At 43.5% G+C, this 72,089-nt stretch overlaps 1 protein-coding gene and 1 pseudogene across 2 annotated transcripts; both read left to right on the forward strand.

Moving 5' to 3' along the window:
• The first annotated feature begins 4,028 nt into the window (after window positions 1-4,028).
• Window positions 4,029-5,853, forward strand: LOC102133175 (vesicle transport through interaction with t-SNAREs homolog 1B pseudogene; annotated as a pseudogene).
• Window positions 5,854-25,869: 20,016 nt separating this feature from the next.
• On the forward strand, window positions 25,870-31,655 carry ING2 (inhibitor of growth family member 2). 2 transcript variants are annotated; one of them, XM_005556377.3, is made up of 2 exons: window positions 25,870-26,198; window positions 30,841-31,655. In XM_005556377.3, exons 1-2 carry the CDS (start codon window positions 26,027-26,029, stop codon window positions 31,509-31,511), a joined length of 843 nt encoding a protein of 280 aa, XP_005556434.1. In that variant the 5' UTR covers window positions 25,870-26,026; the 3' UTR covers window positions 31,512-31,655. The 2 variants fall into 2 exon arrangements, with proteins under 2 accessions (XP_005556434.1, XP_065401798.1); XM_065545726.1 differs by lacking the exon at window positions 25,870-26,198 and adding an exon at window positions 27,048-27,850.
• Window positions 31,656-72,089: the final 40,434 nt, after the last annotated feature.

Raw genomic sequence — 72,089 nt, forward strand, 5'->3', positions numbered from 1 at the left:
CCCAAAATATGCCACTTTGTGAAAGCATTATTTTAAACTGAAGGCAACTGTGAAATAGCAGGTGCAGAAAATACTCTCTGTCCTCCCCTTTTCTACCTAAAAGCAGGGAACAAGTTTCCCTTTGTGAAAGTATCCCCCACTCTTGTACCAGGAAGGGGAAAACAGCCTTTATCTCCGGAGAGGAGGTGCACCGAGATGCGGCTGCGTGAATTAACCTTATCTTCCCATGAGTTTCCCCCGTATTTTACCTTCCCAGAATTTGCCACCCTGGAAGCTCCACTCCCCTCTCCTTTGTCTTATCACTTCTCTATGTTTTGTTGCCCTTTTTAAGATGGTATCTAAGTCCCCCGACTTTAACCACTTCTTTGAGTCTTTACTTAGTATGAACGCTTTTGAGCACATAAAAATAATCAAAATATTAATATCAAATACGTTTGTATGCCTTCGTCTTTCGCCAGTTTAATTCACAGGCTCCAGTCACTGAACTGAAGAGGCCACAGGAAAGTTTTTCCTCCCCTACAATATTATTTGGGAACTTAATCCACTGGGCATTTGCTCACAGCCTTCCCTCCCTTCCTCCCTTCCGTTCCGTTTCCTCCCTCCCTTCCGTTCCGTTTCCTCCCTCGCTCCTTCCCTCCCTCGCTCCTTCCCTCCTTCCCTTCTTCCTTCCTTCCTTCCCTCCTTCCTTCCTTCCTTCCCTCCTTCCTTCCTTCCTTCCTTCCCTCCTTCCTTCCTTCCTTCCTTCCTTCCCTCCTTCCCTCCTTCCTTCCTTCCCTCCTTCCCTCCTTCCTTCCTTCCTTCCCTCCCTCCTTTCTTTTCCCCCTCCCCTCCCCTCTCTTCTCTCTCCCCTCTCCTCTCCTCTCTTTTCTTTTCTTACCCAAGATCTTGTTGTGTCACCCAAACTGCAGTGCAGTGCAATCATAGCTCACTGCAGCCTCACTCTCCCTGGCTTCAACAATCCTTCTGCCTCAACCTCCCGAGTAGCTGGGACTACATGTACGTGCCCCCATGCCCGGCTAATTTTTTTTAATTTAATTTTTTGTAGAGATGGGGTCTCACTATGTTGCTCAGGCTGGTCTCAAACTCCTGAGCTCAAACAATCCTCCTGCCTTGGCCTCCCAAAGTGCTGGGATTACAGGCGAGAGCTATTGCCCCCGACCACAGTTTTCTTTTAACTATGAAGGGATACTGGTATAGGAGATAGAACTTTGAAGTTAGACAAACGTGGATTGAAATCTTGAACCTATTAGTTAATGCAAGTTATTTAAATCTGTGCCTCAATTGCTGCATCTGTAAAACAAAGATGAGACCTATTTAATCTAACAGCTATTAAAGGTTCAATAAAATGAAATATGTAAAATACTTAGTAGAAAGTAGAAGATTGGTAACATTTAGTTCCTGAATTCTGATGTGTATCTCTGTGGCTAAGATTGCTAGAAAGAGAGGCATTTAGAAAGCTGGATGGATAAAATGTAAGTCTTGCGTTTTTCTCTTTTCCTTTAGGTGGGGCTGCCATAGCTATATCCAGGGGTCCCATCATGCTAGCTGGCAAGCTTTGCACAAGATTTTGCAGCTGAAAGAGGAATTTGAGAAAAATATAAGATCCCAATGAGCATAAAATAAAAGCACAGAAGGAGTCAATTACCATTGTGGATACTGCCAAATGATTTACAGGGCAGAAAGCGGGAAGGAAAGGAGCAGAATCAGACCGATTCTTAATATGTAGCAAGAGCTTCTATCCAATAATTCTGCTTTAAGGGGACTCTGTTAAGGAAATAATCCTAAATACATAAAAACAGGCACATAGGTGGTCATGGGATATTATTTAGCCATTATAAATAATACAACTTAGTATATACATTACCAACTGAATTATGTTTTCTGAAAAGGATACAGATGAACAAAGACTAGAAAGAAATACCAAACAGTACTATAGGTACTTAATTTTTGTGTGGTGAATTATGACTGTGGAATTTCAATATTCACTTTAGTTCCTATTTTGAAAATTTCTACTCTTAACTAATGTCATTTTTATAATCTCTGTACTCCAAAAAAAACCCACAACAACAAAAAAAAGTGATCACCATAACGAAAAAGTTATTCAAAAAATAAATGCATGGAAATTATCTCTATTGATTAAAAAGAGATCCAATCACTTCAGGTTTCAGATTTGTAGGTGGCAAGATAGAAATTTCTTTCTTTCTTTTTTTTTTGAGACAGAGTTTCGCTCTTGTCTCCCAGACTAGAGAGCAATGGCATGATCTTGGCTCACTGCAACCTCCACCTCCTGGGTTCAAGCTATTCTCCTGCCTCAGCCTCCCCAGTAACTAGGATTACAGGCATACACCACCATGCCCCGCTAATTTTTGTATTTTTAGTAGAGACAGGGTTTCACCATGTTGGCCAGGATGGTCTTGAACTTCTGACCTCAGGTAATCCACTCACTTTGGCCTTCCAAAGTGCTAGGATTACAGGTGTGAGCTACCACGGCTGGCCGGAAATTTCTTTATGCAAATTAAAGGGCCTGAAATTTGTGTTTCCTACAGGGTGGAAGGCTTCCATGGCTCCACATGGAAGAAGACTGCAGAGGGATTGCAAAAGAGAGTCAACATCTTTTTTTTTTTTTTTTTTGAGACAGTCACTCTGTTGCTCAAGATGTATTGCAGTGGCATGATCTTGTCTCACCGCAACCTCCACCTCCTGGGTTCAAGTGATTCTCATACCTCAGCCTCCGACGGCTGGGAATACAGGCATGTGCCACCATGCCTGGCTAATTCTTGTATTTTTAGTAGAGATGGAGTTTCGCCATGTTGGCCAGGCTGGTCTTGAAATCCTAGGCTCAAGGGATCCACCTTCCTTGGCCTCTCAAAGTACTGGGATTACAGCATGAGCCACCGCACCCAGCCATACTTTCAATAGTAGGTTTAGATCTACTGTATTGAGCGAAAAAAGTTCTCAACTACAGCCTCAACATTTTGTACCTGACAGGCGTGGTGGCTCACACCTGTAATCCCAGCACTTTGGGAAGCTGGAGAGGGAGGATGGATTGAGGCCAGGAGTTTGAGACCCACCTGGGCAACATAGTGAAGCCCCCATCTCGACATAAAATTAAAAAATCATCCAGGTGTGGTGGCCTGTGCCTGTAGTCCTAGCTACTTGGAAGGTTAGGGCAAAAGATTGCTTGAGCCCGGGAGTTGGGGGCTGCAGTGAGCTATGATTGCGCCACTGCACTCCAGCCTGGGCATCAGAGACAGACCCTGTCTGTAACAAATAAAAATATAAAAATTCTCTACCTTACAGCATGGTAGAGAAAACCATGGCTTGGACTTTGAGGACTATTGTTTGTTTTTTGAGACAGAGTCACCCGGACTAGAGTGCAGTGGCATGCTCATGGCTCACGTAGCCTCGACCTCCTGGGCTCAAGTGATCTTCCCACCTCAACCTCCTGAGTAGGCGGGACTACAGGTGCGAGCTACCACTGCTGGCTAATTTTATTGTATTTTTTGTGGAAACAGAGTTTCGCCATGTTGCCCAGGCTGGTCTTGAACTCCTGGGCTCAAGCAGTCTGCCTGAGTCTGCCTCCTAAAGTGGTAGATGACAGGTATGAGCCACCGCGTCTGGCCTTATTGTTACTAATACTCCGTATTACCATAAAGAGACTTTGATATGACCAGGCACTGTGGCACACACCTGTAATCCCAGGACTTGGGGAGGCTGAGGCGGGCGGATCACGAGGTCAGGAGATCGAGACCATCCTGGCTAACACGGTGAAACCATGTCTCTACTAAAAATACAAAAACTAGCCGGGCAAGGTGGCGGGCGCCTGTGGTCCCAGCTACTAGGGAGGCTGAGGCAGGAGAATGGCGTAAACCCAGGAGGCGGAGCTTGCAGTGAGCTGAGATTGCACCACTCACTCCAGTCTGGGCCACAGAGCGAGACTCCGTCTCAAAAATAAATAAATAAATAAATAAATAAATAAATAAATAAATAAGACTTTGCTATGACTATTAGAGAATGTTTGATTTTTAAACAGGACTATGTTCATATGATTGATCATTAGGGACTTAAATCTGAAAATTAAATAAAATGACTTATCATTCCTTGGTCCTGACAGGAGTTTAAAAGTGTTTCTTTCTAAAGTAAATGCTTTTGTCCTTCAAAGGCCTCTACTAGGAATCTATGAGTGTATTTCCCATGACTGGACGATGTATTTTCCTCTTGGTGACATTTCCACCACTCATAGGATTTTCCATGGCCCACTCCACAGGGACATTTTTCTCGTGGAGTCCGGTTGTTCCTCTTGGTCAGGATTTTAAATGGCTCCAGACTCTGGGACCTTCAAGTGATCTGCAGGAAATACTCAAGCAACATCGGGCCTGACAAACTCAGGAATGTAGGCTGATCCCAAAGTATCGATGACCCCTTCGTCATTCCTGCCCTTTCAGGAGCTAGTCATCTCTTCCTTGTCTTTTCTGATTTCTAGGTGAGATTCGGTTAATGCACTGTGTCTCTTTAATTACTGGTGAACATATTAGACTTTCTGAGAGTTCCCACTAAGTCCTCCCTCCCAACCAGAGGTCTTCCCCGCCCTCTTTCTCTGGAGGACTCCACGGCACAGCCATCTCTACAGTCATCCTCACATATCTCTTTACCTTTTAAAATACGTAATGTAGACTAGGGGCTCAGGACGCACGTATTGGCCGGGCGCGGTGGCCCATGCCTGTAATCCCAGCACTTTAGGAGGCGGAAGTAGGCGGATAACGTGAGGTCAGGAGTTCGAGACCAGCCTGGCCAACACGGTGAAACCCCGTCTCTACTAAAAATACAAAAATTAGCGACCCCGGAAGAGCCTCGTCCTGGGCGGTGGTGGCGTGGCGGTCGCCGTGATGGCCACGGGGCTGGGCAAGCTGACCGCTGGGCTAGGAGAGGGCCCAGCACCCCAATCTCGGTGGCCACTGCTGGAGCTGGGCCTGCGCCATGGCCACCTCTGCCGCCTCCCCGGAGCATCTGGAGAAGCTGCACGAAGTCTTCCGCGGCCTCCAAGAAGACCTACAAGAGCTGCCCGAGCGGCTGCTGGGGACGGCGAGTCCTGAAGAGAAGAAGTTGATCAGGGATTTTGATGAAAAGCAACAGGAAGCAAATGAAACGCTGGCAGGGATGGAGGAGGAGCTACGTTATGCACCGCTGTCTAAGGCCCTTGCCAAACTCCACGTGGAGGTGAGCAGCACAGCTTTGACAGCCACACCAGGAAGGCGAGGAGACGTGAAATACGGCAAATGTGCTGCAGAGAATGAGCACGTGAATCGGCTACAGTCTCAAAGGGCAATGCTTCTGCAAGGCCCTGAAAGCCTGAACCGGGCCACAGAGACAGACTGACCAGCTTGGCTCAGAAACCACAGAAGAGCTGGGGGAACGACAAGCCCATTTAGAACGAGCCAAGAGTAGACTGGTAAACACAGCTGAAAACTTGAGCACAAGTCGAAAGATTCTCCGTTCAATGTCCAGAAAAGTGACAACCAACAAGCGGCTGCTTTCCATTATCATCTTCCTGGAGCTCGCCATCCCGGGAGGCCTGGTTTACTACAAATTCTTTCCCAACCATTGAACTTCCTGTAGGGCAGGGTTTGTGGACCAGGACTTTCACCTTGTGAATGCATGATGTTAGGGATGTGGACGGAATGAGCATATTGCTGCTGTGGGCTAACAGTTCAGGCACGCACTGTGTAGCCAGGCTATGGGAGGAGGGAGGAAAGATGGAAAGCCACTTAAATGTGAAGGAACAGCAACAAGACCAGTATGATATACCAAGGTAATAAATGCTGTTTATGACTTCTTTTAAAAAAAATATGAAAACTAGCTGGGCAAGGTGGCACAGGACTGTAAGCCCAACTACTTGGGAGACTGAGGCAGGAGAATCACTTGAACCCAGGAGGTGGAGGTTGCAGTGAGCCAAGATCGCATCACTGCACTCCAGCCTGGGTGACAGAGTGAGACTCTGTCAAAAAAAAAAAAAAAAAAAAAAAAAAAAAAAGACACACGTATCTTTGCTAAAGTTTTTGCATGATGGTTTCTTTGGAATATAACATATGCAGACTCATTGCCTCTACTGAAATTCTGACAGGAAGGGTCCCAATTAACATCCTATAACATCCATATATGCCTGTATATGCGTAGCAAATCTCTGGCTTCCTCTGGGGAGAGAAGCTGCGGGGGCCGAGGTGAGGGGCTGACCTATACTTATTTTATTGATATCCCTTTTTACTGTTTGCATGTACTATGTGCACGTACTACTTTAAAAAACTTCAAATACATTAAAGAGAAAAATATAGAAATAAGCAGAAGATAACTTCTGCATAAATGGATGTTAATATCATGCTGTTCGTTGGGACAATTTGTCATTGTAGAATTGTTCAGTCCTCCAAAGTTAATCTGTAAATGTGGTGCAATACTAATACAAATCCTATCAAGATTTTTTGCAAGAATTTGACAAATGCTAAAATATTGGTGAATAAATAAACCTCCACACACTAGCTAATATAATTGAAAAAGAATTATGTATATATTATTAAATATATAAGAATTATATAAAGAATTGAAAAAGAAATGAGGAAAGAATTACCTATCAATATAAAGACACAGTATCCAGCCAACAAAATTTTAAAATTCTGTATTTTGGGTAGTGGGCATAGAGAAAGATCAAGGGAATGGAAGAGAGTCAAGGCACAGAGTCAGGAATGGTACAGAACGGAGTGTAGGCCGGGAGCAGTGGCTCACGCCTGTAATCCCAGCACTTTGGGAGGCCAAGGTAGGAGGATCACTTCAGGTCAGGAGTTCGAGACCAGCCTTGCCAACATGGTGAAACCCTGTCTCTACTGAAAATACAAAAATTAGCCGGGCATGGTGACAAGCGCCTGTAAGTCCCAGCTGCTTGGGAAGCTGAGGCATGAAAATTGCTTAAACCTGGGAGACGGAGATTGCAGTGAGCCGAGATCATGCCACTGCACTCCAGCCTGGGTGACAGAGCAAGACTCTGTTTCAACAACAACAACAACAGCAAAAAGAACAGAGTGTGCACAATAGCTGAATCACCTGGGGGTGGCATGACAAATCACAGGGGAAATGGTCATTTAGTGAAAATGGAAAAATGGTTTACTTCATGGAGGAGAAAATAAATTATGACTCTACTACATATGACTTACAAAAATAAACCCTAATTAGGTTAAAAGTGTGAACGGTAGAAACAATATATTTATGTATTTATTATTATTATTTTTTTGAGAGGGAGTCTTGCTCTGTCACGCAGGCTGGAGTGTGATGGTGCAATCTTGACTCACTACAACCTGTGCCTCCCAGGCTCAAGCATTCTCATGAATCAGCCTCCTGAGTAACTAGGATTACAGACACCCACCACCCTGCCCCCATAATGTTTGTATTTTTAAGCAGAGACAGGGTTTCACCATGTTGGCCAGGCCAGTCTCAAACTCCTGACTTCAGGTGATCCGCTGGTGAGACTCAGAATCTATTAAAATTCTTACTCATAGCCTTTGACTATTTTCCTTTAGGGTTACCTGTTTTATCTTGCTGATTTTCAGAAGTTCTTTTTTTTTTTTTTTTGAGACAAAGTCTCACTCTGTTTCCCAGGCTGGAGTGCAGCAGCAAGATCTCCCTTCACCGCAACCTCCGCCTCCCCTGCTCAAGCAATTCTTGTGCATCAGCCTCCTGAGTAGCTGGGATTACAGGCGCCCGCCACCACGCAGGGCTAATTTTTGTATTTTTAGTAGAGACAGGGTTTCACCATGTTACCCAGGCTGCTCTCAAACTCCTGACCTCAGGTGATCCACCTGCCTCAGCCTCCCAAAGTATTGGGATTACAGGCGTAAGTCACTGTGCCCGGCCTGCAGAAGTTCTTGTAGCTATTTATCCCTTTATTGCTTTTATATATTGTATTTCTTTCTAGTCTGTTACCTATGTGTTAACATTGTCTATTATATCTTTCTTTGAACAAAACTATTTAATTTTGGTGTACTCATATTAATTTGTGAATTGAGGATCTTGTTTAAGAATCTTTTCCACTTTGATGTTTTAAAAATATTTTTCCTTTTTAAAAATTGGTTTTGGCTGGGCATGGTGGCTCACACCTGTAATCCCAGCACTGTGGCAGGCCAGAGCAGAAGAATTGCATGAGCCCAGGGGTTTGAGACCAGCTTGGGCAACATAGTGAGACTTCATCTTTATTTAAAAAAAAAAAAAAAAAAATTGGCTAAGCGGGGTGGCTCATGTCTGTAATCCCAGCATTTTGCGAAGTCGAGGCGGGTGGATGACATGAGGTCAGTTCAAAACCAGCCTGGCCAATGTGGTGAAACCCTGTCTCTACTAAAAATATGAAAGTTAGCCGGGTATGGTGGTGGGTGCCTGTAATCCCAGCTACTCATAAGGATGAGGCAGGAGAATCACGTGAACCTGGGAGGCGGAGGTTGCAGTGAGCCAAGATCATGCCATTGCACTCCAGCCTGGGTGACAAGAGTGAAATTCCATCTTAAAAAAATAAATAAATAAAAATAAAAGATCTTTTTAGGCCACACACTGTGGTTCATGCCTGTAATCCCAGCAATTTGGGAGGCTGAGGCAGGAGAATCACTTGAACCCAGGAGTTCGAGACCAGCCTGGGCAACATAGGGGGACCTCATCTGTATCCAAAATAGAGGTTAGTCTAGTGTGGTGGCACACATCTGCGGTCCCAGCTACCCAGGAGGTTGAGGCAGGAAGATGGTTTGAGCCTGGGAGGTTGAGGCTGCCGTGAGCTGTGATCAGACCACTGCACTCCAGCCTGGGCGACAGAGTGAGACCCTGTCTCAAAAAAAAAAAAAATTCTTTTAATTTGTACAGGATAATGGAAGGACTTTTATTGGAAACCAGAAGACCTGGCTCCACTATTCAGTAGCTATCTGGCCCCTCCCTGTTAGAATCTGGCCTCTGTCAGCCTATTTCTTCATCTGTGAAATGCTGCCTACCTCAGTGTCAGTGTAAAGAGCAAACCAAAAATACTCGGTGAAATGTAAAGTGTTACAAACAAAAATCTAAGGATTTATTAAAACTCTTCTTTTGATGTGAAATAGCAGCTCTCCTAAGCATTTTCTTAAATGGATTTATAAAACTGAATTTACACATAACTTTAAAGGGAAACGTGCTATTTAAGAAAAAAATCTATTTATTGGTCAGTTACTTTCAAACAACGTAGGAGATGGAATGTGTATATTAGAAGATTCTGGGGAATTTAAAGATATTAAGGAATGACAGCTACGAGCCAGCCTTTATTTGCTCTTTAGAATAAACTCAGGACTTCCTTCAGAGAGAAATGTTCATAGTTTCAGGACAAGTGCTATTTATCACATTACAAAGAAACTCGAATATGTAAAATTTTTCATGTATGTTATGTTAACCAGCAAAAAAAAAAAGTATGGAAATCTAACTTTGCACACAAAAATGAATTCAATGATCAAAAAAGGACATCCGACTTCAAATTCACCGTAAACATTTTTATAGTTCACTCTTCTGCAGGTGTTGAGTGCAGTTAGGTGAGTTAGGTCAAGGTGACTGATGGTTTTGTTCAAATCTTATGTCTTTACTGATTTTTTAAACATGTTCTATCCATTCCTGAAGAAGAGGTGTTTAATTCTGTCAAATTTTGCTTAATGTATTTTGAAGTGCTGTTATTAGGTACATACTCACTCACAATTGTCTTTCTCATGTAGTGACTGTTTTATTATGAAATGTCCAGGCCGGGCATGGTGGCTCAATCCCAGCACTTTGGGAGACGGAGGTGGGCAGATCACCTGAGGTCAGAAGTTCACAACCAACCTGGCCAACATGGTGAAACCCCGTCTCTACTGAAAACACAAAAATCAGCCGGGTGTGGTGGCAGATGCCTATAATCCCAGCTGCTCAGGCGGCTGAGGCAGGAGAATGGATAGAACCCGGGAGGCGGAGGCTGCAGTGAGCTGAGAGGGCGCCACTGCACACCAGCCTGGGTGCAGCCAGAGCAAGATTCTCTCAAAAAAAGAAAAAAAGAAAAGAAAAGAAAAAAGAAATGTCCTTATTTTCCCTGATAATTCTCTTTGTCTGGAAATCTACGTTTTGTGATAAATAGCCACTCCAACCTTCTTATGCTTATATTTTGTGCATATCGTTTTCCATCCATTCACTTTCAACCTATCTCTTTTTATATTTAAATAGCGTCATTGATAGACAGCACATAATTGCCTTACTTTTTAATGCATTCTGACAATCCTTGCATTTTAATTGGATTTTTTCGTTTATTCAAATATAATGTAATTATTGCTATGGATGAATTTGGCAAAACCTCTTTGAGTCACTTTTTTTGTGGTTGCCCAAGAGATGACAATAAACAACCTTAACTTTTCATAGTATTTTTAAAGTTAATATTGTGCCACATCACATAAAATACAAGCCCCTGCACTCTACTTGTACATTAAGCTATCATTGTCAAATGCATCACAATTCCATGTTATAAATTTCATTAGTTAGTTATAATTTTTGCTTTGAACAGTCATGTATTTTAAAGAAATTATGAGGAAAAGGAGTCTTTTATATTTACCCACATATTTACCTTTCTGAGCCTCTTCCTTCCTTCCTGAAGATTCAGGTTTCCATCTGGTATTATTTCCCTTCTGTCTAAAGAACTTCATTTAGCATTTCTTGTAGCACAGGTCTGCTAGTGACAGATTCTAAGTTTTAAGTAAAAACATCTTTAATTTGCCCTCATTATTGCATGATATTTTCATTTCATCTGTAAGATTATTTCCAGATAAAGAGTTGATGTTTTCTTTTTTTTCAGAACTTTAAATATGTCATTTCACTTGATTCTGATGAGAAGTCAATGGCATTTCAAATCTTTCTTCCCCTCATACAATGTCATTTTCCTTTGGTTACTCTAAAGATGTTCTTTTTATTTTTCCTTTTCAATGGTTTGGCTCTGTTTTGATTTTGTTTTTGTTTCTGAGATGAAGTCCTGCTGTGTTGTCCAGGCTGGTCTCAAACTCCGGGGCTCAAGTGATCCTCCCCCACCTCAGCCTCCTGAGTAGCCAGGACTACAGGTGCACGCCACTGTACCCAGCCTCATTTTGGAAATTTAAATACAAAAAGTGAGCACTGACTTTTTAAAAACATACACATAGGGCAGGTGTGGTGGCTCACACCTATAATCCCAGCACTTTGGGAGGCAGAGGTGGGTCAATCACCTGAGGCCAGGAGTTCGAGACCAGCGTGGCCAACGTGGCAAAACCCCATCTCTACTAAAAATATGCAAAATTAGTTGGGCGTGATGGTGGATGCCTGTAATCCCAGTTACTTGGGAGTCTGAGACAGGATAACTGCTTGAACCTGGGAAGTGGAGGTTGCAGTAAGCCGAGATCGCACCACTGTACTCCAGCCTGGGCGAGGGAGCAAGACTCCGTCTCAGAAACAAACAAATAAAACATACACACAAGTCTAACAGCCAAAATGCACAGAGGAAATGAGCTCCTACTCTGTCCTCCAAGGTTCCCATTCTGTGGTTGAAGTTGCTGCTGGCCTTCCTCCTTTACAACATACATAGGAATCCACAGCTTCCACTTTATACTATAGCTGTAATGCATTTCGTCTGCTTCATGCTGTGTGCACATCCCTCCTCATTCTGATTGATGGTCAAGGACTCATCCCTCCCCTAGCATCAGTTCCTGCCCTTCAATGGGACAGTGAGGAGATCAACCAGTTAGGAACAATCTAGTAAAAGGGGCAGGGTGGCTGGAGATGGAGTAACGCTCTGCACTGATGTACTGTGGTATCTGAATGAGGAGGGAAAAAATAAGGCAGAAAAGTATGGAGGGCACAGTTGCAAGTTGGGAGTCTCTCTGTGGAACCCTGTGGGGAGGATTCTCCTACCTGTTTTAGATAGATCAATGTGCCAAAGTAAAGAAAAAAAATCCAATAATCAGCAGTCTAGAGACTTGAATTTCAACCTTCTCCCACCAAGATGGCTCATATATGGCAGTAACAATCTAGATCTCTCCAGGAGTGAAGGGAGAGCCTGTGGTAGGCCCCGTGGTAGGCCCTAGAAAGTATCCACTGCCGCTTCTAGTTGCTGTTGTTGTTCCACTTGTGACTTAGTCTCAAAGACAACAGAAGAGCCAGGAGTATAAAGAAAGTGGTTGCAATCCACAAGGCTGTTGTGGAAAATCTGTACATCTTTTGAGCCATGAAAAGGGAGAGATCAGAAATGGATCCAGGTACAGACAAGACCTTTTTGGGAGCATCTCCGTTAGACGCCATTGTCATGACGGGTCTCATTTAGCTCCGTGTGGCTCCTATTCCAACTCCTCCTCAGTATCCTCTATGTTGCCCTTTGGGCACAATTTGTCTGGGGACAGGGGTACCCCCGTGTCATGGCAGCAGCAAATACTGAGCATCCATTTTCTCTTTCCTTTCTGGAACCCTATACATGTTAGATCTTTTTGTATTGTTCTGTCTCTTAGGCACCGTTCCTTATTTTATTTTCCTCTCTGATCTTCAGATTGAATAATTTCTATTGCTTTACCTTCAAATTCACAGATACTTTCTTCTGTTATTTCTATTCTGATTTTTTTTTTTTTTTTTTTGAGATGGAGTTTTGCTCTTGTTGCCCAGGCTGGAGTACAGTGGCACGATCTTGGCTCACTGTAACCTCCACCTCCTGGGCTCAAGCGATTCTCCTGCATCCACCTCCTGAGTGGCTGGGATTACAGGCACGTGCCACCACGTCCAGCTAACTTTGTATTTTTAGTACAGACAAGGTTTCTCCATGTTGGTAAGGCTGGTCTCGAACTCCCAACCCCAGGTGATCCACCTGCCTCTGCCTCCCAAAGTGCTGGGATTACAGGTGTGAGCCACCGCTCCCAGCCTCTATTCTGATCTTAAGGCTATTCAGCAAAAATTTCATTTTAAATATCATATTTTCAGTGTTAGCATTAACCTTTGGTTCTTTTTTATGGTTTCTTTTTCTCTTCTGTGATTTCCTATGTTTTCATTCATTATGAGTATATTTTCCTCTACATCCTTGGGCATAGTTTTGGCAGTCACTCTAAAATATTTGTCTCCAATTCTAACATCTGGTTCATCCTGAAGTAACTGATTGACTTTGAGTCACATTTTCTTATTTTTTCGTATGCCTAGTAATTTTAGATTCTATCCTGGACGCTTGGATGAACTCAAACTTCTCCGTTCAGTTATTTAAGCCTTATATGGGCTGCTTGGAGTCTGCTCTGCACATGTGTAGTTTAGGTTCAGCAAGAGATTTGGGCAGTTTCTATATAGTCTTTAAGGCTCCTCCTTTCTGAATCTCTCTTTCCTGTGATTTCTCCTCTACTTCCCATTGCTGTGTGTTTGCATCCCTCCTCCTCACCTCTTTGGTGAGAGGGATTTCTGCTGTAAGGTTATGGGAAGAGGCTAAACACGACACTAGACACGACACAGGTGAGACAGCAGTGTACTAGTCACGTATACTCACAGCCTAGCAGAGGGGAACACCTACCCCACACAGGGCCAGGTGGGGCCTGCACGTGGAAATAGAGAACCACCATGGGTGCAGGCTTTGTACTACCAAGAGGATGAGGTCGCTCCTGGTTCCTGAGGGAGGACGTGACTGGTGTGGATGAATAACTCCATAAACTGTCAGGGAACTAAAACCTGTGACTCAGGAATAAGCAGGAAATGTGCCTGATCCTTGAGCTAAGGAGCAGAGTGTGGACAGGAACTTGTACTTAGGCCATTCAAGGGCCTCCTGATTTTACCAGATATCAAGGCAATACATGGTATTAACTTTAGACCATATACCACCCTGTGGTTGTCCTGGACTCCAACCTCTGGCTCTTCAAGCCAGTAAGTCTGCAAGTTTGAAAGTCATAGTCATTCTACATGGTACTGATGAGGGCCTGCCCCCAGGCTAAATGACATTCTTCCACGATGAAACTCATGAACTGCTATTTCCTTCTTCCAAGTGTGGACTCCCGTCCAGAATCTGCCTTCTTTTTCCTGCTCTCCAGTGCCTTCTGGTAGATTTTTAAATTCTGTGCAGAATGTATAGCCGTTATTTGCAAGAACACTGATCTGATAGCAGCTATCTGGCCATTACAGGAAGCAGAACCTTCAAAGTTCCTTCTTAATCTGGGCTGCTTAGAGTCTGCCCTGCACATGTGTAGTTCAGGTAAACTGCTTTGGACACAAACAGCTTAACCACACAACTGAAGGAATTATCAGGTGTGACTAATTATAACAGGAATTGGCATGGAGTCTTTGGGATGGTAACACATGAGAACATTATCCCATAGCTGAAATCCATAACTGGAGGGCTCATAAAAAATTGTTGCATAAAACACTTAAATTTTGATTTAGTACAAATTTAGATTCCATACAAATAATTCATCAAACTTGAGTTGAGCTTGGAATACATCAGATAAAATAAAAAAAAAAAAGTTTTTTATTTTACAGTTTTTACATACAGCTAAAGTACATATGGGGAAAAATTAGGCTATCATTTGATAATGCAGTCCTATATCTCTTCTTAAATACCTACCATATTTCATTAGCCTTGCTTGACTTTTACCAATTTTAATCTCTCTTTAATTCTGCCATCATTGCCAATTTGCTTTTATTTATACTTATGCTCATAAGCATTTCCCTAACATGTGTCATGTCCCTATAAAGACTACAAATGTCTTGTGGACAAAGACCAAAGCCTTGATTTCATTTAAACCTTGACACTGCAGATACATATGTTGATTATTCTTTTTCAGTGAATCCTATCAAGACTCAGATGGACAAATTGGGCTTTAAATCTCTTCAGTACTAGGTATATGGTTGTTTCCTTTGGTGATCCCAGAGGCCTCACAAGACTCAATAGCAGGCTATATATTAACACATAGCTAAGATTTATGACAGCAAAGGATACAGAGCAAAAGCAACAGGAAAAGATGTATCAGTGGAGTCCAGAGAGGTCCAACATAGGATTCTGTTGTCCTTCGTCTGCAGCTACACAGGAATTCTCTCTCTCTCAGCAAACTGTAGACACCTGTGGAACGTCTCTGCCCACAGAAGCCCACTTGAGTCTCAGGGTCTAAGGCTTTTGTGGGAGGCTGTTCATGTATGCATACTCTGCTATGGAATTGGCTATGGCAACCAAAACTCAGGGGCCCAATAATAAAACCAGGTGCCTATTTATCAATCTTGGTGTTTGTGCAACACAACTTGGTGAGCCAGTATGGAATGATCCAATGCTCCAGGTGGATACAACAAAATCATCATCACTAACATAAGGAACACTCCCAGGATTGTAATCCAGGGGTTGGCCAAGGTCGAAGATGGTTCCCCTGGAGACATGCAAGGGGAAAGCAACCAGAACTGCTACAGTCACTTTTTTCCTCACGAGGCCCTGCGCATCCTTGCTTATCACCTAGTACTAATTCCCAGCTTACTAACAGGAATCATACAAAGCTAATTAAGTCCGGGCATGTGAGAAGATATTTAAACCTATTTTATTGCTAAATCATTCCCTCTAGTCTCTCTACCCTACCCAACATATTCTAGCCTCCAATTTCTATCCTGGTAGGTAATACTACATTTGCATTTTGTTATTCCAGAAGGTGCATAAAGTTCTTTGTTTATTTTTTGTTTGTTTTCTTTTCTTTTTTTATATTTTTGAGATGGAGTCTCACTCTGTCGCCAGGCTGGAGTGCAATGGCACCATCTCGGCTCACTGCAACCTCCGCCTCCCAAGTTCAAGCGATTCCCCTGCCTCAGACTTTATGAACAGGCAACATGTAGGGAGCAGTAGCTTATGCTGCTTAGAAGAGGAGGCCTAAGAAGGATAGAGCTCAAAGTTGTAAAATCTACAGGGTTCGTATCCTTGTATGATTTATATTTGTATCATTTCCCCCACAAACCTGTGTTACCTCCTGGATTTTCTGTTTCATATAGCCTTAACAAGATCTACCTGTGGTCCAAGCCAAAACCCTAGATGATACCTCCTCTCCCATCCTTTAAATACAGTCACTAAACCCAATTGATATTACCTCCTAAAAATGCCCTGATCTATTTCTTTCTTTCCATATGACCTCATTTTCCTGTTAACTGCTCCTTTCTTGCTTCTCTTTCCCTCTCCCCAAAGCCATTATTCATTTCAGCAGGGTTCTCACTCCCATTCCTTCCTAGAAAGCCAATGCACCACATACTGAAGAATAATTTTCTGAAAAAGATGTCTTATGAAATGAGGTATTATTACCACTTATCTCTATTTTCGATTGTTTCCTGTATGTTATAGATCTACTAATATCTATTTTACTGGAAAACAAATTAATTACATCTCAAATTGAAAAAATATGTCCTTAGGATAGAATCAATTGCTTGGAGTTCTCTGAGCTATGCAACAGAAATAATAAGAGCTGCTTCCTGTGCCTCATCCTCTCTTTGCTTTACGACATCTGGAGTCTTCTCTCAGTCTTTCTCCTTTCTCAATTGCTATGTTCAGATTCCTCTTCATTAAATATTTCTGCCAAATTTCATTCCTACAGAAAAGACCACAGTCAAAAAATGATTCCTTGGCTAGTTTATATTTCATCGGTCCCTTCTGAGGGTGTAGGCAGATGTTATAGGTGGTGTTAACATATAACATCAATCTAAATTTGAATTTTAAAATATCTGATTCATAAAAGTGATAAGAATTGTTCCATATGAACCTGAAATACTCAAGTGAGATCCTGCAAAAGTTGTTAAAGCTCTTAGCAGCAAGGTGAGGGCTATGCTGAATGAGAAAAGGGTTACCTCGAACTTCTCTTAAACTGCTAAAAATTTTCCACAAAAAATGTGTTTCTCAGCCAAACTGCCTAGATTAATTCCTAAAGTGAGACGTCTTCAGAAGCTTCAAATTTACCAATTGTGGTACTTCTTCGCTTTAATATGTGCAATAATTTATGTGCTATTAGAATGCTGGTACACTAAGACCAGACATGACTAATAAGAAAAGTAAAAAAAAATTATAAAAGTGTACTAAATCCAAATATTTGGTGTATCTACTTATCTACTCTTTTCCTGGTACATAACATTACATTTGCATTTTGTTATTGCAGAAAGTGCATAAAGTTCTTTCTTTCTTTCTTTCTTTCTTTCTTTCTTTCTTTCTTTCTTTCTTTTTTTTGAGACAGAGTCTCGCTCTGTCACCAGGCCAGAGTGCAATGGCGTGATCTCAGCTCACTGCAATCTCTGCCTCCCGGGTTCTAATGATTCCCCTGCCTCAGCCTTCCAAATAGCTGGGACTACAGGCACGCGTACATCACGCAATTTTTTGTATTTTTTCTTTAGTAAAGATGGGGTTTCACCATGTTGTCCAGGATGTTCTCGATCTCCTGACCTCGTGATCCACCTGCCTTGGCCTCCCAAAGTGCTGGGATTACAGGCATGAGTCACTGCACCCACCCAGTTCTTTGTTTCTTTTATATTTTAGATGAAACATAAATTTTTGTTAAAATAATACATATACCAAAAAATGAAAAACAAATGTGCAAAAGGATAAACAAAGCCTCTAGATATTGCTGGACTATTTTTCCAGAGATATTTAATCTGAATACAAAGTTAACATTGTTTAGGATATCCTAAATGTAATATCATATAAGGAAGTCACTTGGCTTTTTGAAATTATTTTTTAATCAACATGCCAATTATCAGTCAAAGACTAAGTTAGATATGCTATTGTTCTAGCCCTGTATTACAACTATATATATACACACACACATACACACATATATATGCACACATCACATATGTACACAAATACATACATATATACACACGCGCGCACGCACACACACACACACACACACACATATTTTTTTTCTTTGAGATGGAGTCTCACTCTGTTGCCCAGGCTGGAGTACAGTGGCGCGATCTCAGCTCACTGCAAGCTCTACCTCGTGGGCTCAAGCAATTCTCCTGCTTTAGCCTCCTGAGTAGCTGGGATTATAGGTGCCTGCTACTGCACCCAGCTAATTTTTGTATTTTAGTAGAGATGACGTTTCGTCATATTGGCCAGGCTGGTCTCAAACTCCTGACCTCAAGTGATCCGCCTGCCTTGGCCTACCAAAGTGCTGGGATTACAAGCATGAGCCACCACACCTGGCCAGCAACTATATTTTTTGTTATTGAAAAATAGTATCACAAATAGTCTCCATAAATAAAATTTAAATATTTCAGCCCCTAAATTTTAATTTTAATGTTCTACCATCATCAGTAAGGGCTCAAATAATCATTTCTTTTTCTGATTCTTCTATTTCCCCTTAATATAGAGCTCTTTAGCTTCTAATACTTCCCATACAATTTTCCCCCCATCTTTTATATCTTTGTTTTTAATCTAATTCTAGTACTTACTTTAGCCAGATACCAGAAGAAAATATGTGTTCTGTCACTTCAGGCACTTTCTCAAAGTCTTTTCCCTGAAGATATCATTTCTGTGATGAAAAGATGTTGTACTAAAATATCTGCAATGTACACTACAGTTAGAACAAGAAAATGAAAGTACATCTAGACTGCAGTTAATGAACACAACCTATGTTTTCTCAAGGTAACAATAGAGAAAAAGAAATAAAATAAGATAAATTATTTGTATTAAATGAATATTTTCATTTTCAAAATTTCGGTCTCATTTTGTAGAACTGGCACATCTAAAATTACCTGATTTAGCAAAATAAGATTTAAATACAACTTTCCAGAAACATATATATTGTGTAAAGTAAGATATACTGGTTTCATGCATAAAACAGTCAGAGAATGTCAATTTATGGAAATAAATAATTTTTAAAAATCTGTTACCCTTACCGGGCGTGGTGGCTCACACCTGTAATCCCAGCACTTTGGGAGGCTGAGGTGGGCAGATCACGAGGTCAAGAGACTGAGACCATCTTGCCCAACAAGGTGAAAGCCCGTCTCTACTAAAAAATGCAAAAATTAGCTGGGCGTGGTGGTGTGCACCTGTAGTCCCAGCTACTCGGGAGGCTGAGGCAGGAGTATCACTTGAACCCAGGAGGCAGAGGTTGCAGTGAGCCGAGATCACACCATTGCACTCCAGCATGGCGACAGAGCGAGACTCATCTCAAAAAAAAAAAAAAAAAATCTGTTACCCCATGAGAGATAATCAATACTTACCAAATGTTGGATTAAATTAACCATGCTAAGAGCAATTAATGTAACAATAGCTCCAGTAAGACCTCATTAAATAATCAAGCACTTCAAATAAATGATAGATTTAGCAAAAACACCTAGCCGATAGCATTAGTTTCATTTTTAAAAGACCATTCTTTAGCTAGTGCTGAAGGCATAAGGCATTGATCCTTTAAAATAAGTCTAAAGGATACACAGTTTCTAGTACTTTTGACTGGGTGGTTACTTGAAACATTATTCTTCAGCAAATTCTAATTTTCCTTCAGAGAAGATGTTAAATTTGCTGTAAGACTTCACAGAAAAATATTTTATGATATCTGAGTTCTTAATTTTTTCCCATGGGCCCAATTCTCCCTTCAATAATTGTCAGCCAGAAAAAAGATAATTATTTATCTCTTAAACTTTAGGTATATACTTATTTTATGGATTGTTATATGACACTGGGCAAGCTAACTTCTCTGGGTCCAAATATTATCACCTGTAGAAAAGCTGGTGATCTCCATCCTCTTCCCCATCCCTGCATAGATGATGGTTAGGATACACTACCATCAGCAGCACTGGCTCCTCTAGCTACCCAGTTGGGCTGCCTGTTGCCTGCTCTTCCTTCCTTTGGAGAAATCGTTGATCTAAGATAACTTCAGCATTAAAAAATTACGAGTCTAGAGTGATCGTGATATTGAAAACATCTGAAATCATGCAACCTTGAGATGCATTTTCTTTTTGAGACAGGGTCTCACTCTGTTGTCCAGGCTGGAGTGCAGTGGTACGATCCTAGCTCATTGCAGCCTCAAACTCATGGGCTCAAGGGATCCTCCTGCATCAGCCTCCCAAGTGGCTGAGACTATAGGTGCACACCACTGCACTCGGCTAATTTTTAAATTTTTTGCAGAGACAGGATCTCTCTGTGCTACTCAAGCTGTTCTCACGTTCCTGTTCTCAAGTGATCCTCCTACCTTGGCCTCCCAAAGTCTGGGGTTATAGGTGAGCCACAAGGCCAGGCCTTTTTTTTTTTTTTTAAATAAAAACATCTTTTTTGTAAGGTTCTTAGTAAAAATTATAATACATATAAAGGAAAGGTGAAGGCTATGCTACCACAACTTTCAATACATTCCCTTCCTGCCACTCACTTCCATTTGATGAAATTAATAGGAAAATTGCTGTATAACAAGGAGTAGCATCTGAAAGGCACTGTGCCAACCTTTACCTCACACTTTCACAGACCGGAAGAGTTCAAGCCTTTAGTTTACACATGGTTTGGCTACTCTCAGATGCCAGGCAATTGTTGGGTTTACTGATTACCTGCAAAAACATTTTCGGGTAACACAGCTCATTAAGAAAAAGGGATATCTACAAAGACATAATGTGTCATTTTTATGGATCTAGCTATTGTTATTTGTGTAAGTTGAGTAATTTATATGTACTGTATCAACTATTAAATTTTGGACAAATTTTTAGGTTTCATCAGCAAAATCAGACCAAAATTTCAATTTTGAACAAAGCATAAATCTCTCTTCTCTCAATTAAAAACCCTTTCCCCTGCTTTTAGAAAACATAATTGCATAATTCAAACTCCTTCAATACTGTGACCTAGTTCCCCCTCTTGATGTTATAAAGGGCTCATGTAACTATGGTAACTAGCTAGGGAAAATTGAATGTTTTTCTGGTCAGCAATATGCAAAGTATACCATATGTGCTATTTTTTCTCCTTGGGATAGCTAAGGGGATAGTATGTTCGCCTTTTTTCTTGGTTATGAAAATACGAGATCTTATTATACTGAATTTCCTCTTCACTACAGTCCCAGTCATTCACACGGTCCCTTCGTTAAAATGTTTTAGGATCATGTTTTGCTTTTAGCAGTCATCCTAAATGCTGACTAGTACTATAATGGAAAGCAGTAGGACTGACTGTATACACCAGTTAAATCTGTGTGGTCTATCATATTAACTCCACGTACAGGGTGATATGGTTCAGATTTCTAATATTCCTTCTAGAGGATCTGATATTTTCTTAACTTTGTCCTTTTTTTTTTTTTAATGAGGCGGAGTTTCGCTTTTGCTGCCCAGGCTAGAGCGCAATGGTGTGATCTCGGCTCACTGCAACCTCTGCCTCCTGGGTTTAAGCGAGTAGCTGGGATTACAGGCACATGCCACCACGTCCGGCTAATTTTTGTGTTTTTAGTAGAGACGGGGTTTCATCATATTGGTCAGGCTGGTCTCGAACTCCTGGCCTCAGGTGATCTGCCCACCTTGGCCTCCCAAAGCGCTGGGATTAACAGGCATGAGCCACCACACCTGGCCTAACTTTGTCCTTCAATCCCAGCCAAAGTGTTTTCTTACAGCAAAAGAACTGCTAAAATGGAATTACATCTTGGAGTATATTTAGATATTGAGAAGAATTAACTCCAGTTTGTAGTGACTTTTATATATCTTCTTTTTATCTCTATTTAAATTTTTTCTACAATAGCATTACTTATGTAATAAAGTAATCAAAAATGCTTTAAAACTGAGTTCAGTGGAGATGCAAACTATTATTATTTATTTTTTTTTTTTTTTGAGACGGAGTCTCGCTGTCGCCCAGGCTGGAGTGCAGTGGCATGATCGCGGCTCATTGACCTCCGCCTCCCGGGTTCACGCCATTCTCCTGCCTCAGACTCCCCAGTAGCTGGGACTAGAGGCGCCCGCCACCACGCCCGGCTAATTTTTTGCATTTTTAGTGGAGACGGGGTTTCACCGTGTTAGCCAGGATGGTCTCGATCTCCTGACCTCATGATCCGCCCGCCTTGGCCTCCCAAAGTGCTGGGATTACAGGACTATTAGGTTTTTTTTAGTTGCTTTTTGTACTAATGAATTGATGTAAAGTTTTAGGGTTTTTCACTATAAGTTAAGATGCTTCACTGGACCTTCTAGAACAAATTACACTCTAACGCAGACTCCTAGATTATTAAGGATTTATTTATTTGCATCAGGTACGATTACATTTCTTACAACACGCTGTCAATCGGTGACTTTTTCATATGAGGATTTCTTCTTGAATTTCTCCATACTTAAAGCAGTGATTTTAAACTACTTGAATATCTTCCTCAGAAAAACATTGCTCTCTGCTTCACTGAATTAAACAGGGAATTAACTGCCTCTTACTGGTTTGGAAAAGACCTCATTAACCAAATAAAATGCATGGGATTTGTTGGATCCTGTTAGACCAAATGCAAAAGATTTAATGAGACAACAGGAAAATTTGAATTGTGTAGTTATGAAATGACAATAAGAAAATTTGGGGAGATAGAATAAATGGTATTATGGATATGTTTAAAAAACTGTTATCTTGGCCGGGCACAGTGGCTCATGCCTGTAATCCCAGCACTCTGGGAGGCCGAGGCGGGCGGATCACCGGAGGTCAGGAGTTCAACACTGGGCTGATCAACATGGTGAAACCCCCTCTCTACTAAAAATACAAAATTAGCTGGGCATGGTGGCACACGCCAGTAATCTCAGCTACTTGGGAGGCTGAGGCAGGAGAATCGCTTGAACCTGGGAGGTGGAGGTTACAAGATCCAAGATCTTGTAACCAAGATCGCCCCGTTGCACTCCAGCCTGGGCGACAAAAGCAAATTTCCGTCTCAAAAACAAGCAAACAAAAAACAACTGTTATATTTTACCTATTCATATTTAAAGTATTTACAGATAAAATGATAAAAATCCAGCAAGAGGGAGGGAGTGTGAAGGGATGTTGCTAAATGTTGAAGCTGGGTAAACAGTATATGAGGATTTATTGTACTATTACTTTTGCCTTTGTTTGAAAATTTCCATAAAAGTTTAAAAATATTAAAAAGTAGAAAAAAGAAAAGGATTTCATGTATTTGGCCTGACTCAAACAGAAGCTGAATTTTCTCAGCAGTCTTCTTTAGGAATCTTTCACAATTACTTGCCAGTTTGTTTTCAATCAGTTTGAAGTTGTTGCTCTCCCCAAGAGACAGGTACGGAGGCACACACAGTCCCTGCCAGGGACCTCTTAAAGTCACTGACTTAGAAATTCAAGGTAATCCCAGACTAATTTAGGGAGATCAGTTACTTATTTATTTTTTTTTAGGGTTGCTTTGTGGTAGATAATACACTGTGGAGCAAAGAAAATGCCTTTTTGCTTTATTCACAGGATTAAATACCATAAATTAATTTCTAGTTGCTGAGAACGGGAGATTTTAAATTTTGCATTTAGAAGACAAGAAATTCAATCTGAAGAGGCCCCGTATTTGCAGTTAAGTGACCATTCAGAAGGGCAGGACAGTGCTCAATAATCAAGGTCAAGGGTTTAGGGATTGTGGCGATTTTTTTTTTCCCCCACTGAAGTGTTCTCCCCACACAGGCTGCTTTCGCAGGGTGGCAGTAGAATACGCCTTCGATTAACCTTTTAAAATAAATATGGCAAGAAAAGCATGTCTAAAATAATTCATACATATACATATATTATCATACTACAGTGTTTTATAGTTTTAGATCAGTAGCAGCTAAAATATTCTTTGGATGTTTTTGCTTTTTTCCAGCCTGTTCAACAGAATTATAAAAGGTGAAAATAATGCTATAAAATATCCCATGCTCATCCCTCCTATCACCTTGCTCTGTTTCTGGAGTACTGTAGGTATTCTGCACCTTTGCCTTTTTCCCCTTTTAGTTTCTAAACACTTCTTTTATCTACCTGCAGATCACTTATCAGACTGAAAAAAATCCATTGGTACATTCGGTGTTTGACCTGTAACAAGGCACCCCACATTATTTTGGGCCTTTGATAAAGACCATCTTATTCAAATTTGTGAGAAAACAAAAATAGTAGAGTTCAAGTAAAAACCAGTAAAATTCAGTTCTTCACAGTGGCCGTTTTTTGACGAGACCCGGCCGAAAGGTTTAAAGAACAGTAAAATCCCCAAATGTTCTCAGAAATACTATACATTGTACTGTCTGGGTTGACTTAATACTGGCCCAAACCTCAGTGTCCTAGGATAATAACCCATGACGATTTCCCAGTCCTTTGAAATAGCTGACGTCCTACGACGTCAAATTGCCTGGAGTGCTTCATTTTGGTTTGAAATTTAAAATTTCCTCTAGATAAAGATCTAGATTTCTCTTTGCAAGTCAAAAGCTAGTTACTATTAACAGCTGTTTCAAAAGTGCTCTAAATAGGTCACCATTCAGGTGTACCAACGCTGCAAACTGGATCTAAGAAGATCCAAATTTGTCACCACTCACATTTTCTTTTTAACTCAAAGGTAGTACTCACAATAGGGCTTGTTTACATAGGCATTCCATTAAAATTCTCCATGCATTCATTCTATTTGCACCCATTTCTTTCAAAAAAGTCCATATGAAATTAAAATCAGTTCCTCTGCTTGGCATCTCGTTTACACTACACCGAAATTAAACCCCACTAGGAGATCACGTAGATTACGGGGCCGAGGGCCCGCCCGCTGACTAGGTTTTTACTCGCGTCTGCATGCCCCAGGTCCCCTCCGATTGTAGTCCTGGGGCAGGACCAAGCAAAAAGTCCCGTAAAGCTGGCGTGTGCCCCACTCCGCCAGGAAGCCCCGCCGACGTCCTGTGTTTAAATGTTCTGACACACCCCAAACGCAGTTGTTTTTAAAGGCTGTCTGTGGGACCTATGTGTTGGCAGGCAGATGCCGTCCCGCATCCCTTCCCCCTAAATGACATAGAAGATTCCAGCGCAGGGGAAGGGCCACGAAACCCGCAGGGCACACGACGCCGGGGGCCGGAGGAAGCACCGCCTACCTCCCCGATCAGCCCCACGGTGCCGGACGAGCCCGAGGGCCCGGCAGGAGGAGGGCGGCAGCCCCAGGCGAGCTCGGAGGCGGCGGGAACGCCTTGCCGCGCATGCCGGGAGCCGCCCGCCGCCTGCCGCCCGCTGCCCGCCGGGACGCGCAGTCCTGCAGGCCTCGCTCCGGGTCGTCCGAAAAAAAGGAACCGCCTGCTGCTCCTTTGCAGGGGCGCGAGGAGCCGCACTCGGACCGCCGGATGGGTAAAAAGCCGGTGTGGCCGGGCGGAGCTGCCCCTCCCCGCGGGGAGGGCGGCCGGAAGGACCGAGCCGCCTCCCCTGCCGGGTCCCATTCAGACGCGGGGCGCAGAGACTGGCTCCCCAGGCTTCCCCTTTAAGGGGGGCGGGGCGCGGCCTGCCGTTTGGCCGCCCCCGACACCCTCCCCCCCTAGCCCGGAGCCGGCAGACCAATCGCCCGGGCGGCAAAGCGAAGGCGGGAGAATGCGAACCCTCCGGTAGGCGGTAGGGGCGGGCCCCGGCCTTATTGGGATCGAGCGCTGCGCAGGCGCAGAGGCGGCCGCGGGCGGAGGGGCGGGGGCAGGCCAGCGGGAGGCTCCCCGTCAGGCACGGAGGGTGACTGGGGACAGGCAGGCGGCGACGGGCTTGTCATGGGGATCCGGGCTGCGAGACGGCACTGGTAGCATCTGGGGACTCCGAGGGGGACAGGAAGTGTCAGCGTCCGGGACCCCGGCGCCGGCCCCGCTGAGGGGATCCCCACTGCTCCGGTCCTGGAGCGGGAGGGGAGAAAGGAGGGAGCCCCAGTTTCGCCCCGCCCCTGGGCTGGTGCTGCGGGGGCGGGGAGTGAGGGCTGCTCTGGGGGGAGTGGAGATCGGGGAGCGCGGCCGTGCCCTCTCGAGCGGCTGCGGGGTCCCCGCGGCGCCGGGCTGCTGAGCTGAGGGACCGCGGCGGCCGCGGCCGGTGCATGTGCGGCTGCTGGATGCGGAGGCGGCGGCGACGGCGCGCATCGGCAGGATGTTAGGGCAGCAGCAGCAGCAACTGTACTCGTCGGCCGCGCTCCTGACCGGGGAGCGGAGCCGGCTGCTCACCTGCTACGTGCAGGACTACCTTGAGTGCGTGGAGTCGCTGCCCCACGACATGCAGAGGAACGTGTCTGTGCTGCGAGAGCTGGACAACAAATATCAAGGTAGGGGCCGCGGGGCTGCCGGCCTCGGGAGCCGGTGGCAGGGAGCCTGCCGGGGCAGTGCCACCTTCCCTTTCTCCCGTGACAGTCTCCCCGAGCCCACCGAGGGTCTGCCGAGCGGGACGGGGAGGACTGGAGACTGGGTTCGCGGCCCTCCTTGCCCCGCGGTGGGCGAGTACTTCTCTGGGGTCCCCGGAGTGGGGGTGGGGGCTGTTCGTCAGCCCCCGCTGCAGACCCAGCGGCTGCAGCTGCCGCGGAGGGGAATCAGCCATTTTAAGCAGCAAGCATTTGTTCAGGCGCTCGCCTGCCCCGTGCCGCAGACCCTGCCGCCCCGGCCCAGGACTGCAGCCGGGCAAGGGCCAGAGGGAGTGAGCGGCCGGGCTCCCGCTGGTCTGCGGGGCGCACTTCCCCACCTCACTCGCCCCCACCCCGGAGTGCGGGTGCTTTGGAACGTGCGGGAGGGAGGGGGCGAGAGGCCGCGGAGGCAGATTGAGGGGGCCTTCCTCCGCGCTCCTACCCCGGCCGGGAGGAGAGCAGTCCGTTCCGCTCTTTTGCCCCGGGAAAGTTCTCGGCCGCCCCGAGCCGCAGCCCTAGCCCAGCTCTTTCGGCAAAATGGTTAAGAGGGGAGGGGTCCCCCGCGGGAGAGGAAGAGAGGGGCGTGTGTGGCGGGGAGGGCCCCCGCGCCGGGGGCGGGGCCTGCGGGTGTGACGTGGGAGTGGGAGGGGCGCGGCGCGCGTTCCCGCGGGCCTGGAAAATGGCTGGTTGCGAGAGGGGCGGCGGCGAGCCGGCTGCTGGGGAGGGAGTCGAGGCTGTGCGAGGGCGTTGGTTCGGCCCCAGCGGAGTCCGAGTCGGGGTTTGCAGCATGTTTTGCGGTGATGTTTCCAATCTCTTTCCCAACCAATGGATCAGGACGGAGATTAGCAGCTCAGAGGGTCTCGGACCCTGGCTCCGCGTAGGTTCCGGGACATGTGTCACTTCCGGGCTTCAGGAGGAAGTGGGTTGGTTGACTGGGCAACCGCCTGGCGTCCCCAAGCCCCTCCTTCTCCGACTTTTAAGTGTTAAGGCGAAACCACCCTTTACGGGCCGACCCGGGAAGCCGGGACAGAATCCGACCTTCCTTACAGTGTTATCACCTACTATCGGTGGTGCTACTAGGAGGGCAGTTTAAAAGGGGAAATGTGTTGCGCTTAATAACCTTGAATCGAGGAACAGACCTTGAACATAGTATGGAAACAGCCATATGAACTTTAAAGATAATTTCCTGGACCCATTCTCTGTTTTTGTTAACACGTCAGTAATCCTGTAGTTTAAAAGTCTCTAAAGGAATCCACTTCTTGGGTGACATAAGTGTCTCTGATTTTTTTTAGTTGATAAATTTGTGTTTTCTGAATCCATGGGATTCATAGGACTGATCCGCGTTTGGGGGAGGGGTGGGGGGGAGGGAATTCAAACTGATGCGCTGAGTCCAGACCATTATATAAATATTTCTTTTACAGATTAGAAAGAGTTTAAGTAACTCGTCCAGTTAATTAGATGTAGAATATTTGGCTCCAGCTCCTGCAACTTTAGATGCATATCCTTGTTTTCAAACAATTTAAATTTTAATAAAAACTGTCCAAGGGGATTTCTGCAGATATGGAGCACAAACATGAATGGTAACCTAAAAATGATACGTGCTTAATAATTGTATATTGAACCTTTCTAGTTTTTCAAATAACACTAAAGTTTGTAAAGTTTGCAGTTGCTGTTGTTGTTGTTGTTGCTTCAGACAGAGTCTTGCTCTGTCCCCTAGGCTGGAGTACAGTGGCTGGATCTTGGCTCACTACAACCTCTGCCTCCCGGGTTCAAACGATTCTCCTGCCTCAGCCTCCCGAGTAGCTGGGATTACAGGCACCTGCCATCACGCCCCTCTAAGTTTTGTATTTTTAGTAGATACGGAGTTTCACTATGTTGGCCAGGCTGGTCTTGAACTCCTGACCTCAGGTGATCCGCCCGCCTCTGCCCCACAAAGTGCTGGGATTACAGGCGTGAGCCACCGCACCCAGCAAGCTTGCAGGTTTTTACATTTCTTTGAAGACACGTTTCCTTTCACAAGAGTTAAGCTATTTGAAGTTGGTAAGGGATACTATAATTTGTTGACAGGGAAATCTGCTTTCGGATCATCTATAATTGTGATGTATTAATAGCTCTGGTAAGATTAGTAATATAGTAGGCCTTACAGGACTAAGAGATTATAAAAATTCTTAGCTCCATGAAGATTGTGATCAATGATTAAAAACTCATCCAGTTTTCACTCTTTGCGCATGGTTACTGAGCTCAACTTTCAGTTTTATGTTTATATATATTTTGTGTTTTGGGTTCAGATTTCATGTTTTTTATTTCTTCACTAGTGCTTAAGTCTTTTCTGGTTTTGGATCTAATATTTCTAGCAATATTTAGTGATATAAATCATATAGGCAGTCAAATAAATTTCTCTCTCACCTACTTGAGACACTTTCAGAACTGCTGAAAACCTTATAAAGATGAGAAATAAAGAAAAAATTTCACAATTGAAGTACTTATTATGGGATAGGGTTATTAGAGAACCTTTATTTTTGTTCTAGTGTTCTCACTCATTTCTTCGATAAATAACAACCTTCAAACTAAAATTTGATACTTAATTTCAAGTGCCTTCATATAGTTTATAGAAAGTGCTTACACTGCTAGGTCAGACATACAGATCTGGCACAGTTCAAAGTCTGGGGTACTTATCTCTTGAGTTGCAGTTTTTTTCACAAGCAGAAGTGATGGCTTCCTCATGGGGTTGCTGTGGAGATTAACTGAGAAAATCTTTACCACATAGAAGGGGCTGAGTAAATGTTAAATTTCTTGTCTTTCACTGTATAAAAAGGTGTCTTAAAAATTTTTGTATCTCATCTATCAGTGTGCTGGTGTGATATATACTGTAATTAGCCTCTAACAACTGATTATTAGGTACAGAATATTTGAAATGAGGTTTGCCTCTTTTTTTTTTTAATCCTCAATTTTTTTATGTGTCTGAGGGAACCAGTTTCCTTATTTTTCCTGTAGGGAAATGAGGTTCTTAAGAAATCCGCTTAGATGCCTAGCTAAGCAAATGGAATATACATGAACTTTGTTCAAAAATATGCTCTGTGGGCATAAGTGCTGTTAACCGTGTGGTGGCACTTTGTTATGTATTCCAGGTTAGACAGTTGTACATCAAGTATGAGTACCTGTGATTTCCAGGGAGAAGCTAATTAATGAGTTCTGTTGAATATTTGCTTTTGTGTGCCTTACTTGCAGACAGCCCCAATGTATATATTTACTTGTCCAACATTTGTTTTTAATAATTATAATATTGGAATATAAAACTGGTATGCCATGTGGTATGAAAAATACCATGGGGACAGAACTCTTTGAGATAGCATTACATCTTGTAAGAATAAGAAACAAAACAGTTTTGAACAAAACTAATCTTAAGTAAATTTTTGGTGACATATGAAATTATATTTTCAGATTTTTAGATACCTTCTAGTGAGTCAGCTATTTTTATTTTATTTAAGTAAGTGTATTCCACGTGCCCTGCAACTAAATCAGCAGTTCAGAAAGCTTAGAACCAACTACTGATTTATCTACAAAGGCAGAATGATCCAGTGCTGACTTTATTATAATTTTGTTAGTGGTTTGGTCAGTTGGTGCCAGAACCAGAATCTACTCTGGAAATAGTTTTACCCTGGAAATAGTTTCATTTTCAGAATTTCCCATGTGAGGCTAAAATAGAGCCATTAAAACTAAGATGATGGGAAGCTAAGAGCTGTTTACGCCTTCTTTGTTAAGAATGTATGATGTGAAAGTGAAGCTGTAGTGTCTCCGGAGTCATGTCACAAGTCATTGATTTGACTGTAAATCCTGTAAACACATTTGGGCAGTAATCTGTAGCCTAGTCCTGTAACCTTTACAAGTTTTAGAGCTGGACCCCAGCCTGCAAATTTTATGTATAGAGTTGTTTTGAAGGTGTTACAGCACTTAGTAGACTGAAGTGGCATGAAGTGTTCCTGCCCATTAGAAATACTTTTGATCATTAGCCAAACATCTCTTATCCTTTTTTTTTTTTTTTTTTTGGAGACAGAGTTTTGCTCTGTCGCCTAGGCTGGCGTGCGGTGGTGTGATCTCAGCTCACTGCAAACTCCGCCTTCTGGGTTCAAGCAGTTCTCTCCCGAGTAGCTGGAATGATTAGGGGCGCCTGCCACCATGCCTGGCTAATTTTTTATATTTTTGGTAGAGACAGGGTTTCACCATCTTGGCCAGGTTGGTCTTGAACTCCTGACCTCAGGTGATCCACCTGCGTCGGCCCCTCAAAGTGCAGGGATTACAGGCGTGAGCCACCGCGCCCAGCCTCTTACCCTTTTTAATATAGATTAATGAGTATTAGTTTTGTGTTCTGTCTTTTCATTACTTTACTTCTAAATATACTTTCATATTAGATAATGTGGTCTTTGTATGAAATAGTTTTTAATGTATACGTACCAAAGAGGAGTATGGTTTCATGGTTTGAGTTCTAACTTCAATTCTGTAAAAAATAACTAACTTGGAAATGTTATGTCCGCTAACACATGATAATGGTCTCATTCTTTTCCTTTTTTAGAAACGTTAAAGGAAATTGATGATGTCTATGAAAAATATAAGAAAGAAGATGATTTAAACCAAAAGAAACGTCTACAGCAGCTTCTCCAGAGAGCACTAATTAATAGTCAAGAATTGGGAGATGAAAAAATCCAGATTGTTACACAAATGCTCGAATTGGTAGAAAATCGGGCAAGACAAATGGAGTTACATTCACAGTGTTTCCAAGATCCTGCTGAAAGTGAACGGGCCTCAGATAAAGCAAAGATGGATTCTAGCCAACCAGAAAGATCTTCAAGAAGACCCCGCAGACAGCGGACCAGTGAAAGCCGTGATTTATGTCATATGGCAAATGGGATCGAAGACTGTGATGATCAGCCACCTAAAGAAAAGAAATCCAAGTCAGCAAAGAAGAAGAAACGCTCCAAGGCCAAGCAGGAAAGGGAAGCTTCACCTGTTGAGTTTGCAATAGATCCTAACGAACCTACATACTGCTTATGCAACCAAGTGTCTTATGGGGAGATGATAGGATGTGACAATGAACAGTGTCCAATTGAATGGTTTCACTTTTCATGCGTTTCACTCACCTATAAACCAAAGGGGAAATGGTATTGCCCAAAGTGCAGGGGAGACAATGAGAAAACCATGGACAAAAGTACTGAAAAGACAAAAAAGGATAGAAGGTCGAGGTAGTAAAGGCCATCCACATTTTAAAGGGTTGTTTGTCTTTTATATAATTCGTTTACTTTCAGAAAATGTTTTAGGGTAAATGCATAAGACTATGCAATAATTTTTAATCATTAGTATTAATGGTGTATTAAAAGTTGTTGTACTTTGTCTGTGACCTTAATTTTCTGCACTGCATTACCAAATATTTCCAACCAGGTAGTCTTCAGATCACCTGATGAAACGAGCAGGAAGAGGGTGGTGTAAACAAACATTTCACAAACCATGCTTATTTCATTTTCACTTAAAACTGCAATGCTATTTTTTGGGTAAACACAAAAGTTTCACTCTCATTTTAGTTATACATGTTTAAACAATTTGAGCTATAGTGGGATTTCTCTGTAAGCATCACATGATCTTGGGTACTTTAAAATACAGACACTATGCCATTTGAGCTGCTTTTTCCCCAGCCCCGTTTATACCTTCGCTTGTTCATCTCTAGTCTTCCAGGGGTTTGAGGAACTGGAGATAAGAGTAATTTGGGATTCCATGTGGAATAATGTGCTCTTATGAGAGTACTTGCTGCTCTCTTTTCCTCAGTAGCATTTTGATACACTGTCAGCCCATTTGTTAATGCCTTGCTGCTGCTTCGTAGATATACTTAATCTAGTGCTTAATAAGGGAGTCGTTTTGTGTTTTGTTTTAATTGCGACAGTTAAGAGTAGTTAGGATACCAGGCCGAGGCAGGCGGATCACAAGGTCAAGAGATCGAGACAATTCTGGCCAACACGGTGAAACCTCGTCTCTAATAAAAAATACAAAAATTAGCTGGGCGTGGTGGCGCTCGCCTGTAGTCCCAGCTACTCAGGAGCCTGAGGCAGGAGAATTGCTTGAACCCAGGAGGCAGAGGTTGCAGTGAGCCAAGATCCCGCCACTGCACTCCAGCCTGGGCAACAGCGAGACTCCGTCCCCCCACCGCCCCCCCCCAAAAAAAAGTAGTTAGGATACCAAAAATATAGCGACTGGCTTACATTGGCAAACTTTGGGTTGTGTAGTATCATGGCTCAAGGTTGAACAATTAAAAATGCATCTTTAATAGTATTTTCCATGTGACCCGCTGCCAGGATGCCTAGCCATAGGCCCTATCAGTGGAAAAGGGCGTATAGTAGTCTTTACATATAGCCTTTATGTCAGAGATTGTTTTAAATGGTTTTGCTAGTGGTTACTGTCATTTCTGTCCCAATCAGTGACTATACATTATTTTAAATAATAGTGTATTTACCTTCTTAACTTCTGGTATTGGTGCTGTTTGATGTTTTCACATTTAACTTACTTCATCATCATAATGCAATTAATGTATTTTCCAAGATTCTGATATTTGAAGGGTACGCATCTTGATGGATATATGTCCATATGTTTAGAGAAGGTTTTGGTTTTGGGAGCGGCAGATTGACTAGTTCTTTAAATCTATGTGTAACGTATGTTTTATTCCTCATTTCTTCGTGATCTGATGATCTTGATTCTTGTTGACTAACATGAAAAACCCCTGCTTGTTTTGGAAAAAAAAAAAAAAAAAGCTTTTTTTTGTCTTCTAGCTCTCCTGTGTGACTTTTAGGCACGTCATTTCACCTCGTCTGGGTATCAGGTCATTACCTGTAAAATGAGTTGGCTTAAATATTTCCAAGATTCCTTGGAAATTTCTAGTATTTGCACTATAGTAAGGATTTGAATAATGACATGACTTCTCTTTCATTAATTTTGTCCTTCATTCTGAGGTATAAAGATAGTTTAAAGGTGAGTTTGGAGATGGGTAAATGTGCAATATTTGTTAGCTACTGTCCTAAAGATATTTGGATTCATGACTGGAGCTAGTTGATTCTGTTACCTTTTGAGTGAGAAATGTTAGACAGCATGATTAAGAATTTAGGAAATCCATTCTCATCATAATAACTTAGCTGAGTTGTAAGGAAATCCTTTTGAGAATATGGCATTTTGTTTTAGTGATTACAACCTTATTACCAGAATGGAGCTTTTTACTTGACACCATTAAAAATACCAGTATGGACAAAATCCCCAAAGCCTTCAGATGCGACTTACATAGAAGTCACCACTTTTTCACGCATAGATCTGCCTGAGCAGATGGGATAAAAGAATAAACTTCCTAATAGAAATGCCCAAGTTTGGATTAGACTTGACGGGAAAGCGAACCTGGAAAACCCTGGAAGGTGTGCTCCCTTTAAGACCTAATGTCTGAAACAGTTTTATGAATTTTGTTTTGTTTTGTTTTCTATGCATCTTGGAAATAGAAGTCTTAAGCATGCATAGCATTAGGACTGGAATTTCTTTTGTTGTTGAGTATACTGGATCTCATATCATGGTTACCAACTCATACTGTATATACCAGTGGTTCTCAAACTTAACATTAGAATTACCTGGGAGTTTCAACAAATACTGATATCTGTGCCCCACCCTCAGCAATTGTGATCTAATTCATTTGGAATGTAGCTTAAGCATTAGAATTGTTTAAAGATTCCCATTCTAATATATAGAAATGTTTTGGAACCACTGCCACATTCACAGTTTTCAACTTACTGAAAGCTGCTGTGGATTATCTACATCCAGATTTATACAAATCTGAAGCATATATAGATGCTTATACACACATGAGAGTATCCCCTGCCCCCAGTGGCTCCACCACCAGTGCTTGAATACTCAACATCTGAGTGCTTCTTAATGTGCCAGGCACCGTTTTAAGCAGTTGTGGTGTAAAGAAGAAAATATCCCTGCTTGTGGACAATACATTCTAGTGGAGGAGTCAGATACATACAATGTTAGGTAAATTGCTAAAAGGGAAGGAAAACCGAGTAAAGGGTTGGAAATGAACGGCGGAGGGGTGGTGAGTCTTTTATTTATGGTAATTAAAAAAGGCGTCTTCAGGAAGTAATCCTTAGAGCTAAGAGCAGAAATCAGGCAGGCAAAGATTTGCGGGAGCGAAGAGGGAACGAACGTGGCAGTTTGACTGAAGCAGAGCATTAGAGCACAGTGTACGAGGGGCTAGGAACTGGGGGCTCTTGGAAGCCATGGTAGGAAATTTGGGAAGCCATTGAGGGGTTTTGAGCCATGGTCTGACATATTTAAAGGTCACTCTGGTACTGTGTATACAACATTATAGGGAACCTGGGTGAAAATAGGGAGATTTAGCAGAAGCAACTCAGAAGATGTCATAGCAACTCAGAAGTCTTCACATCGAGTGCTGGTGGCTTAGCCTAGGGTGGTAGCAGCAGCAGAGTGTCTAGTGGTAGGACTCTGTACTAAAGGTACAGCCAACAGAACTTTGGCCCAGGGGTTGGAAGGTAAAGAGATGACAAGGGTGACTCGGGTTTTTGACCTGAAGGGAAAAAAATAAATAACAATTTATGTTTTGCACTTAGGTTTGAGATGCCTAATAGATTTCTAGTAGAATCCAGCATGGAACCCCGCATACGACCTTAGGGTAACAGGAGGTAAACATTTTGGAGAGTCATCTCTATGGTGTTTGAAGCCATGTGACTGAAATTACTCAGGAAATTAGAGCTTCTCAAATGTTAATAAGCATGTTTGCTTAAAATACAGATTCTGCTTCAGATCTGACGTGGGGCCCGAGGGTCTGCATTTCTAGCAAACTTCTCAGTGAGGCTGATGCTGCTGGGCCAGGGCCCACATTTTGAGTAGCAACCAAGTAGATCGGTAGGAGAGATGGTCAGCCCTGTGTCACTCCCATATAAAATAGGGAGGAGCCAGCAAAGGAACCTGAGAGCACTCAGTGACGTGAAACTGTTTCAAGAAGGGAGTCATCTGCTCATTCAGGTGCTATTGAAGGAAGGTGAACACTGAGAACTGTTAGACTGGGGGGATTGTTGTGGTTTAACAAACTGCAAGTCTGGGGGCTGGACTGTGAGCAGAAGGGGACTGAAATCAAGATGGCAACTGTAGACAAGCCTTGCAAAGGGGAACAGAGGTGGGTTATAATTGAGGCAGAGGTGAGCTAAGTAAGGGAGGACTTGAGCTTTTCAGGAAATAGTATGGCATGATGATTATATGCTGATGGAATTCCATTAGGAGGGGACAAGTGAAGGCTGTTGATGGGAAAACTGAATAGGCAAGATGGAGTGGGATGCAGGACTCAGGAGAGGCTGGTCTCAGTAGGCAGAAGGGACAGTGCATTGTCCCTGTCCACAGGGAGGGCAGCACTTTTATTCACTTACTCAAGTATTTATTGTGCACCTATTATTTGCAAGGCATTGTTTGTACTGAGGGTAAAGCAGTGGCCAAAACGAGACAATCTGTCACCTTGTGGAGCTTAGATTCTGGAGTGAATGGGGCATATATGCAGGTAGGTTGCTAAATTAGTCATTGGGAAAATGATAGCTTCCACTTTCCTAGCTGAGGAGGTGATGGGGAAGGGAGTTGGAAGTCTGTAGGAATGAGAGGTGTGGAGCATCACCTGGGAGAGTAGGAAAGTGAATGACCCCAGAGTGCCAGGACTGTGGCCAAGCTGCAGGTTTGGGTCATAACTTCACATGAGCAGACTACTCATTTTGTTGCCTGGATGCGGGCATGAAAAAATAAACACACAAAATAACAGAAAATTTCAAAATCTCTACAGTATGCCAGAAAAATTGCATCTCCCCAATCCTTTTCATGTACCTATTAGGTGGCTTCCTCTGGGGTTCTGTCCTCATTCCCCCTTCTGAAATGGAAGGAGCAAATTTTCAAGGAGCACTTCATGTAAATAAGCTAGACGGCTCTTCGGCGCTTTCTGAATCAAGTACTTAGTAGCTTTATGTTGTTCAAAATATGTTTTAAGTGAAGTTAGTTATTTTGGGACTTCCTTTACTATATTGCCTAAACTGTACATCAATTAGAGAAACCACAGCTGCTTCATCGTTTCCTATTTCAATGAGAGGGAAGTGGTCTGGACCAAGATTCCAGAGGCGTGGACTCAGCCTGTGATCCTGGACAGGTCACTCATCCTCTTTGGCATGTAGTTTGTTCAGCTGGAAAATGACTGATTTAATATATGGTTACCTAAAAGTGTGGCTGTTATTCATGTCTTAACATTAGTCTGAGGAAAGGGGTCTCCTGGTCACAAATTTATTAACTGGGTAGTTAATAAAATAACAGCTTTAATTCACGTGTGTGGTAAGTAGACTTTAAAGCAGGGCTTTCTAAACTTCAGACACCACAGACGGATCTTGATGGAGTTTGCCATTTCTGCACACCGTTCTAATTTTATATTTAAAACTACTATGTACTTAGTACTTTTAAAGTCAACTCACTGTTTGATGTAAATTTATTTTAAAAAGGAAGCATGTCACTTTGGCAAATGGAAAATTCGTATCACTTTCTGTGACTAGAAGACTACCTTAAAATGTAATGAAAACAGTGTTACTAAAATCTAGCTATGCAGTATGGCCAGTGAAGATAGCCCAAAGTCTATCCTTTTTTTTTTTTTTAAAGGTGTGATTAGTAAGTAATGTTAGGTAAGGGTAAAAGACACGTAAACACCAAATTGTGTCTTTCTGCATGATGTGATCAAAAGGATTTTGAGACTTTTCTTGAGTACTGCCTTCCGTCCTACTCTGGAAAACACTTTAAGTAACAAAAGGTTAACCACTGCAGTTTCTTGACTATCAGTATAAAACAAATTAACATTTCTTCGTTTAACAGCACTTGTCTAGCTACATGCAGATGGATGTTGCCTCTTAATTAAGGTTTCTGTAAACCTCATAAGTTATTCGCCAACATTGTCTATATCAGTACTAGAGTAATTGACTTTATACTGACCTCAAAGGAGTTTCTAGTCTTACCTCTTTTTTCATCTGAGGATTAAAAATGGCACCTCCTCAGTGCATCTCTTTTTTTTTTTTTTTTTTTTCTTTAGACGAAGTCTTGCTCTGTCGCCCAGGCTGGAGTGCAGTGGTGCGATCTTGGCTCATGGCAACCTCCGCCTCCCAGGTTCAAGCAATTCTCCTGCCTCAGCCTCCCAAGTAGCTGGAATCACAGGCGTGTACCACCAGGCCCGGCTAATTTTTGTATTTTTAGTACAGACAGGATTTCACCATGTTGACCAGGCTGGTCTCATACTCCTGGCCTCAAGTGATCCACGCCCCCTTGGCCTCCCAAAGTGCTGGGATTACAGGTGTGAACCACTGTGTTGGGCCTTAGTGCATGTCTTTGGATGCTGAGAGAGATTTCCTGGGCCAGCCTTGCAATACCATCACTCTTGGGCCCAGCATTCCAGACCTGAAAAATCCTTAGAATTACCCGGATAATTTCCTCAGTTATCCACTAGCTAGTGGGTTCTTGATTTAGCAGTCTCTATTATAAAAACAAAAATTCCGATTTCCTTACAGATTGGATAAAAGCAACGTGTCCATGTCATAAACACGGGAGGAATGAGATTTTTACTGCAACAGCGTCTTTTGGTATTTCGGGTAGCTGTGTACCTATGAGCACTAAAGTAGTCTTTCAGATTTTAATTGTGCTGGATAAAAGTTTTCCTGCCTTCTTAAATATGTCCTTAAATTCTTCTTGGCATATAGTAGGACAAACAAACATTTAATGTATTCATCCTTCGACTCAGCACCATGTGATTATACAGTGATATTCTTAAATCTCGCTCCAATATGGAGGGCCATTTGCCTCTGTACTTGCCTCCGACTGGTTTTAAAATAAATTTGGCTGCTTTTGATGTTTTTCATTCTTCCTTGCTTCTAAAACTGTCTGCCTCGTAGCTTGTATCCCTCTTTTAGTTTGTTGTGTGTTGGAAAAGCATTTGGTTGAATTTGTGTCTAGCTTCAGAATAAATAGATTCTAAGAGAGTATCTAGTGCTTGACTTCAATGTATGGTTTTGTTTTTTTGTCTTTCTGGGTTTTTTTGAGACAGAGTTTTGCTCTTGTTGCCCAGGCTGGAGTGCAGTGGTGCGATCTCGGCTCACCGCAACTTCCGCCTCCTGGGTTCAAGTGATTCTCCTGCCTCAGCCTCCCGAGTAGTTGGGATTACAGGCATGCGCCACCACAGCCAGCTAATTTTGTATTTTTAGTAGAGACGGAGTTTCTCTGTGTTGGACAGGCTGGGCTCGATCTCCCGACCTCACGTGATCCACCTGCCTCAGCCTCCTGAAGTGCTGGGATTACAGGCATGAGCCACTGTGCCCAACCGGTTTTGGTTTTTTTAATATGTGGATTGTTTTTTCTCCCCTGTTCTTGTGTTCAGATAGCAGTGTTTTGCCATATACTCGCTTTGAACAGCAAGATCTAATTGCTTTGTTTGACAAGAGGACTTAACTTATTTATACAGTATTCTAATCTTAGAAACTTCCCACATAGAAACAGGTGTTAGGCCAGCTGGCTAGTTTTCTCTCCAGGTGTTCCAGTTTTAGATTAGTAATATGGAATCATACCCTTGGTGGGAAGTAATCTTTTTTATTCTAATAGAAGAACTTGATTTACCAACTATATGAAATGGTAGAACATAGCAATTTCAAGCCTTTTAGACAGACTTCCATTGCTTTTCTGTGCCTTCTTGAGATGTGATAACATCTTCCAAATTTCAGAAATTTTCTTCTGTAATCTTAGAACACATTTTGCTTTTTGGTTACATTCATTTCCCATCAACTTGAAAAAAGTAAATTCTCATAGATGAAGCAATTATCAAGCACTGTAGCAAAATCGTGACTGAGAAGTTCAATGTTCACAGCAAAAACTTTGCAGTAGCTTTGACTTTGAGTTTACAGTGTTTGAATATTGCATAGAATATTTTCTTCATCAATGTCATTGTTAACTTCAGGATAATTCTGACTAAGGTGCCACTTGGTGGAATTGACAACCCAGCACTTTTCTAATTACACAGTGAAAAATAAGGACATTTTCCTGTGCCCAGTTAAGAGAGGGAGAAAAGCTAGAGTTCTCTCAAAGTATTCTCTCTCTCTCTCTCTCTCTCTCTTTTTTTAAGACAGCCTCACTCTGTGGCCCAGGCAGGCTGGAGTGCAGTGGTGTAATCTTGGCTGACTGCATCCTCCGTCTCCCAGGTTCAAGCAATTCTCCTGCCTCAGCCTCCCAAGTAGCTGGGATTACAGGTGTGTGCCACCACGCCTGGCTAATTTTTTTTTTTTTTTTTTTTTTTTTTTTTTTTTTGAGATGGAGTTTCCCTCTTGTTGCCTAGGCTGGAGTGCAATGGCGCAATCTCAGCTCACTGCAACCTCTGCCTCCCAGGTTCAAGTGATTCTCCTGCTTCAGCCCCCTGAATAGCTGGGATTACAGGCATGCGCCACCACACCCGGCTAATTTTGTATTTTTAGTTTCACCATGTTGATCAGGCTGGTCTTGAACCCCCGACCTCAGGTGATCCGCCTGCCTCGGCCTCCCAAAGTGCTGGGATTGCAGGCATGAGCCGCTGTGCCCGGCCTTTTTTTTTTTTTTTAGAGGAGGTCTCGCTCTGATGCCCAGGCTGGAGTGGCACAATCTCAGCTCACTGCAACCTCCGCCTCCAGGTTTCAGCAATTCTCCTGCCTCAGCCTCCTGGGTAGCAGGGATTATAGGCACGCACCACCACACTGGCTAATTTTTGTATTTTTAGTAGAGACTGGGTTTCACCATGTTGGCCAGGCTGGTCTCAAACTCCTGACATCAGGTGATCTGCCCACCTCGGCCTCCCAAAGTGCTGGGATTATAGGCGTGAGCCACTGCACCTGGCCTAAAGTATTCTCTTTCTATTTTAGTCTTCACTGTATTAAATTTATTTTAAATTAGATTTCCCTTCCTAATAGTAGATTAAATGTTTAATTATCTGGAATTGATTTTAAAAATTCGTATCATTTTCATGTCACTTGAAGGTCTCAAAACAAGACTTTATCTGTTTAAGCTAACAAGAGTGAGTTTGGGTTCTTTGTAAAGCGCTTTTGTGAAAAAGTACCTTATATGTGAGAGTTTGCAGTACCTGCCTAAGTATTTCAACAAGTGGCTAGTCCAGTGAGTTGCAAATAGTAGCTAAAAGTAGATTTTTATACTACTTTCCATCCAGGATTAAGGTAGAAGATTTCCTATTTTGTTTTGGTTTGTTTTTACTGGATACTTGCATCTTTGTTTTACTTGTTATGCTCCACCAAGGTCTGTCCTACCAAAGGTACAAGAGAAGCAACTTCTTATGCTGGGAGAGGAATTTCCCCATACATAAGCATTTGTAAATAATCCCCAAGTGTGACCAGACTGCCATTTGTTTCCTTAACATCTTCCCAGTTAGACCTGCCACATCCTGACTTTTGACATTGATACGACAATTCAAAGATAACTTCAGCAGAATGTGAAAAATAATTTGCAAAAGCGTACCATGTAGAACTTGGAGAGGAATCCTGTAGTAACTAGGCAACGTCCTTTGGCTTGGGGTGAGACTGTGTTCCATACTAGAGTTTCCCAAAGTGTTCCATGGATCCTAGAATGCGAACCGGCCCAAGAAAGCTGGGGTACTTTGCATATAAAATTCTTCCTCTTGGAGATAAAGAAGGCACATACATATTAGAGGTTCTGAGAAATATTGCCACTTTTCCCCCTATAATACCTTAATATTCTGAGGAAGTAGGGTCCTTTCAAACAGTTTGAAAATATTGCCCTACACTACACCATGAAAGGATGGATCATATTCAAATCTACTGAGTACTCCTACTGTAGGGGGAGTTATACCCCAGCTCCTTACTTTCCCATATCCAGCACTGGGGTGTTGGTGCCATTTGTACCATTGTTTAAAGACAGCAGTCGGGCATAAGGACCGGTGTCTTCTTTCCACTAGACAGTACTACTCAGTTGGGTGGAGGAAGTGTAAGTGTTTAAAGCCTCCCTAACCAAATCTGGTGCAACAAGTGACAATACTGTTCAAGAGCTGTGTGTCGAATACAATTGGGTTATATAACCTACTAGCTCAACCCTGAAATTAAATTAACGTGTGTGGCTTCTTGATTGGTAGAATTGGTCTACATTCATAGTCACACATGGATAGTAACCTTCGTATTTGATCAGAGAAACTCCAGAAAGGACCACTGTTCGTCTCAGGTCCCTTTCTCAGAAAGAAAGGACTACAAAAGGCAAGCGATAATGAGGATCTGAATTCAAGCCACATTCTATTGTTACCATGCGGGTCAAGTAGACGTGAGAAGTGACCCTAGGCAACAATCTTGTGCTCTCAGTGGGTTCTGAAGTTTATTCGAATTTGATGTCATGATGCTGCTTTGGCTTTATAACCTGTAAAGATCAACTAAACTGCTTTCCCAGGCGAGTCCCATTGTCATTTAAAGTAATTGTTTCTGTAAAACGCGTTTACAGAAAGTCAGAATTGCTTAACCAGTGTCACCATCAAAAATTTCTATTAAGGGTGGAAAAATACCATCTGTAGATAGAATTAAAACCTGAATTGTGCATGAGGCACAAGATCTCTAGAGAAAAGGGGTAGTTAATTGCCCAAGAGTAATAATTCCAGCAGAGTTATTGATGGGGCTCCAAATTTGCCATTTCTAGCGTGGTTTAGGGAGAGAGTAGGAAATCTGTCTTTCTGTTTGTTTCATCTCTTAATTAGTTGGAGTCTTCAGGAAAATCAGTAGCTATGAAGGATAAACTGATTAATTTATTCCTGGAGCCAGAAAATTGAGTTACAGCAGTGTTTGATGCTCATATATGGAGAGAGAACAGGCTCCCTGTCACTCTGTATAGATTTGTGTGGTAAAGCTATTTTGAGACTAGTTTACTGTTTATTCTAAAGAGAATGAAATATGAAGTCCAAGGGAGGAGGATGTGCAAAGGGAAAATTTCCCTTCTCCCTTTTCAGAATCATCCTCTCATCTTACCATAAAAATGGGGGCCGGAAGCTCTGACGCTGCCACCATATCGCTGTGATACGTTACCTGAGTTTCACAAACTGCTGGAGCCACACATTCTAAAACAACGAAAACCAGCTTTTCATTTGTGGTTTCGTCATGGTTCTGAACACCACACTATACTGGAGAGCACCCCATTTAGTGGCTTCAGATTGTAAAAGTTGACGGGCCACCATAGGGAACATTTGAAATACTGACACTGGGAAACTTCTCAAAGCACCATAAAGTTTCCCCCCAAATCCTTGTCATGTTTAATACAAGTTTATGAATTTTAACTATTCCCAGTGTTCATGTTTCAATCAATTGTGAACTAATAATTGCAATACTAAATTCAGAAAAAGTTTTTAACTTTGAGAATTACATATGCTTTTGTTTGTTGCAAGAAGTATAATAGGGTAATCAAATGATTCGAGAATAAGAATACATCATTAGGATAGTATTTTGTGGGGGAAGTGGGATGGAAATACAATTTTAGGGGAAAAGCAATGTTAAACTCTTATTGTAAGTACTTTAAAAACTTTGTGGTATAGCGTTTATATTCCATTGAACTTATTTGAGCCATGTAATATTTAAATGTTTTATTTAAAAATGACAGTATAGGGCAGGGGCAGTGGCTCACATCTGTAATCCCAGCACTTTGGGAGGCCGAGGTAGGAGTTTGAAACCAGCCTGGCCAATATGACAAAACCCCATTTCTACTAAAAATACAAAAATTAGCCGGGTCTGGTGATGCATGCCTGTAGTCCCAGCTACTTGGGAGGTTTAGGCAGAATCGCTTGAACCCGGGAGGTGGAGGTTGCATTGAGCCGAGATCACATCACTGTACTCCAGGCTGGATGACAGAGCAAAACTCTGTCTGAAAAGAAAAACAAAAAGGCAGTATAGAAAATATACTGGAAATACATTTGTTGTAATCATGGAAGTTTATAGCAAAACATTTTAGAGGTCAACTTATATATGTGAGAGGGTAAGTAGTATTTCAAAAAATTTTTAAGATATGTGAGAGTAAAAACTTTAGAAATGGACAGAAACAATCTGTTCAATATTCTGGCCTTGACCCACGCCTTAAATCCTGCCTCAGCCATCTGCCTCCTTGGAGTTACCTTAGACTTTGCAAGTACCAAACTCTACCTACCAGCAAAGAATACACTCTCGATTTGAAATATCCCACCCTCTGGCCAACACTGTTTTTCACTCCCTCCTCTATTCTGACTGAACAGTTCTTCAGCACCACCACGACCTCCAAAATACTTCCTCCAAACCCTCCTTCCTACCCTTCCACCTTCCCAGGTTGGCCTTGGCGTCTGCTTGTCTGATTGTGTGGCTGTCATGCTACTCACCCGATGGTACAGATTTTCAACCCCCTCCCTCCTCCGCGTGCCTTGGCCCTGTTTAAACCCAGCTCTCACCCTCCTCAGCCGCTGCAGTCAGGCAGCTAGTAAGTGGCCGGAGTAACACACGACTGTGCTGACGGCTCATTCGTTCAATTAGCGACAGAGTTCAAGCAGGCCCTTCAAGTTGCCTGACGATCCTCCTACATTTTCTTTTTTCCTTTTCTTTTTTTTGAGATGAAGTGTTGCTCTGTCGCCCAGGCTGGAGTGCTCCCAGGTTCAAGCAATTCTCCTGCCTTAGCCTCCCAAGTAGCTGGGATTACAGGTGCACGCCACCATACCCAGCTGATTTTTGTATGTTTAGTAGAGATGGGGTTTCACCATATTGACCAGGCTGGTCTCAAATTCCTGACCTCAGTTGATCCACCTGCCTCGGCCTCCCCAAAGTGTTGGGATTATAGGCGTGAGCCATCGCGCCCGCCCCCGCTACATTTTCTTAGTCAAGTTACTCTTTCACTTCTGAGACCATGATTCTACTTTTTCTTATTTCTTCAACCCTTCAGTACCCAATATCCCTCTCCCTCTGCCTTCACAGGGTGATTAACTCAATTCTTATTTTATTAAAAACAACGAAACAAGGGTCATCCGAGCCCTCCTCCTGTTTCTACCACAACTGCTGGCCCACCTGCCTTCCATCTCTTTACAGTGGATGATTGTCTGTTCTTAGGGCCAACCATTCAGCCTCTCCTTGTGCGCAGAAACTTCACTCCCGCAATTATTCCCTCTCTCGATCATCCATGTTTGCCCTTCCAGTGGACCTTTCTGTTGGTATGCAATGTTGTTGTAGTGCCAATCTTTAAAAATGACAATGAATAGCTAACTAATGTCCCGTTTTTTTCTGTGTTCACCTTTGTGGAGAAACTCAAGAGTTGTCTATTCCATTTTGTTGTTGCTGTTTTTCATACTAACATTTATCAAGACTTATTTTTCAATGGTCTTCAATCACAGAACAATTAAGCAACCATATAAAAATTTAATGTACCTGAATATGACATGTTGCTTTTATTTTTTATTTTTTGAGAGAGGGTCTCGCTCTGTTGCCCAGGCCGGAGTGCAGTGGCACAGTCTCGGCTCACTGCACCTTCAACCTCCTGGGCTCAAGTGATCCTTCCACGTCAGCCTCCTGAGTAGCTAAGACAATAGGCATATGCCACCATGCCTGGTGGATTTTTTATTTTGTAGAGATCGGGGTCTTGCCAGTGTTGCCCAGAGTGGTCTTGAACTCCTGGGCTCAAGCAATCCTCCCACCTCAGCCTCCTAAAGTGCTGGGATTACAGGCATGAGCCACCACGCTGAGCCCAAGAGTTGTCTATTCTTGTCTCTGCTTTCTTTCCTTCCATTCTTTCCAGAATGGCTTTGTCTCGAAAACTCCAATACAACTGTCTTAACATTAGTAAATTCAATTGTCAATTCTCTGTCATTATCTTTACCTGCTAGCATTTGACACAAATGATCACTTTTAAAATGCTTTTTCTACTTCGCCTCCAGGGTACAAAGTACACCTGCTCTAGAATCTCTTCCAACCTCAGGGACTGTTTCTTTTCTGTCTGCTTTGCTGAATCTGCCCCTTTTTGCTGTCCTCCAAACACTGGAGTGTCCCAGGTGAAGGCTTCAGAAGTCTTCCTCATCTGTAACCATTCCCTAGGGGCTGTCATCCTGTGCACTGGCTTTAAACACCTTTTATACTGTGATGACTCCCAATGTCTGTCACCAATCCAGGACTCCGGTCTACACGGACATACTCAGTTGCCCCCAGCATTTCTGTTGGTATGTCAGGTGAATGTCGCAAACCTCATGGGTTAGTTCCTAGTTTTCAACCATCCTCCCAGCCACGAGCCTACTCTTCTTCCTTTCATGGTAAATGAAAATGAAAGTCCATCTTTTACTTGTTCAGGCCAAAAATCTTGGAGTCATCATTGACTCCTTTCTCCCCACCCACCGCCCCCCTCACCGTCTCTCTCTTTTTTTTTCTTTTCTTTTCTTTTCTTTTCTTTTCTTTTCTTTTCTTTTCTTTTCCCTCCCTCCCTCTCTCCCTCCCTCTCTCTCTCTCTCTCTCTCTCTCTCTTTCTCTCTTTCTCTCTTTCTTTCTTTCTGACAGGGTCTCACTCTGTTGCCCAGGCTGGAGTGCAGCGGCATGATCACAGCTCACTGCAGCTTCAATTTCCTGGGCTCAAGTGAACCTCCCACCTCAGCCTCCCAAGTAGCTGGGATCAAAGGTGTGCACCACTATGCCCAATTAATTTTTGTATTTTTTGTAGAGATGAGTTTTTGTCACCAGGCCGGTCTTGAACTCCTGGGCTCAAGTGATCTGCCTGTCTCAGCCTCCCAAAGTGCTGGGATTACAGGTGTGAGCCACCGCACCTGGCTCTTTTTTTCTCTTATACTCTAAAACCAATTTGTCTGAAAATTCTGTCATTTGGCCTTTGAGATATACTCAGCAGCCTGCTGCTCTGCTGCCCGTTGCCTCCCCTAGACCACCATCGCCTCTACCAGGGCTACTGGAACAGCCTCCTCATCAGTCTTCCTGCTTCCGCCTCTGCCTTTATGTTTATTGTCCACAAAGCAGATAAAGAGATTCAGCCACATTTCTCTCTCCTATGCCTAAAGTCCTCCAATGGCTTCCCGTCTTACAGTCAAATCCAAAGTCCTTATGTTGGCCTAAAAGGCCCCATGTAATCTGGCTCTGAGCTCTGACTTCTCCTAGCGCTCTCCTTTTGCTTACTCCATTCCAGTCACATGGGCCACCTTGCTCTTCCCTGGACACAGCCGGCACTGTCCAGCCACGGGTCTTTGCACTTACTCTTCCCTCTGCCTAAATGCTTGTCCCTTGTCTCAGATTTCCATTTCAGTTGCTCCTTTTATTGCATAGCTACTCCTGCAATGCCTGTTTTATATTCTAGAATGCTGTTTGTTCCTCTGACCCATCAAAACCCTTCTCCAACATCATCGAAGTTAAAATGAAGACCATAAGCTATGAAACTCTAACTAAAGGAAGGTTTTCTGAACTTAGCCTTTTCAGAGAATTTTAATACTGCTACTCCAGCTAAAGTGATATTAATCCAAACAAATATTGACTTTGTGTAAATTTGAGACAGTATACAAAGACATAATTCAAATAGAAAAGAAATAACCCCTATGAAAAGAGAAAGCATTCTAATAACATGTTCTCAATCCCATCACTTTTTTTTTTTTTTTTTTTGAGACGGAGTTTTGCTCTTGTTGCCCAGGCTAGAGTGCAATGGCGTGATCTCGGCTCACTGCAACCTCCACCTCCCGGGTTCAAGCAATTCTCCTGCCTCAGCCTCCCGAGTAGCTGGGATTACAGGCCCTCAGCCTCCCAAGTAGCTGGGATTACAGGCATGTGCCACCACGCCCAGCTAATTTTGTATTTTTAGTAGAGACGGGGTTTACCATGTTGGTCAGGCTGGTCTCAGACTCCCGACCTCAGGTGATCTGCCCACCTAGGCCTCCCAAAGTGCTGGGATTACAGGTGTGAGCCACCATACCCAGCCAGTCCCATCAGCTTTTCTTTTTCTTTTCTTTTTTTATAATTTTTTTTTTGAGACAGAGTCTCACTCTTGTCACCCAGGCTACAGTGCAGTGGTGCAATCTTGGCTCACTGCAACTTCCACCTTCCAGGTTCAAGGGATTCTCCAGCCTCAACCCCCGAGTAGCTTACAGGCACACACCACCATGCCCAGCTAATTTTGTAGTTTTGGTAGAGATGGGGTTTCACCATGTTGGCCAGGCTGGTCTGGAACTCCTGACCTCAGGTGATCCGCCTGCCTTGGCCTTGCAAAGTTCTGGGATTACAGGCATGAGCCACCACTCCTGGCCCACCTTTTATTTTCTTCATAGCATCTGGTTATTGGACTGTCTCCTTTCACTAAAATGTAAGCTCCTTGAGAGCAGGAACTGTGTGTGTTTTGTTCACAGCTGTATTTTCAGTGCCTAGAACAGTGCTGACACCCAATATGTTATGTCCTTAATAAATACATTTTGAATGGATGTCATGAAACTGTTGTTGATCCAATCCAGTGTCTTTGGTTTTTAAACCTATCATCCCATCCCTTCTCACTAGGCCTGTTTTCTTTCTTTCTTTCTTTTTTTTTTTTTTTTTTTGAGACGGAGTCTCACTCTGTTGCCCAGGCTGGAGTGCAGTGGGGCGATCTTGGCTCACCGCAAGCTCCGCCTCCCAGGTTGATGCCATTCTCCTGCCTCAGCCTCCCAAGTAGCCGGGACTACAGGTGCCCACCACCACACCTGGCTAATTTTTTTGTGTTTTTTTTAGTAGAGATGGGGTTTCACTGTGTTAGCCAGAATGGTCTCAATCTCCTGACCTCATGATCCACTCGCCTTGGCCTCCCAATTATTTTTTTTTTAATGGAGACTGGGCATGGTGGCTCATGCCTGTAATCACAGCACTTTGGCAGGCCAAGACAGGTGATCACTTGAGCCCAGGAAGGAAGGAAGGAAGGAAGGAAGGAAGGAAGGAAGGAAGGAAGGAAGAAAGGAAGGAAGGAAGGAAGGAAGAAAGAAAGAGGAAGGAAGGAAGGAAGGGGAAAAAGAAAAGAGGGAACAAGGAAAGAAAGAACAAGAGAAGGAAGGAAGGAGGGAAGGAAGGAAGGAAAGAAAGAAAAAGAAAGAAAGAAAGAAAGAAAGAAAGAAAGAAAGAAAGAAAGAAAGAAAGAAAGAAAGAAAGAAAGAAAGAAAGAGAAAGAGAGAGAGAAAGGGAAAAAGGAAAAAAGAAAAAAGAAAAAATATAGAGATGGGGTCTCGCTATGTTGCCCAGATTGGTCTCGAACTACCAGGCTCAAGTGATCCTCCCATTTCAGCCTCCCAAAGTACTAGGATTCCAGATGTGAGCCACTGTGCCTGGCTTCACTAGGCCTGTTTTCTTAGGATAAAGATGTTGAGTGGATTAAGTGCTTGTGCATATTGCTAAGTAATATTAAATAATTCTGGTAGGAAATCTACTTGTCAGGGCATAATGGGAGTATTTAGCTATTGTATTTTTTTCCTCTAAATTTAAAAGCTGATGCATTTTGTCCAAATGGGGAAAAACCCAAGAATACTTTTGGTTCCAAAACAAGAAGCAAGATTTGATATTAAGTAGGGGAAATAAATTAATTTTAATAATGCTTACTTCGTCAAGAAATAGTGCACAGCGCAAACCTGTTATAGAAGCATTAAATGGACAGTCAACCATCACAAAATACTAATTTCCTACTGAGCAGCTTGGTCTGAATAAAGGAAGATGGGGCTCTCTGAAGTTTTACTTGAACTCTACTCTGATCTCAGAAGCAAAATCCATCAGATTCTGTGATGGTCAAGTCATACACACAGGGCTTGCTGCTTGTCCATTGGGAAAGATGAAGAGTCGGCTCGTTACCCTTGCTTTCCTATGTCAAATTGTAGACAACCATCCTGTTATCCAGACACCAAAACTGTATTGCTTTAATCAGGGAGGACCTTTTGCAGGGCTGTCTCAGTCACTGTACAAAAGCTTCCTTTTCAGAGTGTTGTTTTGCACCTCAAGAAGATGGTGACAAACCGCAAATGTGCAAGGTCACAGGTACATTAGAAGAAATGTTCAAAATGTGACATCCCAAGATGATACTTGTTGGCCAAAGTCTTGTATGGTTCAAGGAAAGGGAGGTGTAGCAACAGCAAATATTTGGCAAGAGTGCTGTCAGTTAGATACCCACGCTGGACACAGCTCATATTTTTCATGGTGCTCTTTACTTGCTGAACTTCAAGGACCTCCAAAGTTCTTCTCAATATAGATTTTAGGGAGCCATCATCAATTGATTGGCATTAACACTGAAGAGCAAACCCATTTGTTTTTTGCAGTTCTGATGAAACTTTCAACATTTTTCACACGCAGGCACTCCGCTTTCTGATTGTCATTCTTTGTAGACAATTTTGCAAAAGATGAAAATCTGTCATTGTTAGTTAACTCATCACCGACTGGGTTAAACAGGATCCACAGAGAATTTGCCTTTTGCTTACTGGATTCCAAATGTGGGTATTTATTCCCTTCTTAGTATGTAGTGAAGTACCTTGAGATTTCCAGGCTGCATTGAGCTGAGAAAGCAGAGGTCAGCACTTCTGGATTAGACCCCATGTTAAGCCTGTAACACAGGCTCACCACCAACAGACTGCAACGGGAATGGTATGCACGGTTTACTCTAGCCATTATTTTGCCCTTAAGAATTGGGACTCAAAAAAAAAAAAAAAAAAAAGAGTTGGGACTTATGCCTGTAATCCCAACAATTTAAGAGGCTGAGGTGGGAGGATTGTTTGAGGCCTTGAGTTCAAGACCAGCCTGGGCAACAGAGTGAGACCTATCTCTACAAAAAATTTTTTAAAATTAGCTGGGTGTGGTTGTGCATGCCTGTAGTCCCAGCTACTCAGAAGGCTGAGGCAGGAGATTCGCTTACACCCAGGAGCTGGAGGTTGCAATGAACCGTGATTGTGTCACTGCACTCCAGCCTGGGTGACAAAGCAAGACCCTATCTCAAAAAAAAAAAAAAAAAAAAAAAAAAAGTTAGGACTCTTAAGACTTAGTGGTAGTGGTAGTTGAGACATTCTCAGTAAGCTGATGTCTTTTCTGCTTCCTTCTAAAATGCCTCCCATTCTCTTTAACCTTTGTGGTGCTCAACAGTTTTGTCATTTCTTTAAACTGTCTGATTGTGCCTCCATTGAAACCACACTCTCTGCACTTGCTTTTTACATCTCTGACCCCCTTGCGTGTCTGCATTAGTCTCTCTTCTTTCTCTGGCTCCTTAGCTGGGAATGTCTCCTGCCGCCCAGCCCTGGCCCCCTGTTACTTTCCACACGCTCTTCTGAGATCTCAAGCTTGGGTGGGAAAGCAAAGGCGTCATTTATTCACTCCCTAAAAGTTCCACACTAAGTCAATAATTGGTCCTCAATAAATAGTTGTTGAATCATTAAAGAACTTTCCCATTGTACAAATTCTCCCCATCCCATGTTATTTGGCTTGGTCCAGGAGAGGACCCATTGGAATTGCAGACTCAAAAGCCAAGTGGAAGTGAGAGGCTGGCATGGGGTCTCTGGGAGAGGGAACAAGCCAGTCAGCTTGTGTGCCAGATTTCTCGCACAGAACCTTGTCCCAGAAGTCAGGGTGTCTAGCACAGCACAGGTGAGGCGAAGTTAGGGGAGAATTTCCCTACAGACTACGCCGCTTTTGAGCTAAAATGGAAAATGGAAAATTTCCAGTAACTGATCAGTAAAAATTCTCTTGGTGTTTATTAGTTGCTCCTTGGAAGCGAGGAGTGGATTGGACATGTTTTATCCGTAATAAAACAGAGTTCTGAAAGGTGGCCAGTGAAAGGGTAGAAGCAGTCACAGAGGCATTCTCTGCTGGCAAAATTCGCTGGCTGGATTAGGACAGGAGTGGTGTCGTCTTTTTTCTTCCATTTTCCTATCCCAAGGAGTCCAAAAAACTGAAACCATGCAAGGGATTAAGGAGAGGGAGAGGAGAGTGGCCTATCCATACAAATCCAGAGTTTTGAGAACCAGGCCTATTATAGACCACAGGTATTGACATAGTAAGCTAAATTAGCATCTCTTCTGCCCACTCAGGGATAGATAGGATGAATTTAACACCTTTATTTCAAATGTATCAAACATGCATGTGAGGACTCTCAATATAAAGAACTACTTGGTGGATCACAAGGTCAGGAGTTCAAGATCAGCCTGGCCAACATGGTGAAACCCCGTCTCTACTAAAAATACAAAAATTAGCTGGGCATGGTGGTGGGCACCTGTAATCTCAGCTACTCGGGAGGCCGAGGCAGGAGAATTGCTTGAACCCAGGAGAGGGGGCTGCAGTGAGCCCAGATTGTGCCACTGCACTCCAGCCTGGGCAACAGGGTGAGAATTCATCTCAAAAAATAAATAAATAAATAAATAAATAAACAAACAAACAAAAAATTTAAAAAAAAGAGCTGACTTGATGTGGATCTGTACTTAGTAACAGGGGATGGTGACTCTATCTTGGTCCTTAACCTTTGAGGAATGCTGTAATTCCTAAATCACTCTCAATTTTGTTTCCTTCCTAAATTTGGAGTAATCAGCTCACTGTTTTCATTCCACAACACAGGATAGTTCTGCTTCTTTGGATTCTCGGTTCCCAAGGGATTTAAATAAAAAATAATAAAAAATAAAAAATAATAAAAATAAATAATAAAATAAAAATAAATAAATAATAAAAAATAATAAAATAGCTGGATGTAGTGCCACATGACTGTAGTCCCAGCTACTTGGGAGGTTGAGGTGGGAGGATTGCTTGATCCCAGGTGGTCGAGGCTGTAGTGAACTATGATCATGCCACTGCACTCCAGCCTGGGTGACAGAGTGAGACCCTGTCTCGAAAAAAACCCCCAAAACCCCAAACTTAACTACGAATAGCCTACTGTTGACCAAAAGATTTACCAGTAACATGAACAGTTGATTAACATATATTTTGTATATATATTATATACCATATTTGCATAATAAATTATAGAAAATAAAATATTTTAAAAATCTTAATTAAGAGAAAATATATTTACTGTTCATTTAGTGGAAGTGGATCATCATAAAGGTCTTCCTCCTCGTCAGCTTCATGTTGAGTAGGCTGAGAAGAAGGATGAAGAGGAAGGGTTGGTCTTGCTGTCCCGGGAGTAGCAGAGGTGGGAGAAAATCTGCATATAAATGGACCTGTGTAATTTGTAACCTTTGTTCAAGGCTCTGCTGTGTGTGTGTGTGTGTGTGTGTGTGTGTGTGTGTGTGTGTGTGTGTGTGTTGAGGTAAACCCTCTGCTTCAAATCTTGCAATAGCATTTCACTATGAAGCTGAAACTCATTATCATAGTCCCTGTAACCTCTGACTTCTCCCTGTAACCCTCTCCCACTCGCTCACTAGGATTCGACCACAGTGTCTTGATTATGCAGGGACAACCAAAGGAGTCTATTTTAATAGTCCCAGCGAAGAAAGGGGCATGACCTGGAGCAATGGGGGTACATAAATATCAGAGAAAGCTCAGAAAAAGACACAACAAATAGGTGTTCCTAGCTTTCTACCTTTATTCTTTATGAGTCTCGATTTTAAATCACAGATAATGACGAATTATCTGAAAAGGCTTAAAGGAAAACCTGAGTCTGGGTAATTTATGAAGAAAAAAGCTTTATTGGCTCACGGTTCTGCAGGCCGTCAAGAAGCAGGCACCAGCATCTGCTTCTGGTGAGGGCCTCAGGAAGCTTCCACTCACGGCAGAGGGCAAAGAGGAGCAGTACCACGTGGCAAGAGAGGATGGACGAGAGAGAGCTAGAGTGGAGGGAGGCGCCAGGCTCTTTTCAATAATCAGCTCTTCTGGCGTCTAATAGAGGGAGAGCTCATTCATTACCGTGAGAACAGCACCAAGCCATTCATGAGGGATCCACGCCCGTGACCCAAACATCTCCCACCAGGCCCCACCTCCAACACTGGAACCACACTTTAACAGGGGACTTGGTGGGCCTAACAAACCATATCCAAACCATAGCAACTAGACTGTGACTGCTGTCTTTCAGAAATGAAGAACTGGGGCTGGGTACGGTGGCTCACACCTGTAATCCCAGCACTTTGGGAGGCCAAGGTGGTGGATCACTTGAGGTCAAGAGCTCGAGATCAGCCTGGTCAATATGGTGTAACCGCATCTCTACTAAAAATACAAAAATTAGCCGAGCATGGTCGTGTGTACCTGTAGTTCCAGCTACTTGGGAGGCTGAGGCGGGAGGATCACTTGAACCTGGGAGGTGGAGATTGCAGTGAGCCACGATCACGCCACTGCACTCCAGCCTGGGTGACAGAGCAAGGCTCCATCTCGAAAAAAGAAAAAAAAAGGAATTGAAGAACTGGCTTTCTGTTGATTATTCGAAATCGTGGCAGTTGCTTATTGAAAGCCACAAATTCTGAGCAGCCACGTTGTGAGCTCTTCATTTGTTTGTGGACACAGAAATTTTAGAAAGAAAATGTACGTGTTGGAGACAAAATATTGAAGGAAAGCAGCAATCAGGCAGCAAGCTGCTTTTTCCCACCTGTCTGTAGATCTTCTCAGGTTATTGCTATTTAGTTTTCATGAGAAATTACCTGGGCAATAACTAGGATCAGTCAGTATCCACACAGGCATTTGTGATCATAAGGAAAAAGTGGCAAAAATGAATTTTGTTTTTGAGACAGGGTCTTATTACGTTGCCCAGGCTGGACTTAAACTCCTGTGCTCAAGCTGTCCTTCTGCCTCAGCCTTCTGAGTAGCTGGAACTATAGGCAGGTGCCACCATGCCCGGCTCAAAAATGCATCTTAAATAATTTTAAAAGATTGCCCTTTACGGTTTGTCCAAAAGGAGACACAATAAACCAGAATCGATGCCTGCCTCTAGGGAAGGAAACTAAGGGACTGGAGGGCAAGAGTAGGAAGGGGATTTACTTTTATTGTATATTCTTTCATGTATTTTGAATTTTATATTGTGCTTTTGTACTACCTACTTATAAAAAAATTGACTAGGTGTGATGGGAGGCTGAGGCACTTGGGAAGCTGAGGTGGGAGGGTTGTTTGAGGCCAGGAGTTTGAAACCAGCCCAGGCACATAGTGAAACCCTGTCTCTACAAAAAATAAAAAAAATTAGCTAGGCGTGATGATGCTCGCCTGCCTGTGGTCCCAGCTACTCCGGAGGCTGGGGTGGGTGGATCACTTGAGCAGGAGTTTGAGGCTGCAGTAAGCCATGATTGTGCCACTGCACTCCAGCTTGGGCGTGACAGAGTTAGACCTTATCTCCAAAAAGCAAAAAGAGATTAATTTTTATAAAATGACAGCTTAAGAAGAGGCCAGAAACAAATCTTATTTGTTTATGTTTTCTGGAATTACATATGCACATTTAAAAATTTTTTTCCCAGCTACTTGGGAGGCTGAGGCAGGAGAATCACCTGAACCTGGGAGGCAGAGGTTGCAGTGAGTCGAGCTTGCGCCACTGTACTCTGGCCTAGGTGACAGAGCGAGACTCTGTCTCCAAAAAAAAATAATTCCCAAAATGGGAAAATGGTTTGCAGATTGTAGAATTATGTGCGTGGCGCTGGGCATAGCACTGGGAGCCCGGGACTGAGGGCAGTGATGCCTGACCTTGGAGCTATCCAGACCTGGATAGGTCCTGCTGCTTCCGTGCATTCTACCGCTCTCAGCTGTCCAACATGGGACCACACGGGGTGATCTCTGCGGCCCCTTGCAGCTCAGACACTCCATGAATGTCTTCGCCCATGCATTTCACAAAGTGGAAAAGTATCTTTTGACCTATGAGAGGAGCTGCTTCAATCGGTGTTGCCCGTGAAATTTCGTCTCAAAGCCTGGCTGAGGGCTTGATTTCACACCTGGGAGGTTGGTGGATTTCTTGATCAGCTGAGACTCGCACGGCTGCCGCTTGCCTGTGATCTACAGGCCTCCACTTGCCAACCCACATGGGTTGAATCTCAATCTGAATATTAATTCCACCCGCAGGAGCCAACACATATGGAAAATATTAATGCTTCCTTCAAATGGAATTTTTTCCCCTTTAGAAACAGATTTTTAAAGAAGATTCTAGGTACCATGCTACCAAAAAAAAAAAAAAAAAAAAAAAAAAGTCATGTTTCCAAATGTGCGTCGAGTCATTGTACTGTAAAGAAAAAAATAGTATTTACTTAAGGGAAGAATAATAACCGAGTCAGGCTTTTTCCGTCAACAGCTACAATTGTTAGCTCTAACAAACAGAGCGTGCCATCTCCTTGAAACTAACCCAAGAACCTCAGTGTCCATGGGACCCACGTGTTGTTTCATCCCTGCAGAGTCTGCTGGGCTGAAACACGAGCCTGGGTTCTTCACCTCCGACCCTTATGAGCCTTCCAGTACATTAATTTCAAGGGTGGAAACTGGGCCAATGCTGCGAAGACCATATCGAGTTAAAAACGTAAACACGAAGTCTCTGAGACCAGGAGGGCACGTTCTCATGGTAACCGCAGGCTGCCTTTCTTTTCTCTCTGAAGTCCTTAACTGCTTAACTGAGGTGCAACGGACGTGAGGGAGTCTCCTTAAGGGAGGGTCTTTCCAGAGGCCTTTGAAGGCATTTGAATTTAGAAATATCAAATCATATCTAATATTTCTGTCTCTTGTTGCCCAAAATTGAATAGTCTAACAAATGCAGTCCATGTATTTAGGCAACGCTGGTTCCTATGTTCCCTTCCCTTTTGCTGTGCAGGGCTGATTCGTCCTGAGCTGGACTCTCAGGCATGAAGGAAAAGGGTAAAGAGGATTTACTCTAGCATTGATGAGGCTAACTGGGATAAAGCTCAGAATGCCTCAATTAAGGGGCTCTTCAAGAGGCCGCATTTTTGCAGACAGCTTCAAGAATGTGGAACTCAGCCTTCTGCATTCCCCTTGCACAGCCCCCGAGGGCCAGCAGGTAAACCCACTGGCCCCTCAGGGAGGGTGGCCATGCAGAAAGCAGCTCGGGGCTGTGTTTGCTCCTGTCGAAACCACAGACCTGGGTTGCTGGCTTATAAGGGATTGGGGGCAGCCAGAACAAGGGTGTCTGAGAAAGAAATATTCAAAAGGAAAAATCTATTCATACAAAAACCTGCAGGTTGTGCACATGTACCCTAAAACTTAAAGTATAATAACAATAAAAAAGAATATGAACACTCAGAGTATGGCAGGTGCTTTCCTGCCACCCTTGGCAAGAACCCATTGGGGGCCATGAGGACCTTGGGGTCCTGAATGACCCTCTCCCGCACTGTTCTCCAATTCCTCTCCTGGTAAAAAACAGATAGATAAGTAAAACAGCAGCTCTTTCCAACCCAGGCGCTTCCGTGCTCTGTGAAAGGGACTCCAGAAATCTGAGTTTTGGGACGGCACTTTTCCGTTTCTTTTTACCTGCCATCGTGGAGGTCCCTTTCACCCCCAGGCTGAGGCACGGGTCAGTTTTCCCACAAATCTGATTCCTATGCTAGGGCAGGGAGCAAAGCCTTGTCTTGTGTATTGAAAGTTATCTTGCTGCTATGCTAAATCCACTGACGGTGTGCACAGCATGAGCTATACATTATGCACTCATTATATGGCTGACTTCATTATCTCCCTTCTGAAAACGTGCAGTCTGTCCCAAACAATTAGCACTGAATTATTTCCCTATATTGTTTCCTAATTGTCCATATGTTGGTTTTTACTCTTCAGGCAAACTACACACCTCTGGAAGGTAGAGACGGGGACTTGAACGTCTTTGAACTCACAACATGGCAATATTTATTGGTCCTAATACTGTCACTGGCAAGGTTGGTGTTTTAGGGAAGAGATGATAGTGTAAGTATCAACTAATCTGAATTCTTTGGGTGAAGGCTGAGCAAAGCTGAAATAGGTTTAAGAAGGAAAAAAAAACAAAAAACAAAAAACTGCAGCACGTTTAGTTAATTTGTTCATCACTCAAGTTCCCAGAGAGCAGGGATCACGTCTGTCTCTTGCAATGTTACATCCCCAGCACTCAGTCCACAGTTTCACAAGCAACAGACACTAACAATTATTTTTAATGAATGAGTTAATGAATACATTTCTTGAGCTTCTGTTATGTCTAGGTCTTGTGCTAAGTGAAGATACAAAGATAGTTTTCTCTCTTCAGAAGCTTTCAGTCTGGGGAAGAAGAAGAAAGGCAGAATTGAAAATAATTGCTATAAAATAGGAAAGATGCAACCCTGGGTGCAATGGTTCACACCTGTAATCCCAGCACTTTGGGAGGCCGAGGCAGGTAGATCACCTGAGGTCAGGAGTTTGAGACCAGCCTGGTCAACGTGGTGAAACCCTGTCTCTACTAAAAAATAGAAAAATTAGCCAGACCTGATGGCGGGCGCCTGTAGTCCCAGCTACTTGGGGGGCTGAGGCAGGAGAATCGCTTGAACCTTGGAGGCAGAGGTTACAGTGAGCTGAGATCACGCCATTGCACTCCAGTCTGGGCGACAAGAGCAAAACTTCATCTCAAAAAAATAAATTGAATAAAATACAATAAGAAAGATGCTATTAGAATTCTATTCAAAGTGTTTTGGATTCAAAGGAGGAAGCTGCTGACCATTTAGAGGAGTCAGAGAAACTTCATGCTTAAAAACACAGGCACAAAAACACTGGATGGATTTTGAAGGAAGACTAAGCATTTGCCAGCTGGAAACTGTGAAGACGTTCTAGGCAGAGGGCACTGCTGGAGCCAGGCCAGAGAGCTGTGAAAGGCTGCATTTTCTGGGAAACCTACCGCTGTCCCGAAGGCTACTAAGGTGTTTTGAGGCAGGTGGATGAAATAAGACAAGTAAATTGGGGCTTGTTTGCAAGGGTTTTAGGATTGACACTTGAGACAATGGGGACCTGTGAAAGTTTTTAGCAGGGAATTGATGTGAATAGATTTGGATTTGGATAAATCACTGTGGACAGCGTGGTGAGGAGACTGGAGTGGGAGAAACTGGAGTCGTCCACCTCAACGTGATCATGGCACCTTGGATTAGAGGTCATGGGATGGGGAATGGAGGGAAGTGGACTAATTTGAGAGCTCTTCAGAAAGTAGAGTCACTGGAAGACCAAGTGGCTAGTCGGAAGTGGGGAGGTAGGAGGTAGGAAGACAGGAGTCCAGAATAATTTTTAGTTTCTAGAGTAAATTAATCAAGAACCCAGAATAAGCAGCAGGACTGGTGTGAAGGGAAGAAGAAGTTTTCATTTTTGACTGCAATGAAAACCTGTTTTGCAAAAGCAGCTCTTCTCTGTTTGTGCTGACTTGGATATGCTGTTCTCATTGAGACTGCAGGGGAGTTCCCCACTTTGTGGGGAGGGAAGAGAGGTTTCCCTGATGAGGTCAGGATGGGACATGAGTCGCCGGGGTAGCCATTTTGGAAGGAAGACATTTGTCAACCTGGAAGCTGTAATTCAAAATGTGGACTTCAGCAGAGGAAACACCTAGCTCTCTCTCGAATCCAGGTTTCAAGAAGCACTCACCAGATAGCTGCATATCAGACTGCAGGTAGATTGCAGCCTATAGGACTCAGATGAGGACATATTTTATAAGCCAAATAATGTAGTTATATGTTGTCATGTGCTTTTTTTGTTTCTCTTAGTCTTGAGCAGAGAATTATAAAAATACTGTAGTCTTACTGTTAATTGTGCTATTATGTCTTCGAGAACATACAATGAATAGTATAATTCTTCCTTCCTTCAAGCCAGTGAGAAATAACAACAATTAGGGGAGATCTCCGCAGCATACATGAATTTGGGACAAAGGTTCTCTTGTAGGGATTCTCCCTCCATCGCCAACATTAAAAGATGAGGCTTTATTTTGTTAAGGCAGGCATGTATGTTCTTAAACAGATATGTTATTTGAGATGCCTCGGCTACATCATTCAGAATGCCTAGTAGCAAATGCCATCTCCTGCCTGCCCTCAACTAAAAAGAAATAAAACATCTACATCATTTAACTTATCTTGCCCCAGTTCTAAATACTGACAAGCTTGTAGTAAATGGATTGTCAAGTGGGTCTCCAGCCACCCCACCCAGCTAATTTTTTAACTTTTTGTAGAAAGGGAGTCTCCCTATGTTGCCCAGATTGGTCTCAAACTCCTGGCCTCAAGTCATCTTCCCGTCTCAGCCTCCCGAGTGCCTCACCCTCCCACTGTGCCCAGCCAGTTTTTTATGAGTAGGTAGTACAAAAACACAATAAAATATTCAACATACATAAAAGGGGCTGGGCTCAGTAGCTCATACCTGTAATCCCACCACTTTGGGAGGCCAAGGCGGGCAGATTGCTTAAGGTCAAGAGTTTGCGGTCAGCCTGGCCAATGTGGTGAAAACCCGTCTCTGCTAAAAATACAAAAATTAGCCGGGCCTGGTGGCAGATGCCTGTAATCCCAGCTGCTTAGGACGCTGAGACGTGAGAATCGCTTGAACCTGGGAGGCAGAGTTTGCAGTGAGCCGAGATTGTGCTACTGCACTCCAGCCAGGGCAACAGAGCGAGACTCTGTCTAAAAATAAATAAATAAATAAGTAAATAAATAATAAAGTAATATATAATAAAAATAAATCCCCTTCCAACTCTTTTTTTTTTTTTTTTTTAAGACGGAGTCTCACCATGTCACCCAGGCTGGAGTGCAGTGGCACCATCTCAGCTCACTGCAACCTCTGCCTCCTGGGTTCAAGTAATTTTCCTGCCTCAGCCTACTGAGTAACTGGGATTACAGGCACATGCCACCATGCCTGGCTAATTTTTGTGTTTTTTTGTTTAGTAGAGACAGGGTTTCCCCATGTTGACCAGACTGGTTTTGAACTCCTGACCTCAAGTGATCCGGCCTCCCAAAGTGCTGGGATTGCAGGTGTGAGCCACTGTGGCTGACCCCCGTTCCAATCTTGGCCTCTTGTCCCTGGGTTCCTTTCCCTAGAGGCAGGCATTGATTCTAGTTTCTTGGGTATCCTTTTGGACACACTCTAAGGGTGTTCTTAGTCTGTTGAGAGAACCCTTATCTAACAATGCTAACCCCATTCCAACACACTGTCTATCGTTTTTCTTTTTCTTTTTTTTTGAGATGGAGTTTCACTCTTGTTGCCCAGGCTGGAGTGCAATAGTGTGATCTCAGCTCATTGCAACCTTCACCTCCCGGGTTCAAGTGACTCTCCTGCCTCAGCCTCCTGAGTAGCTGGGATTACAGGTGCCTGCTGCCATCACGCCCAGCTAATTTTTTGTATTTTGAGTAGACACGGGGTTTCACCACGTTGGCCAGGCTGGTCTTGAACTCCTGACCTCAGGTGATCCACCCACCTTGACCTTCCAAAGTGTTGGGATTACAGACATGAGTCACAGTTCTGGTCTGTCTATGCTTTTTCTAAAAAATATTTTTAATTGTAATAAAATACACATAACATAAAATTTACTATCTTACCTTGTGTGTGTGTGTGAAACTGGGTCTCACTCTGTCACTCAGGCTAGAGTACAGTGGTGACATCATGGCTCACTGCAACCTCTGCTTCCAGGGCTCAAGCAATCCTCCCACCTCAGCCTCCCAAGTAACTGGGCCCATAGGCATGTGCCACCATGCCCAGCTGATTTTTAAATTTTTTGTAGAGACGAGATCTCACTATGTTGCCCAGGGTGATCTTGAACTCCTGGCCTCAAGATACCCTCCTGCCTTGGCCTCCCAAAGTGCTTGGGTTACAGTTATGAGCCACTGTGCCCAGCTACCTTACCTATTTTTAGGGGTGTAGTTCGGTGGTATTCACTACATTCATATTGCTGTGTAACCATCGCCACCATTCATCTCCAGAGCTCTTGTCATCTTGCAAAACTAGACCTTTGCACCCACTAAACAATAACTCCCCATTCTCTCATCCTCCAGCCCCTAGCAACCACGAATCTCCTTTCCTCTCTGTGAATTTGACTACTCTATGTACTTCATATAAGTGGACTTGCACAGTATGTTACTTTTTGTGACTAGCTTATTTCACTAGCATAATGTCCTGAGGGTTGATCCGTGTTGCAGCATGTGGCAGAATTTCCTTCTTTTTAACGATGAATACTATTCCATTGTGTGTAGAGAGCACATATTGTTTATTATTCGTCTGTTGATGGACACTTGGTTTGCTTCCACTTTTTGGCTATTGTGAACAATGCTCCATGAACATGAGTGCACATGCCTATTTTTTGCTGTAATTTTTAAATGTAGCATTTGTCATGCAGGATATATGTTATGTCTGACATAAGTATTGTTTGCTACCTTTCCCTCCCAACTAGAATCTAACTTTTTGAGGTCAGGAATTTTGTTTTGTCCACAGGTGTATCCTCAAAACTCAGAGCAGAATCTGGCATATGGTAGGTGCGCAATAAATATTTTGCTGAATGAATGGATAGTGGACTAACAGTCACGATTCCACCAGAGTTTCTGCGCTGAGGTCTATTCTATTGCAGACCATATCGCTAGGTGGAGGAAAGCTTTTTTTTTTTGAGAGAGAGGGTCTTGCTGTGTTACCCAGGCTGGAGGGCAGTGACACGATCTTGGCTCACTGTAGCCTTGCCCTCCCAGGCTCAAGCCATCCTCCCACCTCAGCCTCCCAAGCAACTGGGACTACAGGCACATACCACCACACCCAGCTACTTTTTGTAGAGACAGGGTTTCACCATGTTGTCCAGACTGGTCTCAAACTCCTAAGCTCAAGCAGAATGCCTGGGCCAAGCGATCTGCCCACCTCAGCCACTCAAAGTGCTTGGATTACAGGCGAGAGCCACTGCGTCCAGGCTCTGGAGGAAAAGCTTTTAAACAAAGTTTTCAGTTAGATTGTCTTTCACTTTCCTAACCTCTAAAAGTGGTTATCAGTCTTTTTTCTTTTCTTTTTAAAAAGTTAAGCTATTTATTTATAAAAGACAAACAAATATTATATATATTTATGGTATACAAGTGACATTTTGCTATCCATATACATTGTGAAATGATTAAATCAAGCTAGTTAGCATATCCACCACCAGACATGCTTATTCTTTTCTTGTGGTGAGAACAGTTAAGATCTACTCTCAGCAATTTTCAAGTATGAAATACATTATGACTAATCATAATCCTCATGTTTTTCAATAGATGTCCGGAACTTATTCATCCTAACTGATATTTTGTACTCTGTCACCAATATCTCTCCATTTCCTCCCCCTACCCCCAGCCCCTGGTAACCACTGTTCTACTCTCTACTTCTATGAGTTCAATTTCTTCAGATTCCACATGTAAGTGAGACCATGCAGTATTTGTGTTTCTGTGCCTGGCTTATTTCACTTAGTGTAATGTTCTCCATGTTCATTCATGTTGTCACAAATGACAGGATATCCTTCTTTTTATGGCTGAATAGTATTCCATTGTGCATATACACCAAATTTTCTTTATCCATTCATCTGTCAATGGACACATAGGTTGATTCAATATCTTAGCCATGGTGAAAATGCTGCAATGTACATGAGAATGTAGATTTCTGATTTCATTTCCTTTGGATGTATACACAGTAGTGGGATTGCTAGATCATATGGTAGTTCTATTTTTAGTTTTTGAGGAACCTCCATACTGTTTTCCATATGGCTATACTAATTTGCATTCCCACCTACAATGTAGAAGGCTTCTCTTTTCTCTAAACTTTTGCCAACACTTATCTTTCATCTTTTTGCCATCCTAATTGTGTGGGATAATATCTCATAGTGGTTTTGATTGACATTTCCCTGGTGATTATGAAACTAACCCAATAGTCTCATAGATAATTTTATGGATAAACATAGAAATTGATCATTCTGGTCTTAAAATCAGAACCTTACATTTGTTTTATCTGAGTTCCTTCCTCTGAAAACCACTTTCAGACCTCTCTAAAAAAAAAAAAATAGCAAAGAACACCAGATCACCAGATCCAGACAATGGGATGTGGGACCCTCATTCCTCATGATTACTCCCTTGCCCCTCTTTAGTTTCTGTTTTCTTACACATTGTTACCTTTCTTCCCTGCTATATAAACCTCTAGTTTTAGCCGGTCAGGGAGAAGGATATGAGACTGAGCTCCCATCTCCTTGACTGCAGCACCAGATTAAAGCTTCTTCCTTGGCAATACTCGTTGCCTCAGTGATTGGCTTTCTGTGCAGTGAGCAGCAGGACCCAGTCCAAACCCCTAGTGTTTTGGTAACAGTTAGTGATGCTGACCACCTTTCCATATACCTGTTAGCTATTTCTATGTCTTCTTCGGAGAAATGTTTATTTGGGTCCTTTGCCTATCTTTAAAATCAGATTATTTGGGGTTTTTCTTGTTTTTTTTCTATCGAGTTGTTTGAGTTTCCCGTATATTTTGGGGAACTTATCAGATGCATGGTTTGCAAATATTTTCTCCCACTCCACATGCTTTTTCATTGTGTTGATTGTGCAGGGGCTTTTTAGTCCAATGGAATCCTTGAAATGCGTGTCAGTCTTGCTTTAAGCAATGTTTGTGAACCTCTCTATGTGACAGGTAGCTCTGCCTGGGTCGGCCGGCCCAGTCACTGTATTTTCTAGCAGAACTCTGGCCAGCTCACTGGATGGAAAAGCAGACTTTGAGTGTGGGTTCTGGGGTTTCCTTGCTCATGTGACAGCTTAGTTTCTTCAGTTGCATTCATTTTAAATTAAAAATAAATTTCCCTTGAACTAACATTCAATGATGTATTTTCTCAAATTATTATCCTAAATCATAATTAAATGAAACTGTAATCATACAAAAATCAAGTTATATGGTTTCCACATTTAAGTGAGAGTTTGTGTGTAAACTTCCTGTAAAAAGTTCACATCAATTTTACTCAAAACTCTGAGTCATGTTGTTCAATCTGAATGTTTTTTTAATGCATGTTCATGAGTTCATTATAATGGCTCATTTACAGGAGGCCTTAAAATGGACTCAAGTGAAGTATGACTTCTTCAATTTGCTTATTTGTACTATTTCATATTTGTCTTCCCGAGTCGGTCGGTTTATTAGAACTAGAGACTCGAGAACTGGAGATTCTCATCAAAATTTGTAAGCAGGGAGCAGTGAAGAGAGGGGATTCCCTTTTGTAAGAAATTTTACCCTCCTTAACCTTCTTGATTTAAGTATTAAGAGTTAAAATATCTTCCTATTTTCTGATAGACAAGCTTCTAATATGTACCTTATATTTATGCTCTAGGTGAGTGTATCATGAAGACCACACATATTTCTTTTCACAGAACTATAAACTGGTAATTTCTGAAATTCATAAAGAAAGGCAATCTTTATGATTTTCAGGGCCAGGCACGGTGGCTCATGCCTGTAATTCCAGCACTGTGGGAGGCCAAGGCAGGGGAATCCCTTGAGCTCAGGTTTGAGACCAGCCTGGGCAACATAGCAAGACCTTGTCTCTGAAAAGAAAAAAAAAAGGCAATTTAAATATTATTATATATTGAAGGAATGCAGTATAATGCTTTGGCGTTGACGACTGGAAAGCAAAAGTACCGCGTCTCTGCACTCTACCCCCTGGTTCTCTGCATCCCTAACCCCAGGTCAGAGCTCCTCTCAGGGTGGTTCTCCCTCGTGACTGGCTCCTTTCTGTTCTGGCAAATGCTCTTCTCCTTGTCTGGTTCACCCAGCGGTGGTGCTGCGGCATCTCTTGCAGTTTCTCTATACCTCAGCCGCACTTCTGTAAATAGCCTCTTTATTAGCTCATGTCGACATATCTTCATCTGAGCGTGCCCTGTTTTCTCCTGTTGGGTCTCTGTTTGACACACAAGGTTTAAGTAACCAAAAGGAAATGATTTCTGTAAATGGGAAAATATTTTATGAAACATTGTAAAATATGCAGACTTTCTTTGAAACAGTAGGCAATACAGTAACAAAAAGATGGAAAACAGGAGAAAGAAAGGGTGGAGTTGGGGAAGAGAGGTAAAGAAAGAGGGGAAACAGCCAGGCATGGTGTCTCACGCCTGTAATTCCAGCACTTTGGAAGGCCTAGGTGGGTGGATCACTTGAGGTCAAGAGTTCCAGACCAGCCTGGCCAACATAGTGAAACCCCATCTCTGCTGAAAATACGAAAACATTAGCCAGGCGTGGTGGTGCACACCTGTAATCCCAGCTACTTGGGAGGCTGATGCAGGAGAATTGCTTGAACCTGGGAGGCAGAGGTTACAGAGAGCCAAGATCACGCCACTGCACTCCAGCCTGGGTGACAGAGTGAGATAAAAAAAAAAAGGAAAGAAGGAAAGAGAGAGAGAGAGAGAGAGAAGAAAGAGAAAGAAAGAAAGAAAGAAAGAAAGAAAGAAAGAAAGAAAGAAAGAAAGAAAGAAAGAAAGAAAGAAAGAAGGAAGGAAGGAAGGAAGGAAGGAAGGAAGGAAGGAAGGAAGGAAGGAAGGAAGGAAGGAAGGAAGGGAGAAAGGTAAATGAATACAAGAAGTCTTGGTTTTTTCAGTGCGGAAGGGATTCTGAAGTCCTAAAGCAATTGATGGGGGTGAAGGTTGTCAGATACAGAAGACATCGTGACACAAGCTGCCATCCACTGCACGCTCTCTGTAGCCTAGATTCCTGCCTCAGCTTATACCTGTGCTGCTGTATGAGGTAGCACAAGCCCAAGGGGCAGGAGAGAGCTCAGGGAGCGCAGTGGGGAAGGTAGGGCAACCATGAGGAAGGTGAGTTACCAACCTGGCCACTACCTTGGTGTCAAACTTGATCATAGGGACCATCTTCTAAGACAAACAATCACTTCCTGGGACACCATTTAGGGGACGAAGGGGGAAGAATTTATCTCTGGAGTTTGTGTCTGTTTGAAGTTGGTAGGAGTCCACGCAGAGCTGATGGCTGCAGTGATGGTCTGGCCTGAGGTCCCAGATCAAGAGAGGCCAAGAAAGCTGAGGAGGGATCTGCCATAGTGCCATCATGCACATGAACACGAATCCTCACAATAACCCTCAGAATTAGCCAGGTGTGATAGTGAACACCTGTGGTCTCAGCAACTCAGGAGGCTGAGGCAGGAGGATGGCTTGAGCCCAGGAATTTGAGGCTGCACTGAGCCGTAATTGTGCCACTGCTCTCCAGCCTGGGCAACAGAGTGAGGCCTTGTCTCTAAAAAAATTAATAATAATAATAGTAACCCTCTGAGCAGGCATAGGACTCTGGGTATGAGTAACACAGACTTGCCGGGCGCGGTGGCTCAAGCCTGTAATCCCAGCACTTTGGGAGGCTGAGACGGGCGGATCACGAGGTCAGGAGATCGAGACCATCCTGGCTAACACAGTGAAACCCCGTCTCTACTAAAAAAATACAAAAAATAGCCGGGCGAGGTGGCGGCGCCTGTAGTCCCAGCTACTCGGGAGGCTGAGGCAGGAGAATGGCGCAAACCCGGGAGGCGGAGCTTGCAGTGAGCTGAGATGCGGCCACTGCACTCCAGCCTGGGCGACAGAGCGAGACTCCGTCTCAAAAAAAAAAAAAAAAAAAAAAAAATGAGTAACACAGACTCACTTGGGAAGGGAAGGGCTGTTTCTTGGCACACTGACCAGACATCAGAAAGGGCAAGGGTGTGACAGACCTCGAGGCTCACTGGAACCGAACACTTGAAGGACAGCAATGCCCTGTGCCTCCCGGGATTCTCTCAGAATGGTTTCCCCTTGACTTGGGAACCAGGATTCCCGGCAGCCCTGGGTCCCGCCACCAGAAACTGGAAACGAAAGAGTTTCTCCTTCTTTTAGTCTGAAGGCATCCCAGGGTAGGGCCCTGGCCTCGCTCTTGGTCAGGTGACCCCCACCTTGGACCACTCGGTGCAGTTGGGGGGCCGCTCTGTGCTTGGCCACTCCTGGGCTGAGCCTGTCCTGCAGCAGAGGGTCGGCCTGGTCACTCAGTGTTCACCAGAGTCTGAGTTGTTCAACGTCACTAAATAGTGAGGTCAGATGGGGTCATTCCATTCATCTGCATTCCCAGAAACAAGAGGAGCCCACACACCAGGAGGACCAGCAGCTGCGGCAGGCCCTCCGATAAGGACGCCACGCTGCAGAGAGGAAACCTTCCCTCCAGCCCCGTCGGTGGCCTCTGCCTGTTTTCACCGCTGTGGGGCCTTTCTCCCAGGAGTCTGGGTTCCTCCCATGTTCCAAAGCTGTGCCCATTCGTTGAACTGGCATGTCGCCATTGTCTCAGTGTGGGTCAGGGTGTGTGGTTGAATGTGGGTGAGCTTAGGTGAAAGTGAGTGTGGGTGGGGATGAGTGTGAGAGGGTGTGGGTGAGCGTGGGTGAGAGTGAGTGTGGGTGGGGATGAGTGTGAGAGGGTGTGGGTGAGCGTGGGTGAGAGTGAGTGTGGGTGGGGATGAGTGTGAGAGGGTGTGGGTGAGCGTGGGTGAGAGTGTGGGTGGGGGATGAGTGTGAGAGGGTGTGGGTGAGCGTGGGTTAGAGTGAGTGTGGGTGGGGATGAGTGTGAGAGGGTGTGGGTGAGCGTGGGTGAGAGTGAGTGTGGGTGGGGATGAGTGTGAGAGGGTGTGGGTGAGCGTGGGTGAGAGTGAGTGTGGGTGGGGGATGAGTGTGAGAGGGTGTGGGTGAGCGTGGGTGAGAGTGAGTGTGGGTGGGGGATGAGTGTGAGAGGTGTAGGTGAGCGTGGGTGAGAGTGAGTGTGGGTGGGGATGTGTGTGAGAGCGTGTGGGTGAGCGTGGGTGAGAGTGAGTGTGGGTGGGGATGAGTGTGAGAGGGTGTGGGTGAGCGTGGGTGAGAGTGAGTGTGGGTGGGGATGAGTGTGAGAGGGTGTGGGTGAGCGTGGGTGAGAGTGAGTGTGGGTGGGGATGAGTGTGAGAGGGTGTGGGTGAGCGTGGGTGAGAGTGAGTGTGGGTGGGGGATGAGTGTGAGAGGGTGTGGGTGAGCGTGGGTGAAAGTGAGTGTGGGTGAGTGAGGGTATGGGTGGGTGAGGATGAGGGTGAATTAAGGGCGAGTGTGGGTGAGTTAGGGTGAGTGAGGGTGTGGGTGAGTGTGAGTGTGGGTGAGGGTGAGTTAGGGTGAGTGTGGGTGAAGGTGTGGGTGAGTGAGGATGAGTGAGGATGAGGGTGAATTAAGGGTGAGTGTGGGTGTGGGTGAGTGAGGGTGTGGGTGAGTGTGTGGGGGAGGGTGTGAGTTAGGGTGCGTGTGGGCGAGTGTGGGTGAGGGTGAGTGAAAGTGATTGTGAGTGAGGGTATGTGGATGAGTGTGAGTGAGTGCAGGTGAGGGAGGGTAAGCGTGGGTGAATCTGGGTCACCCTGAAATGGGAGGGCGTCCTGACCAGAGCAAGTCCCACCTGGCATCCTGAACTGCTGGGATGCCTCCTGTTTCCCCCACTTCCTTTTCCCGCCACCTGGACCTGGAATAAGGGAATAAATACTTATCTTACTTGTTTTGATTAATTCTTCTTAAATATTTGTATGGCTCACATTTATTACAATGTGTAACATGAGAAGTGTTTTGGCCTTTATTTAGAACTTTGATGATATTTTTGTGATGGGAAATTACGCCCTAGGAACTTCACTCTGGTTTCTATCAATTAACCTATGGGAAAATAGGTTTTGTTATCTGTCGTTTCGCTTAAAGTTGCAGTTTCCAAGAATCTATTGATGCTGTTAAGTGAGGATTTACTGTATTGTGTTTACACATATAGCCAGAGTCAACCCCTTCTACCTCACCTAGAAGTATATTACAGGGAAAATATTTTGCACTATTTTGTCTTCATCATTCACATACAAGCAATTGCCAAGTCTTGTCCATTTTTGTCTCTTAAGTGTCTCTTGAGCCCTCCCTCTTCCTTCTCTCATTGCAACACCACAGTCCCCGCCCGCACCCTGTCGGTTGGCCGTTTGCAATCACCAGCTGGTCTCCTTGCCTCTCTCACCTTGTCCACCCTGTGCTGTCACCATAGTTATCCTTGTAAAACAAATCTGATTGAACCGTTCTGTTCAGAGGTCTCTGGTGGCCCACTCTTTCTTCTGTATTTAGCATCAACTCTGTGAAACTTCCCCAGAAAGGAAGAATGAAAGAATTTGACTTTTCCTGAAACAGCCTCTCTAAATTCCGTTTATATAAACTCTCTTACGGTGGCCAGGCTTGGCAGCTCACACCTGTAATCCCAGCATTTTGCGGGGCTGAGGAGGGAGGATCATTTGAGGCCAGGAGTTCGAGACCAGCCTGGGCAACACAGCGAGACCTTGTTTCTACAAAAAGTTTTAAAATTATCTGGGTGTGGTGGTGAGAGCCTCTAAGTCCCCAGCTACCTGGGAGGCTGAGGTGGAAGGATTGCCTGAGCCCAGAAGCTGCAGGCTGCAGTGAGCTATGATCATGCCACGGCACCCCAGCCTGACAGATAGAGTGAGATCTTATCTCAGAAAAAAAACGAAAACAAAAACCCCACAACACTCTTAGGGTATTTATCATATTTGATTGTATGTTTTTGTTTGTGTTAATTTCCTCCACCAAATAGACACTTATTCGAATGAGTAGAAACACTTCCTTAGTTATTATTGTATCCGTAGTTACTTGTCATGCACTGGTAATAGACATTCAATAACTGCCAAGTAAATATTTAACATCTGGCCTTTTCTTTTATTCCCTAGTCTCTGGAGTAGGGGAAGAAAGAAAAAAGGGGAAAAACAACAGAAAGAGAAATAGGAGAGAAAAAAATCCAAAATGACATTTAATCCCCATCTCTCACATCAAATCAATTTTGGAATGAGGTGAGGATATAAACAAGTAAGTCAAGAAAATAATTACATTTCATATTAGTAACATGCATTCTTATCTCCAGACCATAATCTGCCCTGAGGTTTGTAGTTTGTCTCTTGGTTCCAAAACATGATGTTATTGAAATGAGGCTGTGGATCATACTGTCATTGGAAAAGGCATGAGGGTCAATTCAAAAATGCAATGACGGAAGTAGTACATTAAGTTGTGTGTGTCAACAGTCATTCAAATTACAGTTGTCCTTGGCATCCTCAGGGGATTGGTCCCAGGACCCTCGAGAATACCAAAATCCTTGGATGCTCATGTCCCTAACATAAAATGGCATGGTATTTGCATATAACCTATGCACATTCTTTCCTATACTTTTAAATTTTTATTTTATTTTTTGTTTTTTGAGACGGAGTCCCACTGTTGCCCAGGCTGGAGTGCAATGTCGTGATCTCTGCTCACTGCAACCTCTGCCTCCCAGGTTCAAGCGCTTCTCCTACCTCAGCCTCTCGAGTAGCTGGGACTACGGGCACATGCCACGACACCCGGCTAGTTTTTGTATTTTAGTAGAGATGGTTTTCACCATGTTGGCCGGCTGGTCTCAAACTCCTGACCTCAGGTGATCCACCCACCACAGCCTCCCAAAGTGTTGGGGTTACAGGCATGAGCCACTGCACCTGGCCCTTTTCTATAAATCATCTCTAGATTACTTATAATACCTAATACAATGTCAATGTTATGTAAATAGTTGTTATACTATATTGGTTTTAAAATTTGTATTTTTTTTATTTTTAAAAAATTGTTCTTTTTCCAAATATTTTTTATCTGTGGCTAGTTGAATCTGAAGATGAGGACCTCAAGAATATAGAGGGCATGGCCGGGTACGGTGGCTCACCCCTATAATCCCAGCACTTTGGGAGGCTGAGGCAGGTGGATCATGAGGTCAGGAGATCGAGACCATCCTGGCTAACATGGTGAAACCCCATCTCTACTAAAAATACAAAAAATTTGCCGGGCGTGGTGGCGGGCGCCTGTAGTCCCAGCTACTCAGGAGACTGAGGCAGGAGAACGGTGTAAACCCGGGAAGCGGAGCTTGCAGTGAGCTGAGATCACGCCACTGCACTCCAGTCTGGGCGACAGAGCGAGACTCCGTCTCAAAAAAAAAAAAAAAAACAAACAAAGAAAAAAGAATACAGAGGGCTGACTGCACTGACAAAATTCAGTGGAAACGCCTGTAAGATTTGATCGTAGATGGTCTTATTGTCTGCAGCTGTTCACTCCTCCACTGTGTCACAGAGGATTAGACATCACTGTTCATTGCAGGGGAACTCACATCACCCCCCATATACGGGGTCAGGGTGCACTTCCACACCTTGTTGTCAGTCCGGGCTAATGGAATCTGAACCGACGTGACTTACACCAGGATGAGGAAGCTTCAATGGAATTGCCTGCCGTGAGGCCAATTTTAGGTGTCAACTTGACTGGGCTAGGGATGCCCAGATAGCCAGTCAAACATACTTGCAGGGCGTCTCCACAGGAGGTAAGCCTTTGAATTGGTAGCTTGAGTAAAGAAAATCTACCCTCGTTATTGTGAGTGGGCATCATTCAATCTGTTGAGAGCTCAAATCAAATAATAAAAAAAGAAGAAATGGTGAGTTTGTTCACTCTGCTTGAGCCAGGAACTCCATCTTCTCCTGCCCTTGGATATCAGAGCTCTTGAGTCTCAGGCTTTCGGACTCAGACAGGGATTTATATCACCGGTCCCCTCCAAGCCCCGTTCTCAGACCCTTGGACTCAGACTGAATTACCCACTGGGTTTCCCTGTTCTCCAGTTTGTAGACAGCAGAATATGGGATTTCTCACCCTCCATAATGGTGTGAGCCAATTCCTAGACGAAATCATATATATGTATCTCTATATATCCTATCTCTATATATCCATTATACATACATATCCACTCTCTCTCTCTATATATATATTTCTCTGAAGAGCCCTGATTAATACACCTGCTTTGGCAGGGACACTCGCTCTGCCCCTACCGCAGCCCGTCCCAGATCAAGGCTGCTTCTCTGGTGGAG

Source organism: Macaca fascicularis, chromosome 5 (assembly GCF_037993035.2).
Source record: "Macaca fascicularis isolate 582-1 chromosome 5, T2T-MFA8v1.1".
NCBI classification, from domain to species: domain Eukaryota; kingdom Metazoa; phylum Chordata; class Mammalia; order Primates; family Cercopithecidae; genus Macaca; species Macaca fascicularis.

Coding starts and splice junctions, on each gene's coding strand:
- ING2 (XM_005556377.3), top strand. CDS start 26,027: ATGTTAGGGCAGCAGCAGCAGCAACTGTACTCGTCGGCCGCGCTCCTG. Junction 26,199..30,840: donor GCTGGACAACAAATATCAAG/GTAGGGGCCGCG, acceptor TTCCTTTTTTAG/AAACGTTAAAGGAAATTGAT.